This window comes from Thermobia domestica, chromosome 7 (genome assembly GCF_964235325.1).
Source record: "Thermobia domestica chromosome 7, izTheDome1.hap1.1, whole genome shotgun sequence".
Lineage (NCBI taxonomy): Eukaryota > Metazoa > Arthropoda > Insecta > Zygentoma > Lepismatidae > Thermobia > Thermobia domestica.
Genome location: NC_137460.1, coordinates 214,579,555 through 214,651,643, shown reverse-complemented (window position 1 = coordinate 214,651,643; position 72,089 = coordinate 214,579,555). Strand labels below are relative to the sequence as shown.

The 72,089-nt window shown below is 35.5% G+C and overlaps 2 long non-coding RNA genes across 2 annotated transcripts; one reads left to right on the top strand and one right to left on the bottom strand.

Annotated features, from left to right (window-relative positions):
- Positions 1-38,387: 38,387 nt before the first annotated feature.
- Positions 38,388-48,824, bottom strand: LOC145689001 (uncharacterized). Its single transcript, XR_014132057.1, has 3 exons — positions 48,596-48,824; positions 42,314-42,459; positions 38,388-38,889 (listed from the first exon to the last, which is right to left on the bottom strand). It is a non-coding gene; the product is annotated as an uncharacterized LOC145689001 (long non-coding RNA).
- Positions 48,825-55,770: 6,946 nt separating this feature from the next.
- LOC145689000 (uncharacterized) lies at positions 55,771-65,657 on the top strand. The gene is made up of 3 exons (XR_014132056.1): positions 55,771-55,909; positions 61,537-61,794; positions 64,492-65,657. It is a non-coding gene; the product is annotated as an uncharacterized LOC145689000 (long non-coding RNA).
- Positions 65,658-72,089: the final 6,432 nt, after the last annotated feature.

The window sequence follows — 72,089 nt, the reverse complement described above, 5'->3', positions numbered from 1 at the left end:
GAAATTAATTTAAAACAATTAACAAAGATAGACCTATACTTCATATTTTATAAAGTAAATGTTTCAGTGTCTTAAATGAAATTTAATATCTTCCAGCGTTTTTTGAAGTATTCACTTCTGATGCTTTGTGGGTTCAATTGCGGGAATTTCCCGAATACTTCCTTCACGACGGGTTTTCCCTGAAAATGCAGCTTGCTTAACTGTACATCGAAACTTCTATTAATACTGAAGCGTGAATTCACCATTGAAATAGTAAGCATTACGTAGTGTTCGGACCTCCGAACATTTAGCTTCTTAATTTTGACAAGAATTTTTACGCTATTGCTGGTGTTGATTCTACAGAATGCTTATTTGAAGAGTAGAACAAATGACAACTAAACTGTTGTTGTTGGAAAACCAAATCTTACTGAATACTTTTTTTTTTTTTTATCATCAAAGATAAGAAATAATACTAATAGTTGTACTAACGTATTTACATATTTACTGTTAGTACCAGCACCTATGACCTTAAACCCGTCAACGTATGAGGGATAACATTCCTCGGAGGCGCCGAGTCAGGGAGCACACTATTCACGGAAAGTATTTTCTAAAATATAAAATTGCATATATTACTTCAAATAACTATGAGCATAATCCATGCATTAACTTGTTCTATAATTATCTCAAACTAAGGTGAGTTTTTTATTCATTCATTCAGTGCATTCAGAACTTCATAAAGGTCTTATGTTGAATGTTGTTGTCTATCTTAACGTGAAAGCATCTAATTCGCCCAAACAAAGTTCAAAATCTCATAAAAATAACTTTCAATGTGATCACCTTAGTTGTACTGTACCAATAATATACTATCAAAAAGGTCAAAAACCCAGGTGGGTTTTAAAACGGGGTTTTTTTCAGGTGGGTCCAGCCCAAAAAAATCCAGCGGGATTTTTCGGGCTGGGTCCACTTGGGCAAACCCTGCTAATGATATGCTGTTTCTATGTTGAATACTTAGAAAAATACCTGTAGTATACAGGTTTCAGTCCTGAGAATACGCTCCTTTTCTTTTTCTAGAGCTTTCTGAAAATGGCCGAAAGTCTTTTAACGTCAATTTTCTCCCGTCAATATCTGAAAAGGGACTCAATGAAAACAACTGAAAATTTTACAGAATGTTCTTTATACAAATAGGAATGTCTCACAAAAAAGTTATGACTGAGACTCAGCTACATTTACAGTAACAGAGCAGTGAATTTCAGTAAAAACTCTACTCTTCTACATGAGTGTGTAAAAGGGGTGGCGTTTTTTACTGAAATACAGGTATATAAGTATTGAACACAGAAATAGCATATCATTAGTGACTCCCTCTTCCTTTACAAAAAGAATTGGTTTCCAAATCAACGATTGACACACTTTTTCTGAGTTTTTTATAGTAAAGAGTTTGATTGACTTTCTTGCATGGCAGAAAAATTAAAAATAATGTATACCTGAAGTTCATTTCAGGCTGAACACATGAGTTTTGAATTAGTCTGTAATCTTTAAAAATAGCTTGGCAATTAAACTTTCCGGAAACCACTTTAAAAAAAAAAAAAAAAATCCCCCAACTGCCATTTTAAAAATGGCTGCCAGAAAAACACTATGACACATGATTGTTTTCCAACTGTTTTCTGAGTGTCTATCTATAGGGAACTCATGATAAGAAAATCAGAAGAATAAAAAAACGTTAAGAAACAATTTTGTTTAAAATTGGGTGATCTGAAATGGATTGACCCTACTCTAAATTGTATTAATTTTAAATTTATGATTTTTTGTCAGTCATTCATGTGGTAATCTCAGTAATAATACATAATGTTCGTTTGCTTCTTACACAGTATACAGTTTACAAGAGTAAAGAACACACTCAGTCGGCCCTATAAGATGTTGATGATATACTACATTCACTGTTAATTTTCTATCCAAGTAACTAAAGTAATCAAATGTACAACCTGTTCTAATTAATTCTTTCATTGAATAAAATCATCTAATTTAATACAATTAATACTTAAGCTTGATCGGCGAGTGAGTACTGAGTAGGCATCTTTGACAAAAACTTGTCTAGTTCAGAAACTTTTTCTATCTTCTTACTTTCCCCAGTCATTCTCCTCCCTTTCCTAACATTTTCGTCACTAAATCGGGATAGTTAATTTTTTTTTCTTTGCAGTTTCTTGCAATTTAGAACGTACCGACGGAAGAGATGTTAGTTGGTCATTTAACACCAAACATTTAATTCATAATCTTAATAGTAGTTCTTTCATTTTCGTCAATCGTCCACTCTCTTTCTAGCTGGGCTATTTCTTTAAACATCAGAGTGAACGGTTGCAATTCTATCAGTTTCCCGGGGCTATCTGTGGAACTTAACTACATTTCTATTATCACAAACAAAAGGCAAAGTAGGAAAAAGTTACTCTCATGACTTGTGTATTCACTGAACAACAAAACATTCCGATAAAATAGTAGAAGCAAGTGAAACAATGGGAACTCATGACAAAGACAAGTCAAGACTTAATATAAGGTTAAGGAGTTTACGTATTGAGGAAAAGAAAGCCCCTTTAAACCCAAACGATAACAAACAACAATACTGCAATTATAATAAATATTCGATTACATTTAAGAACTTACAAATAATAACGTAACAGACAAACGTCACCGAACTACTATCATAACAACCCGAATCAGAATACTAACTGATGAACTAAACCCAAAATGAATATCCTAGTTTTTTTAACACACGAGCAAACTGACTACTGAAATACAAGGTAATAATATACTTAATATACTGTTGCATTCAAATTTTAGTCTACACAAATGAGGGGTTAATCTTTCTAATCCCGCAAAGTTGACACTAAGGAGGTAGTTCCTCCTAACCCACCATTGGTTAATTATAACATTAATAGCGTTATAGGTATTAATCTAACAAACTAAAACTGAAAACTCGACATACCGACATCATGGAACTACTTTCGTAATGTTCCACCAAAGTTAACAACTAAAGACCTGGCTCCATGTATGTTTACAGCTAAGCGCATACTCAGTCACTAACGCCCCGGTATTTTAAGGACACTTCCTTCCAAGCGCACACCAGCTTTTTCTTCCTCTGAGCCGGAACATATGCAAGTCTTGCAAGTAGTGGCCATCTTGCCATCTAGTACAGTAATTCCCAGCATTCAAATGGTAATTGCATGTGACGGACATGATACTTCGATTATGAGTTTCGTACCAACTTTTGTTTGTGAAGAAAAAGAGTTTTCACGTTATGTGGAGAAGCAGAAAATATTGAAATTAAGCACAAAGTGTACCAAATGTAAAAAGACATTGAAAATTTAAAAATTATAATAATAATGTAGCTACAGTTACATTTTCAAATAGAACATCGTGTTCATGGTTTAAAAATGCTATTGGCTTAAATCGGCAGAGAAAGGTACTTTCATTGAAGACACAAAATTGTAGATAGAGAAGATACATAAGCTAGTGTTTTTAGCGACATCCTCGTTAAAGTTCATAAGCGCAGGGCTCATTGTGGTCTGGTCTCTTATAAATAGTTGAAAAGTGACCAAACTCTCATCATGACCCTTTTTTTATTTGTCAATTTCTCCATCACCTCTCTCTTTGTTGGTTTGTTTCATCTTTTCTTCTTTACTTCTTGTTTTAACTTCCTCTTTTCGTAGGTTTTCTAAGTATGCTTTGTAGTTACGGTAAGCAGACTTAGCAGATGTAAGAAGCTTCTGAGTAAGTAGAACCAGTTCTGGCCTATTTCCGAATTTCTTCATCCCAGACATTACATTTAACTTAGCATTGAGAGTTCTCAAAGCCATGAAATATTCAAATTCATCACCTACTCTTAAGATAAACATGCAAGAAGCATAACACAAGACGAACATGATGAACCACACAAACACACACACACACACACACAACGTTGAGCGGAGCTTTAACTATTACGAGAGAAAACTAAACCCACAAGGGGGTTCTCAACCCCACCTTGAGAGCTTAAGCATCCACCAACCATCCACATAGGTCACTGTGCTTTAGAAAGAATAAAAGCTGAAGTGAGAATAAAGATCTGTTTCACATGTAGCAGCAAGTATTGAAGCTTTCAAAAGAGTAATGAGTAACATCTTTCTGCCCCTTTCCATTTATTTTTATATTTTTCTTAGAAAACTGCAATGCAGGGTTGGCAAAAACCATGGTTTTTATTGAAAAAACCAAAAAACCAGGTTTTTTTTGTTTAAACCCGTTGTTTGGTTTAAACCAGGTTTTTTTGGTTTAAATACTTTGCTCTATGTATTTACATCACATATTGGCAGAAATAAGTTTGTTTCGCCTTGGTGTTATTATACAACAATCGAGTTACACTGGAAGGGGTTACATAAGCTTAAAGCAAAATCTAAACCGCTTCTCGCCTTACATCCGAGAGAAATTGTCCTCTATTTGAACTCGAAACCAGGATTAACTGGCGATACGTCTGCCGACTCACTCACGAAGGACTCCTGATAAAAATACATCGTACTGATCTTTACATACTTGATAATATAATTGTCAAGAGCCATTTTAGAAGAACAAAAAAATAAACAGTTGCACAAGTGAAACCATTATACAGAAATTACGTATGGACAATTTCAAAGTACTACGGAGTACAGAAGAACTAATTTAGTTCAAGTTAGTTAACAACGACTTTTATTGGTCCAAATTAAAGAAATACGACGACTTAAGTAGCATATCAGTAAGGAAAGAGAATAAAGATACGAATTATTTGATTTCACTTTGGTTCTGACCCATTTATACGTAAATAAATACCAAAGATACTTCTGATTTCAATAAATGCCTCTGGTGGGGACCCTCTCCTCCCCCCCCCCCCAAAAAAAAGTACGACACTTCGATGTATTTTACCAACGTAAACATTAATTAAACGAAACAATATTTAGAATTTTTCTTTGATTGCAATTGCATAACAATAATAACCAACTATAAAAAATCACAAAAGAAATATTCATAAAGTTATAAAAAGAACAAAATTTGCTTTTGTAGCATAATCTCTGAGTACTGAATGGGGAATTTAGGTCTGAATATGATACGAATAATATACGGGAGTGAAACGTGATAATCCACAAATGTGTGTTCATCAAGATTTTACGAACACTTGGTTTAAACCAGCCAACCCTGCTGCAATGCAAAACAAATCACACGAAAAGTCACTTTACCTCCCAAAAAAAGTAACTTCTAGTGACAAATTTGTAAAAAAGTAACTTTTAGTGACCAACTTGAAAAAAAGTAACTTTTGTTAAGTAAGTGACTCGCTATGAGCCCTGTAAGCACAATCGATGACGCGCCTGTTCCCTACACACACACCCCCTCGCTAACGGCTCGACCTTTCTACTGCGCTCCTGCTACGGTTAGATGGCATTCGTGCTTTTTAATACTCACTTAATACCAGAATGGTTTGTTTTTCTTAAACTGTAATTTCTATGGCATATTTCCGGACACAGTATTTAAACTCAAGATAGTTCATAAAACGAATATGCAACGAGGGATTCAAGGCAAGGTTCTAGATTGCTGGTTACCCTTCCCTGGATGCACGTCAGTGATAAATATGATCCAGAAGAGCCGAAAAACTGTATTATTAGAAGACCAGAAGAAACAAATACACTTTTTCGGATCTTCCCGGTCACCTATACCACTCACCCGTATCTCCCCGGGACAGGACGTTTGGGCGCTGCCATTTGGGCGCGGATGTTTGGCCTCCGCCGTTTGGGCGCCAGACATTTGGGCGCGAGGTACATAGTAAAAATCACAATTTACGACATATAAAGTAGGCTAGGCCCTGAAAATTGTAAATAATTTTGGTAATGTTGAATTCATTGAGTATTTAAGAGGGTTAACCCATAATGTCGTCATGGATTGATTTTTCGCTTGTTCGCATGTTGATCTAATTTTTGTATTATATAAGAAAACTAGGAAATGAAGGAATAAGACAAACTGTTAATAATTATGTTAATGTTAATTGAAACCTATTGATTTAATTTTTGTATTTTTTTTTTTAATAGTAATTACATACTTATGAATATTAAAATTTGTTTGCTTTCGTATTACGTTTGCCACTCCTCTCTTCCTTAAGTCAAATAAGGAATTACCAATAAAAGATTTCCGCGCATTCGAGTTGAGGGAAAGATACAGGGGATCGAAGACATTGAGTTTAGGAACTGCAGTATGCCGTGTTTCTAGTATCGTTTTTTTTTTCTTTTTTTTTTTAATTAACATTTCAATATAAATATCAAAACTTAACGCACTTTCTTTTCGTCCCAGAGTGAGCATTTAATCTACATTAAAGAAAGTGGCGAAAGGAAAAAAAGGAGTGTGTTTTCAAAGTGAAAAATAATAGTGTACATATATTGATCATTTAGCCACTAAAAATGTTTGACATTCGCACCGATTGCATAACTATAGTAGTAGGCCTGCTTTAAGTTCTTTAATGGAATAGGTCCACTATGTATGTAATGTAGTTAATCATATCTAGTCTGGTCTAGTTATTTTTGGCTTGAAAAGTTATCAATTGAAAAGCACACTTAACTTTGGTTGAAACTTAAATTTACAAAACTTAATTGTTAATTAAGTTTTTAAAATTTTCATATTCCAATATTTCTAGTATGTACAACAAAATCCAGTATATTTCAAGGTCTTCCACTACAGTGGACACTTTGTGATATCTTCATTCGAACTTAAAATTCAGCGCCTAACACAACCACTTTTTAATTTAACTCGCGCCCAAACGTCACGTACCGTATCTCCCTACCCCCCCCCCCCCAAAAAAAAAGCTAAAGTGTTATTATTTTACAAAAAGTTTCCTCTAACCCAAACAACTAACATATTCTTCTTTTAAAAACGTAATTTATTCTCCAAAAAGGAGGTTAAAATATTCTTCAAAAATATAGGGAGGTAAGCAACCTAACCCCCAGAGTTGGACACAACTGAAAAAACCCACCTGGGTTTTTGACCCTTTTGTTAGTATATTATTGGTACAACTAAGGTGATCACATTGAAAGTTATTTTTATGAGATTTTGAACTTTCTTTGGGAATATTATATGCTTTGACGTTATGGCAGACAACAACATTCAACATAAGACCTTTATAAAGTTTTGAATGCACTGAATGAATGAATAAAAGAACTCACCTTAGCTTGAGATAATTATAGAAAAAATAAATACGTTGATTATGCTTATGGCATTTTTGAAGTAAAATAAGCAATTTTATATTTTAGAAAATACTTTCCGTGAATAGTGTGCTTCCTGACTCGGCGCAGGCGAGGGACGTTATCCCTCATACGTTGACGGATTTAAGGTCATAGGTGCCGGTACTAACAGTAAATATGTAAATACATTAGTAAAACTATTAGTATTATTTCTTACTATTGATGATAACACACGTATTCTTCAGTAACACTGGTTTTCTAACAACAACAATTTGGTTCAGTCATTTGTTGCTACCCTTCAGATAAGCATTCCGTAAAATCAACACCAGCAAGAGCGTAAAAATTTTTTGTCAAAATTAAGAAGCTTAATGCTCGGAGCTCCCAAGACTACGTAACGCTTACTATTTTAAGTGCTGAAATCAAACTTCAGGATTAGTGTAAGTTTAGATCTACAGTAAAGCAAGCTGGATTTTCAGGGGAAACCCGTCGTGAAAACAGTGTTCAGAGAATTCCCGCAATTGAACGCAAAAAGCATCGAAAGTGAATACTTCAACAATAGAACTATTTATTTTGCGCTGAAAGATATTTAATTTCATTTATGGCATTTTGAAACATTTACTTTATAAAATATGAATTATAGGCCTATCTTTGTTGTTTTAAATTAATTTTCAGAAAAGAACCGTCTTGCAACAAGTGCTAGGGAAATTCCCGTAATTGAACACACAAAGCATCGAAAGTGAACTTCAACAATAAAATCATTTATTTTACGTTGAAAAATATTTATTTCATGTAAGACATTTTGATGAAATATGTCTGTTTTAAATATATAGCTATCTAGTATTTATATTTGTCGAACGTTACTAAGGCTCCGGGGATGACTCGATTTACATTTGTTCGTTTGTCTGCTTGTACCACACAGTGTTCAACTTTCGGTCTTTTAAATTTTCAGGATACAAGCTGGAGACACACTAAATTTTCTGTATAGATTTTGGCGGCAAACCAACGTTAAAACTACAAAATGGCTTTTTCTTTTTTTTTTCAAACTAGAGGATATCCACGCTACAAAGGGCAGTTTTCGGTCTTTCAAGTCGAAATTTTGAGAGTAGAAGCACGAGAGACTAAATTAACTGTATATATTTTGGCGGCATAAAATTTCAAAATGGCGGCCATTTTTTAAATTGAGGGAGTGTCCAGGCTACAGAGTGCAATTTTCGGACTACTTAAGTTGAAATTTTGAGGGTAGAGGCACAAGACATTCTAAATTTGCTGTATAGATTTTTTCGGCTATCCAATATAAAATTTCAAAATGGCGGTCATTTTTTCAAAACGGTAGTGAATAGAAATTTGTTTCAAGTTGTGACAATGAGAATCTTGAAATATAAATCATATTTTAACATTTTTACCCCCAAGACATTGAAATATTTCGAAAAGAAAAAACAAACCCTAAAAAATCCAATTAAACCCGAAAATACACGAAAAAAAACCACATGGGCCCAGGTGGGTTGGGTTTTTTCAAACCCTGGTAAGCCCCCGAACAATAATAAAATATTCATTTAAAAAAGCTGTTGTTCTATAAACAAATATGGTGGAAGAACAACATGAAGTTATGACTTGTCAAAACGGTTTATTATAATTCATAATAAATAGTGTTCAAAGCAACTAAAGAAACATCATCGCAAGCATAAGGAAAAATGAGCATGTATCACGTAAGCAAATACTCTATTTATGAGAAATATAGGGGGACCAGTAATCTACAGCCTTCCCATTTTCTACGATAATGACGATGAATTTCCTCATAAATAAAAAAAAAAATAAAAAAAAAAAAAAAAAAACAGCATTATTCGAGCAGACGGCTATACCAAATTTGGCAATTTCTTACATTTTTGGGGTTAGGTTAGCTCTTTGCATTTCTTTTACGAGCATGCAGTTAATGAGGAGCCTCATTACTACTTCCAGATTGACTTAAGGAGAGATCAGTATAAATATTGTGTGGATAAATGGCATAAAAACTACGGTACATACACCCTCCATTCCAAAAGAAACGGAACGTTTTAAAAAAAACAAAAAAGCAATGTACATTTTGGAACAAATCATTTTTATTAATCAATGTATTCCCCTTCTGCATCGATACACATATTTGCACGCTCCAACAAGTTGTCAAACGACTTCTCCATGTCCTTTATTGGAATGGTCTTTAGGACGCCGGTCGTCCCTTCTCGATGGCATCAATCGATGCGTGCCACTTTCCTTTCATCGCCAAATGCAGTTTCGGGAACAGATAGAAATCACACGGATCGAGATCTGGTGAATAGGGCGGATGATGCAACCGAATAATGTGATTTTTGACCAAAAATTCAGTTACAAGTCGCGAACGATGTGATGGTGCATTATCGTCCAAAAGAGTCCAACTGCCGATTTCGCGATATTCGGGCCGAATACGACGAATTCTTGCCAGCAAACGCTTCATGACGCCCAAGTAAAACTCTCCAGTGACTGTCTGGCCGGGCTGAACAAATTCTTTGTGGATAATTCCTTTTGAAACGTAAAAACAAATCAGCATCACCTTAACTTTTGACTTCACCAAGCGACTTTTTTTGGGTGTTCCTTCATCCGGCGCTCTCCATTCAGCACTTTGCCGCTTTGTTTCGGGCCCATATTCAAAACACCACGTCTCGTCACCAGTTACAATCGATTTCAAGAAGTTTCGATCCTGCCGAGCACTTTTAACGATGTCTTTGCAATGCGCAATTCGATCAACTTTTTGGTCTTCGGTGAGTTTGTGTGGTACAAACCGCGAATTAACCTTCTTAAGGCCCAAAACTTCGGTCAAAATGCGGTATGCGGTTGATTGAGGAATGCCTAATTCCATTTCAATAACTTTCACCGACGATTTTTTGTTATGTTTGATGAATTCACGCACTTTTTCGATGTTTTCTTCCGAGAATCCGGTTCTGGGACGGCCTGATCTTTCGTCATCATCCAGCGTCTCTCTACCCGATTTGAATCGCTAGAACCACCCGTAAACTTGCGTACGGGATAGACACTCATCACCATATGCATTTTGTAGCATTTGGTGCGTTTCACTAAAAGTTTTACCCAGTTTAACACAAAACTCAATTGCAGCTCGTTGTTTGAAGCTCATTTTCCGACCGATGTACACAACACACTGACAGTTGAAACGCAATAACTTTGTTGCCGTGCATCCAAATGTCATGACATTTATACCAGTTGTCAATGAGGGACTACGCCACCTACCGGTAAAATATTACAACAGATGGCACTAGTGGTACTATTTGTTTTCCAAAGTTCTGTTTCTTTTGGAATGGAGGGTGTAAAATAAGAACCAACTTGTGCTAAAGTAGATGGACACTAAAAAGCAAAAGAATGCAACCTAACATAAGCGAGGGGGTGTCAGCGACGGGGAGGAATACGTATAAGCGAGGATAGTTGAAGAGCACACCTACAATACTTTCACCATCAGTCAAAATCCATTTTAATATGCTATGCAATGACACTAATTACTTACATTCTACTCTCACTCGACGGAAAGTGCTTCATTTGTAGTTTACCTATAAATTTTCTATTTGGTACATCCATCTGCTGAAAATACTGGACCTATTTTGCGGTACGTGCAATGCCATCCTCGTATAATTAACCCAAATTTGTCGTAAGTTTTGTAATTTTATGAAGCTACCTGCAAAACTTGACCCTAACTTTGGTAATAGTATACATGAGAACCCCCTGATCTGCATTTCTTCTGTGTTCTATTACCACTTCTACAAGAAATACCATAAATTTTCTACGTAGTGCAATAGTAAGAAGTATCCATCTGCACAAGACATGGGATACGCGTTAAACTCCCCCCCCCCACACCCACACAGTCATAGATAAAGTACAAGGGCACTACACATGCAGATATAACTTTTTTTAACGTCCCACCATTATATCCTTTAGAGTAAAGGAGACGATTTAATGAAAGTGAATGATCGTGAATGGGATATAGTATACGTAAAGCCGCGTCAGTTCCCGTAGGAGCTGGACGCTCATACTTTTAGGGATTATTCATTGAGTATCTACGAACTTACCAAGGGAGTAACAAAGCGACTTTGATTTACTTATCGACTGATACAAAAAAAAGAAGAAGAACGTACCTGTACTTTATATCTGCATGTGTAATGCCCTTGTACTTTATCTATGACTATGTGTGTGGGGGGAGGGAAATTTAACGCATATCGCATGTCTTGTGCACATGGATACTTCTTACTATTGCACTACGTAGAAAATTTATGGTATTTCATGTAGAAGTGGTAATAGAACACAGAAGAAACGCAGATCACGGCGTTCTCATGTATACTATTACCCTTAATTGTGCCCAACCTGTCACTAAATGTACGAAAGGCACACACGCTATCCACTATACCAACAGGGAGAGCAACGTCAAGTCATGCTCTAACAATTAGTACAAAGGCATTTATTGACATTGTACCATTCCCTACTTTTTTTTACAAAGATTTAATTCACCAAAAGAAAATGTCTACAATATTCTGCAAGGTACGCGGTTACCGAGCACTAACACATGTGCACCCAACCACGAATATCTAGCTCCTGTTAAACATACAATTCAATTAACATTACATACTATCCAATATTATACAACAGTTAGAAATATAATAATAAAAATACCTGAGTAACAACTTCACCTCAAACTTCAAACCTTCTATAAACTATTCTTAAACTACTCAAAACTGTACGCCATATACTTCTTCTTCTTCAGCAAGTTTGATCCCTTGGACCAGTGATGGTAGCAGGTCCTGAAGTTAAAGTTTCCCTCCGAAATGCTAAAAAAAAATTACCTTTTAAAGATAAAATTTCCCTAATTTTGGTTATTATGTATACCATTGTTTAAAGAGAGCACTATTGCGTATCTATGCATTATTATACCGCGCTCGTATCTCCACAACATACATTTCGTGCTTTTGATCTGTTATTATTTCAATTTTATCTTGTATCATAACATCGTCAAGCCAGGCCGCGGAATGCTTGTGGAAAAAATAAAAGTTTCTCATTTTGGTGTGGGATTCTGGAAAGAAAACTACCGTCTTTCGTCGTATTGTTTAGTAAGATAACATTTGTTTAAAAGCTAAATTCCCCACATTTTATCTCATATTTGTAAAATCTCCCTTTCTCCTTCCTTAGAAATTTTTTTGCTAAATCTCCCTACACCACGGGAAATTTCCCTCAAATTAGCATCACTGCGTTGGACATGGGTCAAGGATGTTGGCATGGGCATACAGATTCAAGGTTCAAGTTATTTTTCTTCCTTCTCTTCGAAATTGGTTGTTTCCTGAAAAAAGAGAGAGAGAAAAAAACTGAATATGTACTGCTTTTTTCTCATTTGACATTTTCCATTTTCTTCTCCATCAGAATTTTGGAAGTTCTTTCTTTTTTTTCTATTTCTTTCTCAGTTCCTTTCCATTTACATTAAAGCCTAGCCTCCAAGCTAATTTAGCCAAGTTCTCTTCCTTTTCAATGTTATCGTTCCATTTCCACGTTTCCCTTATTTTTAGGGTGTCTTCACATTTTAAAATTAAGTATTCTAGTGGTTCATCTTCTTTGGAACATAATTGGCACTCTTCGTTCACTTCTTTAATTTTTATTTCAATCTTTCCCCTGTTTCAAGGTTCCCTGACCTGGCTTTGAAAAGTAAAATGCTCCGTAAATCATTGTCCTATAATGTATTTTCTCATAACGCTACTTATATGTGTATATTCCTTTCAAACTGCTCTTCTTGACTACTTCTTCATACCAATTATTCTGTGATTTATCTTTAATTGTTTTTTCAATGTTTTTTAAATAAATAAAAAAAATTATAAATTCTCTTCTCTGTGCCAGCGGGTAGATTGATCATATTTTCTTTCTAATTTCCTAACTCTCCTAAACCATTTTGTGTTCTCCCGTTTTCTCATATGTTTAGTGGCTTCATGCACAGCTTTTACTAATCTTGTTTCTTCCATAAATTTTAATCTTCCAAGATATTTTATTTTACTTGTAACTTCTCTTTTTTCAAATTCACTCCATCCCATCTCTCCTGTTATTGTTACATTTGAACTTAATTTATTTGCTCCTAGGGCTAACCTTCTATTTGATTTTGTGCTTGTTAAATATTCCTGGTTTTATCCGTTAAAGTTATTATGACATTTTCATATGTTAGCGCCGGTACTGCTACTTGTTTCCAAAGTATTCTTGACACCTCATATCTATTGTATGACCACATTGCTTTATTTTTTGTGATTGCTGTATATTTTTGTAGTTTATTCTTCAGTTTTTTCTCGTGCTCAAGTAAGTATTGTTCTTCTTCTTCAAGTGTAATTTCTAAATATTCTACTTTCTCAGTCCCATTTATTACTATCTTTCCTGCTTGTATATTTTGATCCTCTATGACTCCACTAAAAACCATGAATTTGTTTTTTTCTTAATTTATTTTTACACCAATTTCTTTTCCTTTCCTAACTACTGTTTCTAGCATTTCCTTAATGTCTTCTATATTATTACTCATCAATGGTACATCGTCCGCAAATAGAGTGCCAAGGATTTTTCTTACTTTTTCTTTTCTTTGGAATCTTAATTCTATCCCTCTGTTCGTTTTGATCAATGTTCTTCCACTTCGTGTATGTATATCAGGAATAGAACTAGTGATAGAGGACATCCTTGTTTCAAACATTTGTTACTGTCTATTTTGATTTTATGTTTCCCATTTCATATCTGTATTTGTTATCCTTATGTACGTTCCTTAAGGAGCATAATTAATTTCTTTGAAATTATTAAGTTTCCCATTGCTTTGCATAATATCTTTCTTTTGACTGTACCATAAGCCTTTTCAATATCAATAAATGCTACTATGAAATCTTCTTTCCTTCCTCTGCATATTTCTATCTGTTGTATTATAACGTAGATGTTATATGTTGTTCTTCTATCTGTTCTGAATTCATTTTGTAACTCAATTAATATTTTGTTTTTCTCTACCCAGTTCATTAATCTGTCTCTTAAAATAATTGCAAGGAACTTACATACGCAACTGGTAACAGCTATTGGTCTATAATTTTTATGTCATGTTTATCTTTCCCTTTTGTTTTATATATTAACTTAACATTTGTTTACTTCTAACTTGAAGGAATGGTTTTTGATTCAAGTATATTACTCATAATATTCTTTAAACTTTCCGAAGATTTATTATCTAGGTTTATTAACATCTCATTTGACACCTCATCTGTTCCTGTTGCTTTCTCTCTTCTTAACTTTTCCTAGCCTTCTCTATTTCCATATTTTCAATATTATATATTAATTCCTGACTTTCTTCTTCAACAGTCTTACTACTTATTTTCGCTACTTTATTTGTTTCATTTATCCGTTCTTCATATTTTTGCTTCACCGCCCAATTTGTTAAGTACGTCTCAATTTCCGTCCTGTCTTTCAGCATTTCTCCTTTTTCATTTCTAAGGATAGTGCTTTTTCCTGTTTTATTTTGTTTTTGTGTAATATATCTCCAAAATCTTCTCCCTGCTTCCTTTCCTCCTAACTTAATTTCTTCTGCTATTTCTTTATTTAAACTTCTTATTTATTTCATTTTAGCTATGTGTGCATCTTTCTTGCTATTTTTATATTCGTTCCATGGTTGAATTACTTCTTCTTTCCCAATTTCTCCTTTCCTGAATTTCCTTAGTTTTAATCTATGGATTCGGCTTTTTTCTTTTCTTACATTAATTTTTGTTTCTGCATCTTTGGTCCAATCAAATTTTCTACTTTCTCTATAATATTTCTTGCCTTCCTTCACATTTGTAACTTCAGCTGCAGCACTTTTAATTTTTGTTTCTAGAGATTCATAGATTTGTTCAGTTATGTATTCTTTTTCTAACTTCTCTTTGTGGTTCTTTATATCTTCTTCTTTATCCAGTCCTCTAATAATAGGTTTGTTTTGATCTTTTTATTTATTTATTTTTTTTTTTGAGTAATTTCTCTTGCCTTTTCGATCAAATAGTTCCATAGTTAGTAATCTATGATCACTACCTACACTGTAAATTCCCTCTTCATCAACATCAATTTTTTATACATTTTCCTACCTTTTTCACTAACAAAAAGTAATATATAGTAGTAGCTATTTCTTTTTTTAAGTGTGTCTTTTTAACTGGTGTTTGTCTTATGTTCATTATTTCTAAATTAAAATCCTCTACTAATGAGTATAAGAGAATAACATTTTTGTTTATTTTGGCTTCCGTTTCTATCAAATGTGCATTTAAATCCCCTCCTATTACATAAGCTACATTTTCTTTTCTTATTTCATTTAAATCTTCATTTACACAATTATATATTTCTGTGTTCCACTCTAGATTATTTTCTGGTCTCTAATATATTACACCTACATAAAATTTCTTTTTTTTTCAATTTTATCTTTATCCATAATGATCATTTATGGTCTTGGTTTTGCATCTTAACTTATTTTCTATGATACTTATATTTTTATTTATTATAAATTCAACTTCTCCTCCTTTAATATCTCCGGTCTTTCTATTTCTTCCTTCCCAATTGTACTTAGTATCTTCCAAAGGTGGAATAATTTCATCCCTCATGTTCGTTGCTGTAATTAGCATTCTGATTATATTTAATTCCTCCATATTATCAATACTGTACAAGCTCTTTATTCGCAGGGTATATGTTCCATATATATGCCGCGAATACAGAAACCCTGAATACGGAATGGTAATTTATATGGGATTATAGGGGATACGTTCCTAGGTGAGAAAATAAAAAAAGACAAATACATATATAAAAAATCAATTTACTATAATTGAAGTTTTTGACCATATTGATTAATTATTATCTTCAGGCTTAGGCAATGGTTTGAAGAATTTTTAAATTTTTTTCTTGCTTGGCAGTTTTTAAAAGCTCCTTCAATTCAGACTGATATTCAGCAGTGGCATTAGCAATTTGCCTCTTAAAAATAAGACTTCGTTCCATAGACGGATCAATTTTCATAAAGAAATCACAAAGCTCATTTGCCATTCTTAAACCTTTACTAAGATTTTTCAATTTAAATGTCACGTTTCCAGTGCTTATTGAAGCCTCTTCTTCAATGGGCTGTGAATTCAACATTTCCTCCAAGTCGGTTTCAGTCAAATCTTCATCTTGCGATTCAAGCAATTCCTGAATGTCACTTGATTTTATCTGTTCGAACCCATCTCGTCCTATTCCATTCGCAATTTCGGCTATATTTGCAGTCAAAGTTTGAATTTGCACACATTGTTCGTCATTTTCCGCAATCAGAGCAGGCCACAGTTTATTCCAGCATGACTTCAATGTGTGTGGCTTCAGTTCTTCCAATGATTCTTTTATGTTTACGATGCATTTTGCTATGTCAAATTTTTTCCAGCATTCTATAACATTCATATCAGGATTACATTCCACATTATCCAATACGATTTTGAAGGTTCATCTAATGTAATAAAGCTTAAAGGCCTAGATTATTCCTTGGTCCATAGGTTGAAGCAAAGCCGTCGTGTTGGGAGGTGAAAATGTCACTTTTATATTTGGATAGATAGTTTCAAGTTCGCGAGGATGACCTGGTGCATTGTCCAAAACTAGAACTGCTTTAAAGTCTAAATTCTGTTCTTTTTATACATAAAAAATAAGTTTCAACTTCACAAACAAAACAATTTCGGAACCAGTCACAAAAAATAGCGCTTGTAACCCACGCTTTCTTATTAGCACGCCAAACCATTGGCAGGTCGTCCTTGTTTTAATTTTTTAAAGCCCGAGGATTTAATGATCTGTAAAGCACCAGTGGTTTAATGACACAGTCTCCAGATGCATTAGAACATAGCAGCAGTGTAACTCTATCCTTTGCTGCCTTAAATCCAGGAGAAGACTTTTCGCTTTCAGAAACAAATGTTTTGTTTGGCATTCTCTTCCAAAACAGTGCAGTTTCGTCTGCATTAAATACTTGCTCAGGTTTGTATCCTTCATCAGCTACTAAGTTTGCAAATTCTTCTGGATATCGTTCTGCTGCAGCACTGCCGTGTCACGACAAAACGCTGTAACTTGAGTTACATTGTTTTGTCGCTACAAGCATTTTTGAATTTCCCGCCACCGATATTTATGTTCACCAGGCCCAGCATTGAGCTGGGTCAAATACTTTTGAAAATATAGCAAAGAGAATTTCGATGTAAGTAGGAAATTAGCCTGTCTGTAGCGACAAAACGACGCAAATCGAGTTACATTGTTTTATCGCTACTGAACGGTTGCGTAACTGAAATTACATTGTTCTGTCAATGTCATTGTAAGTAGTAAATGTGCATTTTGTAGCGACAAAACGATGTAACGCAAATTACGTCACTTGTGAAGGCTGAACCAGACAGGCGTGGAAAGCACAAACCTGCCCATGCACTGCCTGACGGGTATAAGCAGCAGATCAGAGATTTCCTCGAGATGATGAACCCGCTGGTGTTACATTACAATTTAGAGCATGTCCCAAACAGGAGATATCTCCCCTGCGGCTGCACTGCATCGAAAGTGTAGGAAAAGTACCTCGAATATTGCAAGGAAAAAGGAAGAAGGAAATGCAGCTGGCCAGTTTTCCACGAGGTGATGAAAGATCTCCACGTCTCCACTTCAAGACCACCCAGGATGTCTGTTCCAGATGCGAGAAGCATCTTTTGGCCGTTCACAACGACAACGACGGGCCGCAGCAGGAGCACTCCTGCGAAGCCTGTGAACAAATCTCCCCACCTAAAGAACCGTGATCTGGCCCGGGGGCACATGCACGACTTCCAAAGCAATGAAGAAACTCGTGCGATAGTCTACACTGTCGTTATGCAGAAAGTACTCTCGATGCCAAAACTGTCTACCAAAGGCAGCTTCTTCTTGCGAAAACCTGTACTGTTCAATGAGACGTTTGCTCAGGTTGGCTAAGGCGCGGAGGAAGTTTGCGTGCTGTAACACAAAGCGGAAGGCGGGCGAAGGGCAAGCAACATTGCGTCTGCCTACGTGGCTTTCATCCAAGGTCATGCCAGGGATTTGGAAATCATCTACCTGTTTGCAGACAACTTCAGCGACCAAAATAAGAACCGAATCCTCTTCGGGGCGCTGTTACGAGTCGTCAACGATTGCACTGTATCCTGTTCCAGGATCCGACTGGAATATCTGCAGCCAGGTCACACCTACATGAGTGCAGACAGCGTGCATGCGTGCATCAGCAACAAAATTCGACTAAAAGACCTGTACGACATGGATGACTTTTTGTCGACAATAGAGGCCAGTCGAAACAACCTCAAGACAATAACGCTGTCCCACAGAGAGATGATATTGTTCCGGGATGAAACGAAAGCCAAACTCCCGAAAGGATGGTCCTACACCAACATGAAGATTGTGGGATTTCGGAGAGGTAGTTTGGCAATCTACGTGAGAAAGGACTACGATGCAGAAGATTTTCGTGAGATCTCACTTCTTAAGCAAGCCACGGAAAGAGTCCTTGCTAAGGAGTAGGAGAAACAGAGCCCAGATCTGCTGTCAGCACTGCCGACGCAGGGATCCCCAGGATGTATCAGTGCGGAGAAGAAGGAGCATCTCCTCAAGCTCTGCCAGAGTATGCCTCAAACCAGACGAGGGTTTTCTCAGAAGATTTGTAGTGCCCTTAGTAATTGTGTTATTTTATAATGGTAATATTTTTAAGTAGTATTGTTAACTCTCTTTTGTAAGATCTGGCAACATTGATACTTCCGCTTCTGTGGAGGGAAGACGAGCGGGTGACTTCCGGGTTACTACGAAGAAAGAGATTGTGTACCGCATGGCTTCTCGATATCTGTAAGAATGAAGCCTAAAATTATAGTTAATCTAGGCCTCTTGTAGCCATCCTCTTTTTATTAGTAATCAACAGTTTTGACAGAGCAACATTGAGTGTAAGTGAAGCTTTACGGTTACTTTTTCATCATAATTTTGGTGTGCAATTTCCAAGAGGAATTTATAAAGAAGAGCAAGTGGTCTCCCACGTGTTTTGTTACAGCTACAAGTTTTTGTCTGTCAGTGTGTGCCTTTCCATTAATTATATTTCAAGTTTCTGTGTTCGTCCTAGTGACATTCTCCATTTAATACGACAATGGCAATTTTCGTGAAGTTTTTCTTAGTTGTGATAACGTATGAAATCATAATGAAGCACTAAAAACTTCTGTGGGAACCCGCCCCATGCACACTCTGTCCGGTATCATATCAGTGAAGGAAGCAATGTATTCAACCTCTAGCACAGAATCATCAAGAGTCCAGATCTTTACAAGGATGGTAACGAATCAGCAATGTACCTTCCCAGGAAGTAACTTGGTTTTCACGTACAAACGACTTAAATGCTGATTCCCATTCATATATTTGCTACAACACTACTTCCTTGAACTTAAACATGTACTTCAACAAAATGTGGCTTCTTTACATTCTAGTGTACTTGTTACTGTACCAAGTATCGGATTCTATAGCTACTTATGGCATTTTAGTAGCAAGTAGCATGTTTATTCCAAACCAATATCCTTTCATATGTGTTGTTGTGAACCAGTGCAGTTTCTTAAGTGAGCAGTATTAGTCTATTAACAAGCAGCTTGTAGAGTGGTGCAGGATTTATGCCAAACGCATATTCAGTTGGAATAATTTAGAGGCATTCTAGTGGCCCATAGCCCAGGTGAATGAGCAGCATGAAGAATCCACCCGTTATTTTCGCCGCCGCTCGCTCAGTGTTTAGTCGAGCGACAATGCAGTTCTGGGACATGTTATTTTACACCACAATACATTTCTCTGGAGTTTTTCATACTTTTTTCCATTATTAAGGAATTACCTTGGAGCCCCCTTTGGTTTAGCTCCGCCTAGCCTTGGCTCAGGATCAACTGGTAGTGAGATGAGATGCTGCTGGGTTAGTGTTTCTTATATGAAGATGGGCAGTTTAAAGGTGTTTTCCTGATAAAGGTTGCCTTCGTAGCAACCACATTCGTCATTTTTGATGAGTATGTTGTTTTTAGTTATGTTCAATTATGTTTGAGCATGTTTGTGCGTATTAAAGCTCATCTTTGATATAGCCTGTTAATTTATCAGGCCCAGTTAAGCTCTTCGAAAGCTTACTTTTTCTAAGCCCTCTTTAGTGTTTATAATGTTCAGTGCTCTCTGAGTTGAGTGAAAGTGGCATATTAGCCAGTGCTTTCTCATAATAATAGTGAATCCTCCAGCTATCTCTCCAAGCTCATTTCAATGGTGTTCTTTGAAGAACTGTGTTTACAAGTGTGGTGCACTACTTAATTATCCTGTTTTTATGTTGCTTCATAGCTGCAGTAAGCTGTATCCTCTACTATGTGTCAGTGCTACTTCACGAATAGCTGCTTTGTGTTCTCACCGGTGCTAGGTGTCCCTTATAATCTCCATATAATGTTGGCCACTCGCATTTTAGTGCAGTTGTGTTGTTTACACAAAAGTGTCTTTATCTTATCTTATTGAGCATCAATCCTGAATACATGCATCATTCATTAGTAAGTATGCTTTGTGCATATTCTCAGGTAAGAATCACAATGTTGGATAAACAAGCTTAGCGCTACATGTGTTCATGGCAGCTTCACTCTCACCGGGGTGGAGCATAATGTTGCCAGTTCAATCAAGAAAAGGGCACAGAATGCCCATATGTGAAATGTAAATCTCATAGTAACAGGTAATCAGTCTCAATGGGTTATTAGATGAATGTGTATAATTTTATTGCATACCTTTTCTTAGTGGTAACAATTTTAATACTGAGTTTTGCACTTGTTTGGATAGTGCACATGTAGGCGCGCACCCGATGGTGGGTATACGCTGGCTAGTACCTTATAGATATATTATTATCCTTGAAGTCTAGTTGCAGTGTACAACAATTAACAATTATGATACGATATTATCTTTTGCATAATAAATTTAAACTATTTCTTTCATTATCTTCAGAAGTGACAATTCTTCTGGAATTTGGTAAGAATAACTTGCATATTATTATGAAGTGTGTTAATGTTTCAATCATTATACAAGGGAGGTGAAGTTGGTTATCCCTCCTCAATTGTTTATAGCTGCAAGAATTTTGATGTAATCATGCATCAGTAACTGAATATTTTCACGCATGACTTTTTTTTATTGTTTTATAAATATACGAATATATGTTCTCATGCATGATAGTATATGTACCTGTTATAAAGTACCTGTTCTATATCAAGCTTCCATGGCCCTAATACCAACTTTTGATCAAATAATAAATAATCTTTTCCATTTTAAGTGTTGTTGTTCAAGTGCAAGTCCCTAGTAGCTAGATAAGTTTAATTTAAGGTTAGCTATTTCTAAATTATGATATACGCAGGAGCAAAAAGAGGAAGGGGGTTTGTTCATGCCTTCTCGTAGAGCTGGTGTGGGCAAGCCTCGTGTTGTCGGACGTTGTCTGTGCGCCCTATACTTCATTGCCATATCATCTTTCACAGACTGGCGACCCCTTGATACTCAGTTTTCTGGATTTTCTTTAGTCTGCGTTCTAAGTACGTTAGACGCCTTCCGCTCCGTAGCACTCAGAAGTTCCGGGCCATCCTCTGGGGCGCTACAGGGTGTGTAGGTTTTTGGCGACCTTCACCCAGGATTTCAGCTGAAATCTTCTGATCCCTTTCTCATACCATTGCTCTGGCTCCCCTTAGCTAGGTTCTTCGCTGGATCGTTCTTTTTCATTGGTATTGACTATTTCGGTTCTTGTTAGTCATAACTTACGTTAAGGTGCCTGGAAGTCTTGATTCTGTTCTTGTGTTTATGAGTCAATTATCACGTGTTATTAGTTGGTTTATTTAGTTGTGTTGGCCATGGAAAGCAGGTAAACATTCTCTACGTCAGCGCGTCTTACTTTATAGTTAAATATTCTTTGAGATTCTTTTGAATATTATTTCTGGTTTGATGTAGTAATGTGGTTCCTAAAAAAAAAAAAAAACAAGGCTGCTAAATCGCTGTTGAGACGGAACAGGAGTGCAAGGGTTACGGGTTCCCCATCTTCATGAATTGGTGTTCATATATATATATATATATATATATATATATATATATATATATATATATATATATATATATATATATATAAACAGTATTGTGTAGTGCTAATATAGTGAACTTTATTTCTTTCTTTTATTGTGTTGAACTATTAGTGTCACAATGAACAAGAATAAAAAGAAAACGCGACAATGTGGCCATGCCGGCACATTGTTAGAGTGTACCTCCTGTAACACTTGGTACTGTAGACATTGCACCGAGTTAACAGAAGAGGAATTTAGTGAGAGAAGTAAACCTGAAGTCCTCTGGGATTGTAATACATGTGTAGCACAACCCAGTAGGTCAATAAATGATTCCACTGAGAATGGAGATTCAAATGTTATAGTCGTAGTTACTAGGAATCAGGATGATACCATTAGTGAAAAAGGTAGTGATACCTCCAACTTTGCTGAATTGATGTCTCAGCTTTCTAGTCAAATAGACTCAATAAAGGTGGCCGTAACTGAAGAAGTCTCAGTGATGAAAGCCACCGTGACTGAAGAAGTCTCGCAGGTAAAAACAGTGGTCATTGGTGAAATGTCTGAGGTGGTAAATAAAGAGGTTTCCCAAGTAAATGTAGCTATAAATAAAGAAGTGCCTAGTTTAAAAGAAGCTGTTGATCGTCATCTCAAGGAACAGGATGACAGAATTACTTCTCTAAGTAATCGTTTGGAGAATAATACTGTAGAACTTACCCATCAAATTGAAGTTGTTAATGAAAATCTAGCCTCTCAAGAAGAAGCATTACTGAATGTCTTGAAGGACAACAGTGTTAGTAAGCGTCAATTAGATAGTTTGGCTAATCAGATGCAGGAAATTCAGCGTAATACTAATTCATGTCTTAATATGAGGGAAGACCTTGAGGTGTTGAAACAGAAATTGGATAGTTTATTTGAACAAGGTGAAGATGAAGAAGAAGAAAGTGGTGAACAGACTGGTTCAGTTATAAATGTGGAACCTAGGCATTTTGAAGATGTGGACCGTTTTTTGGGAATTTCTCATACTAGAAGTAACTCCTATGACACCATTCCGAAGGTCCCGGTGGTTGTTTCCACCCCATTAATGGGAACCACTTCATTTGTTACTACATCTTGTTTTCCATCCTCTTGTTTAGATGTCGTTACTGATACGTACACGATTAATAGTGGTAATAATACTCACACTTCATTCTCTCATGCTCCAAGGCACGCTTGTTGTACTCATTCATGCTTTTCGCAGAATAGAAGTCAGTTAGACAGTGGGGATAGGAACTTCTCTGGAGTTAGCAGTCGCATTTCTATAAATCCTGTAGTCTCCTCGTGCACAGTAGGTGTGAATAAGGTTCCTGGTGTGTCACTTGCTAATGCGAATAATGTTAATCCTGGTTGTTGTGGAATGTTGAGAGAGAACATGCCCAGTTCCTCTCTAGGGGCTGATAATTGTCCCATACTGGCTTTCCGATTCGTCCAATAAATGTCAAAAGTGATTAAAATTATCCGATCTTAGTCACTTTCCCGAATTTACAGGAAATGTGTTAGAAATTTCGCCTTTAGATTTCCTTCAGCAATTAGAGCAAAACTTTAAGTTAGCCAATTTGTCCCCTGAGTACCAGATTTTGGTTGCAGTTAGGTCTATGAAAGAGTCAGCTGCTTGCTGGATTTCTCAGGTTAAAGATCAAATCTTTTCATACGATGATTTCAAACGTTTGTTTCTTGCACAGTACCTTAATCCTAAGGTGTGTAGGGCCCAGTTGCGATATCTACTGTCTACAAAGTACAATCCTAATGTTCACGGTAAGGCTTCAGAGTTTGTGTGGAAGCTGTCCAAAGGTATTAGAATGCTTAAAGGGAATATTCCTCAAGAAGAGTTGGTAGACTACCTTATTGATACCTTACCTCAGGAATATCAGTTTACTCTGAGTCAAGTGGATATTTCCTCTGTGTCAGAACTAGCTGCACGGTTAATGAGACTTGAAATTCCTGACAAGTCCAAGTTATTGAATTGTCCATTGATTTCACTAGAATCTGTAGGTACCAAGCGTAAGGTTGGATTAGACTCGGATAATTATCCTAGCAAAAATAAGAAACGTAATGTTCATTTTGACGTAAACTTGGCTACAGTCGTAGACAAGGAACCGGTTGTTGATCAGGTTAGTTCAGTTCAAGTTAATGATAAGCAAGGCAAGGCGCAAACCAAGGACAAATGGGTTCAAACTAGTTACCCTAGTGTTAAAGATTATATTGATAATAAGCAACCTAATGCCAATTACAATAGTAATAAGAAAAGTTTTGGTTTTACAAACGAAGTAATAATAGTAATTTTAGGCCAAATACCAATAATTTTGCTAATAATAATAACAATCGCCCTAGGGGTAGGCCAAATAATGGTAATGTAAGACGAGCAAATGTAAGAAATCAGAATCAGAACAATGTTCACTCTGACCATACTGATAGCTCTGTGGCTCAATGTTTAGTTAATTCATGTGATCAATTTGAATCCAGAGTAGCACCTTGTGCTTGCGCTCATTGTCCTAACCTTAGAAGCAGCTATACTGAGGTTGGTGCAACCACTTCCACCTCTTCCGAGCCTTATGCTCAATGCAGCACTGCGTTAAACCAGTGAGGCAGGCTCCCGAATGGTCGCCTGGAGTCCGCCAAACTGAAACTCAGCGGCCAGAAGGTAATTTTTCCAATAGATGTAATGGCACTTGGTATACCCAAAAGCCCATGAATGTGTTTTTCATTTTGAAAGAGAGTGAATCTTTAGATAATGATGATGTTGGTACTTTTATCAAATCCCCATTCTTATCAGGTAAAATAGCCGGCATCTTTCTTTCATGTATAATAGATAGTGGTTGTGAAGCTAATTTATTAAACTTTGGTGTTTGGAAAAGAATTGTAGAAACGTTGCCTAATGCTAAGTTATCTCCGGCTAGAAATGTAACATTGCAATCTTTTGTAGGTGATGAAAAGTATAATGTCAAAGGACAGAAAATACTGTATTTAGAATTTTCAGGTCATGTTTTAGAAATTCCTTTCTTTATTGTAGAAGGAATGAAGTCGGACGTCTTGTTAGGTACTCCTTTCCTAACTAAATATAATTGTGTAGTTGATTTTTCAAAACAAATCTTAACGTTGGATGATTTGGATGGTAAACCTGTTAAATTAAATTTAAATTCTCTCTGGGTTAGTTCGGTAGAATCTGAACCTCTGATACAGGAAGTTAGTAAAGAGGAAGACTACTTAGTATCTGAAAGTGAAATTCGAAATACAATTTTCCAAAGAACAGATTTAACATCTGAAGTTAAGAGTAAATTAGTGGAACTACTTCTTCGCTATAGATCATTGTTTTCTGAACGCCCTAGGCCTGCTAAGGTTAAGCCTTTAAAGATAGAATTAACAGACAACGAACCTGTTGTATGTAAACCGTACCCCATACCATATGCTATGCGGGAACCTTTCAGAAAGCTCATTCAAAAATGGCTTGAGTGGGGAGTGATCGAAGAAAGGTTATCTCCTTATCTCAATCCAATTCATTGTGTTTATAAAACTGACAAACAATCAGTAAGACCCACCTTAGATTTAAGACATCTAAATACTAAAGTGGTATCTTTTAATGTTAAGGTAGAGCCAATTCAAGACATATTAGCACGTCTCAAAGGTTCAGTAGTTTTCTCTTCTTTTGATTGCCGAGACGGTTATTACTGTTTGCCTTTAGAGGAAGATTCATATGAAAAAACAGCATTTTTATTCGAAGGTAGGCAATATTGCTTCAAATATTTAGTCATGGGACTTAAATCTGCCACTAGTCTATTTCAATTTGTAATGAATAGCATTTTCGATTTAAGCACTAAGCATTTTGTTTCTTGTTATCTAGATGACTTACTTTGTTTTTCCGATTCTATCAGTAAGCATTCTGAGCATTTGGAATTTGTGTTGTATACCTTGAATAACTTAAACTTTTCCTTAAATTTTCAGAAATGTAAGTTCATGTTTTCCGAATTGTTGTTCTTAGGTCACATTATATCAGGTAAAGAAGTTAAAGTTAACCCTAAACTTAATGAAACCATACAGAGATTTCCAATTCCCAAAAATAGTAAGCAATTGAGACAATTTTTAGGTCTAGCAAATTGGAGAAGGAAATTTATTCACAATTACGCAGACCTCACCGAAAGTTTGGTAACTTTATTGCGTAAGGGCGTAAAGTTTCACTTTGGTCCTGAACAGATGCATTCATTTGAACTGTTAAAGAAAGCGTTGGTTTCTCCCCCAGCTTTAGTGCTCCCAGACATGAATAAGGCATTTCATTTGTTCTCAGATTCCTCCATAATTGCCATTGGAGGCTATATAGGGCAGTATGAAGGAGATGATTTTCAGGTTATCTCGTATGCCAGCAGGCGCATTAAACCTACGGAAAGATCTCTGTCCATCTTTCAAACTGAACTATTAGCAGTAGTGTTTTTATGCGAGCGTTTTGCTGATTACATTCTAGGAAAAGAGGTAATTGTTCACACAGATAACAAAGCTATTACTCATCTGAAAACTATTAGAAATTTGGATGTTAGAACAACCAGACTATTATTAAAGTTGCAAGATTTTAATCTTAAGTTTGAACATCTCTCCTCAGCAGAGAACCGTATTGCAGACATTATTTCACGCAATCCTCCTGACGAGGAGAATACGATTAATTCTACTTTCATGGTAAACGCTGCATTTCGAAATTTAAGTCAATCTTCTTTTGTTAAGCTGTTATTGGAAGAACAAACCTCTGATGAGTTTGTAGCTAGATGTTCTGCTAAACTGGAAAAGGGTAATCCTAACTTTTGTAAGCATTTAGATTTAGTGTATATTAAGCAAGATGATACTTGGAAATTAATAATTCCTAAGAGTCTAGTAAACATTGTTATAGATGAAATTCACAAGGAAGCTCATTTCGGCTCACGCAAATGTTATCTACATTGTAAAAAGTTATTTCACTGGCCGAACATGAAACGAGATATAGCTAGGTTCATTAATGATTGTGAAACTTGTGCTAGAACTAAAAGTAAATCTCAAATCTTTGTACATCAAATTTGCCATGTGGATGCTGACAGCCCACATGCCAAGCTGAGTGTGGACCTCGTTGGCAGGTTACCAAAAAGTAATGGTTATTATTATATATTATCTATTTTAGATGTTTACAGTAAATTTCTTGTATTATACCCTGTTAGGAGTGCAAGCACCAAGGAAATCACTTCTATAATCTCTAGGATATACTTTTATCATTTTCCAATCCCTCAGGAAATCATAACTGACAGAGGCGCCCAGTTCCTCTCCTCCCTCTGGCGACGTTTTTGTCGCAGGAATGGTATACATCACTTACTTTTGAGTCCGTACAACCCCAAAGCTAATCCGGTGGAACGTTATCATTCAGAGATATCTAGGTTACTAAGGGTATTTATAAGTCATGATCACACTCAATGGAGTCAACACTTATCTCAGGTGCAAACGCTGTTGAACAACTCTGTGTCACTTACCACAGGGTACGCACCTTCAGAACTTTTTCTAAATCATTCAGCTTTGGAAAATTTTAAAAAGGAGCTAAATTGGCCTCCTGAATTTGGTAATGTAGACCATGCCTTTCGGCATCAACATGTGTTATTGAATACTAAGAAAAGTCATAAGAAGAATGAAACCAAGGTAAAACAAACAGGCACTGAGATTAAAATCGGTGACCTCGTATTTGTTAAAAATCGTAAACATAGCTCATTGTTAGATAAAACTATCAGTAAGTCTTTTTGTTAAATATCTCGGACCTTTTTTGGTAATTGGTGTGGAAAGCAATACCGTAGATTTAGTAAATTTAAATAATGAATGGGTTGGTACTCAAAACTTAGATAATGTAAAATTATTTAACTGTTCTTTACAGAAAAGACAGGAGTTGTTGGTAAACACTTACCTGTAAAAAAAACTTTGACAGCAAAGTTTCTTTTTTTTTATTCAACTAGGGCGAGGATGTAGTGCCCTTAGTAATTGTGTTATTTTATAATGGTAATATTTTTAAGTAGTATTGTTAACTCTCTTTTGTAAGATCTGGCAACATTGATACTTCCGCTTCTGTGGAGGGAAGACGAGCGGGTGACTTCCGGGTTACTACGAAGAAAGAGATTGTGTACCGCATGGCTTCTCGATATCTGTAAGAATGAAGCCTAAAATTATAGTTAATCTAGGCCTCTTGTAGCCATCCTCTTTTTATTAGTAATCAACAGTTTTGACAGAGCAACATTGAGTGTAAGTGAAGCTTTACGATTACTTTTTCATCATAATTTTGGTGTGCAATTTCCAAGAGGAATTTATAAAGAAGAGCAAGTGGTCTCCCACGTGTTTTGTTACAGCTACAAGTTTTTGTCTGTCAGTGTGTGCCTTTCCATTAATTATATTTCAAGTTTCTGTGTTCGTCCTAGTGACATTCTCCATTTAATACGACATTGGCAATTTTCGTGAAGTTTTTCTTAGTTGTGATAACGTATGAAATCATAATGAAGCACTAAAAACTTCTGTGGGAACCCGCCCCATGCACGCTCTGTCCGGTATCATATCAGTGAAGGAAGCAATGTATTCAACCTCTAGCACAGAATCATCAAGAGTCCAGATCTTTACAAGGATGGTAACGAATCAGCAATGTACCTTCCCAGGAAGTAACTTGGTTTTCACGTACAAACGACTTAAATGCTGATTCCCATTCATATATTTGCTACAACACTACTTCCTTGAACTTAAACATGTACTTCAACAAAATGTGGCTTCTTTACATTCTAGTGTACTTGTTACTGTACCAAGTATTGGATTCTATAGCTACTTATGGCATTTTAGTAGCAAGTAGCATGTTTATTCCAAACCAATATCCTTTCATATGTGTTGTTGTGAACCAGTGCAGTTTCTTAAGTGAGCAGTATTAGTCTATTAACAAGCAGCTTGTAGAGTGGTGCAGGATTTATGCCAAACGCATATTCAGTTGGAATAATTTAGAGGCATTCTAGTGGCCCATAGCCCAGGTGAATGAGCAGCATGAAGAATCCACCCGTTATTTTCGCCGCCGCTCGCTCAGTGTTTAGTCGAGCGACAATGCAGTTCTGGGACATGTTATTTTACACCACAATACATTTCTCTGGAGTTTTTCATACTTTTTTCCATTATTAAGGAATTACCTTGGAGCCCCCTTTGGTTTAGCTCCGTCCAGCCTTGGCTCAGGATCAACTGGTAGTGAGATGAGATGCTGTTGTGTTAGTGTTTCTTATATGGAGATGGGCAGTTTAAAGGTGTTTTCCTGATAAAGGTTGCCTTCGTAGCAACCACATTCGTCATTTTTGATGAGTATGTTGTTTTTAGTTATGTTCAATTATGTTTGAGCATGTTTGTGCGTATTAAAGCTCATCTTTGATATAGCCTGTTAATTTATCAGGCCCAGTTAAGCTCTTCGAAAGCTTACTTTTTCTAAGCCCTCTTTAGTGTTTATAATGTTCAGTGCTCTCTGAGTTGAGTGAAAGTGGCATATTAGCCAGTGCTTTCTCATAATAATAGTGAATCCTCCAGCTATCTCTCCAAGTTCATTTCAATGGTGTTCTTTGAAGAACTGTGTTTACAAGTGTGGTGCACTACTTAATTATCCTGTTTTTATGTTGCTTCATAGCTGCAGTAAGCTGTATCCTCTACTATGTGTCAGTGCTACTTCACGAATAGCTGTTTTGTGTTCTCACCGGTGCTAGGTGTCCCTTATAATCTCCATATAATGTTGGCCACTCGCATTTTAGTGCAGTTGTGTTGTTTACACAAAAGTGTCTTTATCTTATCTTATTGAGCATCAATCCTGAATACATGCATCATTCATTAGTAAGTATGCTTTGTGCATATTCTCAGGTAAGAATCACAATGTTGGATAAACAAGCTTAGCGCTACATGTGTTCATGGCAGCTTCACTCTCACCGGGGTGGAGCATAATGTTGCCAGTTCAATCAAGAAAAGGGCACAGAATGCCCATATGTGAAATGTAAATCTCATAGTAACAGGTAATCAGTCTCAATGGGTTATTAGATGAATGTGTATAATTTTATTGCATACCTTTTCTTAGTGGTAACAATTTTAATACTGAGTTTTGCACTTATGTTTGGATAGTGCACATGTAGGCGCGCACCCGATGGTGGGTATACGCTGGCTAGTACCTTATAGATATATTATTATCCTTGAAGTCTAGTTGCAGTGTACAACAATTAACAATTATGATACGATATTATCTTTTGCATAATAAATTTAAACTATTTCTTTCATTATCTTCAGAAGTGACAATTCTTCTGGAATTTGGTAAGAATAACTTGCATATTATTATGAAGTGTGTTAATGTTTCAATCATTATACAAGGGAGGTGAAGTTGGTTATCCCTCCTCAATTGTTTATAGCTGCAAGAATTTTGATGTAATCATGCATCAGTAACTGAATATTTTCACGCATGACTTTTTTTTTATTGTTTTATAAATATACGAATATATGTTCTCATGCATGATAGTATATGTACCTGTTATAAAGTACCTGTTCTATATCAAGCTTCCATGGCCCTAATACCAACTTTTGATCAAATAATAAATAATCTTTTCCATTTTAAGTGTTGTTGTTCAAGTGCAAGTCCCTAGTAGCTAGATAAGTTTAATTTAAGGTTAGCTATTTCTAAATTATGATATACGCAGGAGCAAAAAGAGGAAGGGGGGTTTGTTCATGCCTTCTCGTAGAGCTGGTGTGGGCAAGCCTCGTGTTGTCGGACGTTGTCTGTGCGCCCTATACTTCATTGCCATATCATCTTTCACAGACTGGCGACCCCTTGATACTCAGTTTTCTGGATTTTCTTTAGTCTGCGTTCTAAGTACGTTAGACGCCTTCCGCTCCGTAGCACTCAGAAGTTCCGGGCCATCCTCTGGGGCGCTACAGATTCCTGCCACGAGCGGAGTTTTAAAAATTGTATAACGTTTACTGTATGTAGAAAAGGATAGTGCTGTCCTATTTCATGAGTTTGAATTTCCAAAATTTACGAAACAAATATGTAATATTGTTCTCGGGTTATGTAGGATTACGGGGGACCAAAACTACGTAAAAACACAATGTTTACAGGTCGAATGAGTTCATGTTGCGGAAAGATAATTGATATTGATATGTGAGTAATTTTGTGAACTGTGTAGATCGGAAATGCCATGTACGAAATGGAAAATTTTGCCATTACCATGCTTTTAATTATAATGGGTGAATATAACCTTCATTGCGGCGCTTTAACCTGACTTCGCTCGCTAGCGCTCGCTCGTCAATACTAATGGACTTATTGTTGATACAAGTTATGGCCATTACCTGCATCTATGACCTCAAGCGTGTCACTTTGGAGGGATAACACCCTTGACGAGCACACAATCAATGTTCGGGGGAGGGATGTAAAGAACGAGTAAGGTAAGAAGCGGCCTAGGGCATTTAATTTAGATAACATCCCGGCATTCACCTGGTGTGAATGAAGAAATCCCAAGGAAAAAAACTCATTCAGGGTAGCTGGCCTGAAAAAGCTGTTACACCTTTCCGAACGACTGACCCTGAAGGAAATCGAGCCCGGGACCAAAGGCAAGAGCGTTAACGGCTACGTACACTCATCAATACCGTCTGAAACTTTTTAGTTAGTGATATGTTTGACTTAATCTAGCTTAACCTCACAAACATTTAAGAAAATAGGCAATATTTAAGAAAACAGCAATGATTTTCAACAAAAAAATGTTTCTCCCCGTAATACGACATATGGCTAGTTTTCATACACTTCATAAGTAATGCATCTATGTGGGTGTTGAATCTGTCGGTTTGATATTTCTTGATTAATAAATGTTGTGCTTCTCAAGCATGTAATCCCAGAATAAAACACAGCTATAGGCGGGAATTCATGTCACTTAATGACCCCATTTTAAGTCAGTAAGTGATTTTCCTATTTTGGTTTTGCCAACAGTTCGTACTATGCGCGACGTCGTCCATGCAGTGTTCATTGTATGGTCGACGCCGATAAGTAAATAAAACGGGATACTTCAAAAGTTGAGCCAGTGGGTGTGCAAACGTAAACCTCGTGTAGCTCAGGTACAGGCTGCATAATTAATTCTTTACATCAATGTTAATGTGCATCCTCAACTTGGGATAGCGCAGTTGCCGAAGTTCAGATCAAGAATACGTGGACAAATTCATATTACTTTGAAACTCACATTTCTTGATGAAAATAGCCAGTGTTCGAAGTGGAGGAAAAGCAGATGCGGAATTTTTCATACGATTTTGGCTCAACATACCGGCTATCTAAATGTTGAAATGCAGTGAGGGTATGTTGTCTAAAAGATTGCATTCTACTTACATAAAGACTGGAAACCATTAAAGAGCTTCTTTCTAGTAACGCGGGTGGATAGACTTTGATTCCCTCTTTCCAACAACTTTCTGGAAAAAAAATATCCATTTCTGTTGTATTATGAAGAATTATACAAGAAATTGTTCAAAAACCGAATGATGAAATTAACAATTTCCTGCAGGAAAACTCCTGGTGCCCCACTCGACTGTGGATTATTCCAAACACATGGAAGGATCGCTCCCATAGCAAATAACCCCTAAATCTCCCCATGCTCAAAACACGGCATTTATTAAGGCAAGAAGACACACACACACACACACACACACACACACATATATATATATATATATATATATATATATTACAACAACAAACAATTAATATGGCATAAATAATTGTTCAAAAATTCCTTTTTTTTATTTATGGGTGCACATTTAGTAGTAGTAGTAGTAGTAGTAATGATAGTATAGTGGTAGCAAGGTAGTAGTAGTAGAGTAGCAGTAGTTCGGGTTAGGTTAGGATAGGTTCAGGCCAGCGAAATAAAGTCATATTTCAAGTCCCTTGTTCATTATTGTGTTGCCCTGGAATAACGCCCCTTATCAAGATTTTCATAGAAATGAAAGCAACACCTTATTGCTGAATCTATGTTCACAGATGACTTATATGTTCTGCTCCTGCATAAATTAATTCCTTAAACATTTGTCTTTTGTTCTGAAATCACGCCTTTTACCTATAAATTTTAATAAAACAGGTTCACGCATTCTTAATCTGCACTGTTTCTGCCGCTCCAAAACACTTATTAATCCTACAAACGCAGCGCCGTAACTTAGATTTTTTGTGGGGGCAAGCATTAATACGCGTATTTGGGTCCCCTAGAAAAAGTTGTTTTTCTAATCCTTGGGCCCCCTCTTTAAGTCTTTCTCTTAGTATTTATAGACCTCCCGGAGCCTGTGGGCCCTCCCGCACGGCAAGATCTATGGGGCGGTTAGTTACTTCCCTGGGTTCGTTCCATATATGACAAACTAATTAAGGGAACAATATTCACAAATCTCAAAGCCATACGAATAAATATTATTTCTAGGGTCCCTAATAGTAGACATTTTTAACTTAAATGTGCCTATGACTCATTTTTTATTTACCTTTCGTGTGCTGTTTTGTTTATGTAATGTCGTACTGAACCTGTTTGATGCTTCATTTAAAATTTCATGTCCATATCGTATATAGAGTAAGAAAATTTTCTCTTAATCTGGACTCCCTTCGAAGGGCGGGCAGCTTCCCTGGAGGGGCATTGCGCCCTCTGCCCTCTCACAAGTTACGGTCCTGTACAAGAGTTCATTTGGTGCTAAAATAAATTGATATATCATGAATGTCAGTGCACCCATAAAAAAGAACATAACAGAGGAAACCTGAATTTTCAATCTTGATACATGTATCAATGCATGCGCAACATGAAATGAGATTTTTAAAAAAACCGGCTTTCTTCCCGCCTTTGGTGGGACAATCCTCAATTATTTACGCATTACTCAGTGCATTTGCGACGGCGATGTCGCTGAACTCGAGGAATATAATACTCCATAACTTACTGTATCAAATAAGTTCTAATGCAGAAAGAAAACTTGCTACTTTGATGCACGTTGCCTGCAGATATTCCTATTATTTTAGGCAGAGATGTCACTAGGCTACCCAGGCTAGTTGCCTGGGAAGTGCCCAAGGAAATTGACGGCATTACTATGATTCCACAAAGAAGCATCATGCCGAACTGTTATATTAATGTGCCCCAAAATATTTAACCTGGAAATTCTTATTTTCTATATTCGTTAGACCCTTTTCATTTGAAAACCATAACATAATAGGCCTATATATAAAATAAACCTTCATACATATACTATTACAGACATTACATTTCACATAATCCTTATTTGCGTATAATGTACTTCGTTTGCTAAATGTAAAACGCAACTTACACAACCGTCGTAACAACGGCAATGCCTTTTCTTATTGTCTATCAGTACACGAACAAATTCCAGGTATGTCTTAAATTACATTTCACATTGGCACATTACCTCAGCCGAAACGCTGTCAACGTAGCTGCCTTGATTATGGATACACTGCGCATGAAGTGCTCCAGGTTAGTGACGTCATTAAGTGACGTCATGTGCTGTTGCTCTGGTTATGTCAAGATAAGAACTCCCACACCTGGAGTGTCATGCTCTTTCAATTGTGCAATTGTGAATTTATACATAATTTTAAATTTTGACAAAATTTAGTTTCTTTACAATTTTTATATATTATTACATCTTTTTTATGTGTCCTGAGCCTCTACCCCCAAGTAATTTTACAAATAGTGTGAAAAATTTACTTAGAACAAGCGAATTCGTCCATGTTGGAACGCGCCCTTTTAAACAAATTACGTTTTCAAAAATAATTAAAACAAATTTAGTGAAGCAGTCCACTCGACTATAAGGCCGGGACTTTGTTTATAAATCTCCCGAAAGGGAGATAACTAGAACTAGAATCTCCTTGTGGCAATCTCTGCATGTCTCCTCCTCCTTCTTCTTCTTCTACGCGGCAGGAAAAAATAAACGAGGAAATTCTCCACTGTTCTGAACAAGGCCTATCGCAAATTTACTGAGGTAACAACAGTAATGAAGAAAGGTCAAATTGAGTAGGATATAAACTCTGGGAAAATTAAGAGAAAAGATTCATACAAGGAAGTGAATTGTAGGGGAACATGCGATTTGTACAAAGATAAAAGAGAAAAATTGAGGAGAGAAATCGGGGCCGTGAAAAGAATGGTTTTAAGTTGAAAGGTCCAGGTCTGTAACTGGCATACAAGAGGGAGAAGAACTGGTAAGATGGAGGGAGTTATAAGGGCAAGCAAAAACAAAGTGATTACCTGTACCGCTCCATAACCCACAGAGCACATCACAGCCAGTGGACGTACATATTAGATCCAGAACGTCCAGTTTTAGTACATTGACTTATGCGTAACATCCATTGGTGGTCCATATTACGCTCGGCAATGGATATCCACATTCTGAACTTGAGTGGACGGTCCATTGGATGTCCATATTACATTCAGAAGTGAACCCACACAGCAATGAAATATTTTCAAAACGTTTCTAAAACGTGCCATGATTTTCCTTCAGAAAATGTATCCTACTTCCCTTAAGGAAATATATTCCATATATTGTTGAAAACATTTTCCACATAATACTGAAAATATTCTCTGAATACCCTCAAAAACGTTGTAGAAATATTTTATACGCCGTTAGAAAAGTTTTCCAAAAAATGTTTCCTGTACGATTTCCAAACATTACTGAAAATGTATTTGAAACGTTTTATACAATGTTAACGGAATGGTTTTTAAAATGTTTCTCATGGAATATTTTAAAATGATTTACCAATAACGCAGACAATATTTTCCTACATATGCCAAAATATTTTCTTTACATGACAAAATATATTTAGTGAATATTTTTTCTACATCGCAGAAAATATTTAGAGAATAGTTTCTGTGCATGACAAAATATTTAGGGAATATTTCCTGTACATGACAAAATATTTACAGAATATTTTCTGTACATGATAGAACCCGAAACCCATAGGCCAACTCGGTTACTATTGCAGATACGAAAACAAGGTAAGATACAGAAGGAAATTTTTAAAATGCAGCAAGTTTTGTTTTTATATTAGTATACCGCCCAATAGTAACGAAAAGTACAACGCTGCCACTGTTGGACAACACAATGAAAGAAAGTGTGGTTTGAAATTATTTGGACCAAAGAGAACGGAAAGACACAGTGAAAAATATAGTGCAAGACCCAATTTCGCGTCCTTGGTATCTGCTTCCCCCCCTTAACATCGTGGTTGCTACGCCACTGGCGTGGATATTGCATTTGCATGTTTATCCTTCACTGTGTCTCCTTTCAATTCTTCTTGGTGTAGCTAATTTCAAACCACACATTCTTTCATTCGTGTAGCCCGACATGATGTATGGTAACGCATTTTCTTTATTGTGCGGTACACTAGTACAAAAACAAAAGTGTTGCTGGAATTTAAAAGAGTCCTTACATATCTTACATTGTTTTCATATCTGCAATAGTAACCGAGTTGGCCTATGGGCTCTGGACTTTTGCGTCACTCTGCATATATAACGGCTTCTTGCTGGGAAGAAATAGTGGGTTGAAAAAAAGGCGGCTAGGCTGTGACATAACAACTGGAAGAAAACATAAGATTCTTCAGTACAATTTTACCTGCTTAGACGTTTTTGCCTCACTCTGTCTTCATGACGAGGAACCATTGCGGCCCACAGACTCAGACAAAAAAATGAATAAACAAATAAATAAAAACAAAATAAAAATAAAATAATAATAATAAACAGTGTGAATTATAACTACACTAGCAGCGTTCACCCCGCTTCGCTGCGGTCACCCCGGAACGCAATAAACTTTGTTACTTAGATAATTTTTACTTTTTCGCTTTCAAGTGATATGATAAAAACCATAGAAGATTGCACTAATGTTAACATTATATCGCCTGTCATTTATGTTAACCCGCCCCGCTTCGCTGCGGTCACCCCAACCCGCCCCGCTTCGCTGCGGTCATCCCGGAACGCAATAAACTTTGTTACTTAGATAATTTTTACTTTTTCGCTTTCAAGTGATTTATAGCGCCTGTCAGTTATGTTAACCCGCCGAGTCACAGGGTCATGCGGGTTGCATATAAATACGTTTATTTTTATACCTATGATGAACTAATAACAAAGGATTTGTACGTATGGACACCTGAATGGTCAATTATCTCAAGACACTGGTAATTGAAAATTAAAGTGATATGATAAAAACCATCTAGGGTCCACATCCTAACAACCCCCCAAAAATGAAAGAAATCGGTTCAGCCGTATTAGCGTGATGAGCGCACAAAGGATTTTTTGTACGTATTGACACCTGATTGGTCAATTATCTCAAGACACTGGTAATTGAAAATTAAAGTGATATGATAAAAACCATCTAGGGTCCAAATCCTAACAACCCCCCAAAAATGAAAGAAATCGGTTCAGCCGTATTAGCGTGATGAGCGGACAAAGGATTTTGTGCGTTCTCTTTTATATATATAGATAATGTTAGCTTGCTCTCATAATTTTAAGCTTTTTTAACTCAAAATCTTATTTACACACAGAATGTTTCTGGGTGTTTCACTGGTATTACTGGTATGTGGCCACGCCGTGCATATATGTTGGGGTGTCTTATGTGACTCACGAGATTCAAACAGCATATCAGTGTGTTCACAATCGTCGCCTGCCAGTTTTGAAAGCGGCTGTATTGGATTAACTAAAAAAAAAAAAGAAAAGGATTGATTTTTAGACATCCAATTCAAGGAACAATTGTTGGCAATCCTTTTCCTATCTTAAAAATAATAAATCCAATATAGCCGCTTTGAAAACTGGCACGCGATGATTGTGAAGGCTCTAATTTGCAGTTTGAACCTCGTAACATCACATAAGACACCCCGACATACATAGACAGCGTGGCCACATACCAGTAGTAGCAGTGGAACACCCAGAAACATCCTGTGTGTAAATAAGATTTTGAGTTTTTTTTTTTTTTTTCAAAAAAAGCTTAAAATTATGAGAGCAAACTAACAGTATGTAGTTATAATTTACACTGTCCCCTATAATAAGCATACATATATATATCAGTTTATATCGGTTAGTAGTTAATAAAAATATAAATGTACACTATTCTGGCTTTATTTATTTAAATTCTCTTCAGCAGCATCTTCATGCTGCTCGTATTATTTGTTTCTATACATTAAGAACAATCTTCTCAAATATCAGAAATTCACATTTTAACTTGTAAACACTTGTTCTAGAAAATTATGTCACTGATACTAATTAAATAAAAATCAACAACAATATTTATGTATGTTGTTGAAAATGTTCTACAAATATACGGCGCATGGGGAATAAATCTTTTCACGAAATGTCACTTTTTGCTACTTTCAAGATATATCACTGCTAAATAACAAGAAATACAGATTTGCTTCTTTATAATCTCACTTTTGATTACCACAACTAACTCTAATTTCGACGCTGCGAATTGTCAGTTAAAGTTCTGTGGAACTGCAGCTGAATTCTTAACTGATCTTGTTCCTCTCTGTATGGCATGTTGAAGCCAAATCCCAATAATCTACGCGATCTCATAGTTAGTTACGTTTCTCTTGTGTTACACAGTTTCTGAAAATAAAGATAATAGGCAGCGTTTAATAACAATAACAAAAGGGAATGATTAAAGATCAATTATTACATCTTAAACTTACAAAAATATTTAAAATGTTTGTGTAGGACCTACGGCAGCTTGTGAAGACAATATTGTATTACAAAAGTAACATCCTGAAGAAAATGTAAATGGCAAGGAAGACAACAGCTACAGCTGAAAGTGACATACCTCAGACTGTAGCTTAATTACGGACATTGTAAGATGAAGCGGTCACACTTTTATTTTAAAAAGTACAGCATCTTATAAATATTAAACCGAATATTAAATCTATATATATAAAAGAGAACGCACAAATCCTTTGTGAACTCATCACGCTAATACGGCTGAACCAATTTCTTTCATTTTTGGGGGGTTATTAGGATTTGGACCCTAGATGGTTTTTATCATATCACTTTAATTTTTAATTACCAGTGTCTTGAGATAATTGACCATTCAAGTGTCCATACGTACAAATCCTTTGTTATTAGTTCATCATAGGTAAAAATAAACGTATTTATATGCAACCCGCATGACCATGTGACTCGGCGGGTTAACATAAATGACAGGCGCTATAATTTTAACATTTACTGCAATTTGAAAGCGAAAAAGTAAAAATTATCTAAGTAACAAAGTTTATTGCGTTCCGGGGTGACCGCAGCGAAGCGGGGTGAACGCTGCTAGTCTATATATATAAAAGAGAACGCACAAATCCTTTGTGAACTCATCACGCTAATACGGCTGAACCAATTTCTTTCATTTTTGGGGGGTTATTATGATTTGGACCCTAGATGGTTTTTATCATATCACTTTAATTTTTAATTACCAGTGTCTTGAGATAATTGACCATTCAAGTGTCCATACGTACAAATCCTTTGTTATTAGTTCATCATAGGTAAAAATAAACGTATTTATATGCAACCCGCATGACCATGTGACTCGGCGGGTTAACATAAATGACAGGCGCTATAATTTTAACATTTACTGCAATTTGAAAGCGAAAAAGTAAAAATTATCTAAGTAACAAAGTTTATTGCGTTCCGGGGTGACCGCAGCGAAGCGGGGTGAACGCTGCTAGTAATAATAATAATAATAATTTGAAAACATGTGGCAGCATTTGAGTTGATGAAGAACTAGCGTCTCATTCCGAAGACTCCGATCTCAAATCTGGACCCGATCATTCTTTTTCCTTCAGTCGCACTAGGTGAATGCCGAGATGGTTACTAAGGCCTTGATCACCGCTACCTTACTCGATTTCTTTCCCACAGAGCAGGCCATACATATTACTTTGCCTTATAGAAATGAATAATTTTGATAACGTTGCATTGCAAAGAATACAAAAAATCGCGAATGTAGGAATGAATCATGAAATGCTCAAGAAAACTACCAACATAACAGAACAATTCAGTAGAAGGATGAAATATACTCTATACATATTCAGCTCTCTCTTCCACGGACACTTAAATGTAACGTGTCACTCGAAGATGGGAAAATTGCATATTTTGCTAAAATAAGGATTTTCAAAGTGTTTTAAATGTTATAACAGCGCTTGTAGTACATGCTTTTGGGAAATAAAGTTTACAGGAAGATGATGCTGAGAAGTATTCATGGCACAATAGTATGTATTTAATCCTTTGGGGATCCTATGGTACAATTTTGTACCATACGCGTTTTTCATGGTACATTGCGTTATTTCTCTTCTATTTGAGCTTTTTCGTCCGGTTTTTTTTTTGTTTTCCAAGTCCAGAGGCCTTGTAGAAGACATTACGTATGGTTTCAGACCGTCCTGCGTCCAGACATAGGAGGTGATGACGTCAGACGTCAAAAATTTCTTTTCTCATTTTCTAAGCCTATGTTCAATATTTTTTGGCGGGCTTATTTTTCTACGTAGAAGATTGAAATTTTGCACAAACATTCAGTCCACCGAGTAGTATTTACCAGATTTTTTGTTCCGATGTCAGTGCTCAAACAGGGAGGGAACCAGAGGGGTAAAAAAGGGATTTTTTAACCCCCAAAATCCCGTTTTTCGTCAATTTCCCGCCTTACATACATGATGGGGACACGTGTCATACCGTCTGAAAGGCAGTTCCATTCTGAAGAGAATGACGGTCGAATTATTATTCTAGGGTAATTAGGGATGTCTCAGGGAATTTTTTAAAAATATACTTCTATATAGGGAAAAATGGGACATGGTGGGTATACTTTTTTTGGCGGGCTTATTTTTGAACGTAGACGATTGAAATTTTGCACAAACATTTAGTCCACCGAGTAGTATTTACCAGATTTTTTGTTCCGATGTCAGTGTTAAAACAGGGGGGGGGAACCAGAGGGGCAAAGGGGTAAAAAAAGAGATATTTTTACCCCAAAAATCCCGTTTGTCGTCATTTTCCCGCCTCACATACACGATGGGGACACGTGAGTCATACCGTCTGAAAGGTAGTTCCATTCTGAAGAGAACGACGGTCGAATTATTATTGTAGGGTAATTAGGGCCGTCTCAGTGAATTTTTATCCAAATATACTTCTGTATAGGGTAAAAGTGGGGCATGGTAGGGAAATTTTTTTGGCGGGCTTATTTTTGAACGTAGACGATTGAAATGTTGTACAAACATTCAGTCCACCGAGTAGTATTTACCAGTAGTTTTTTTCCGATTTCTGCGTAAAAACAGGGGGGGTAGAGGGGCAAAAGTTTAAAAAAGGGATTTTTAGACCCAAAAAATCCCTTTCTTCGGGATTTTCTCCCTTTACATACATGATAGAGACACGTGAGTCATACCGTCTGAAAGGCAGTTCAGTTCTGAAGAGAATGATGAGCGAAACATGACCCTAGGGTAATTAGGGATGTCTCAGGAAATTTTTTCCCTGAGATCATGGTGTTTTAGGGTCGTTTTGGGCATGGTGGGAATTCCTGATAAAATTTCTCCCGCCCTTACTATTCAAGATAGAAACTTGAAATTTGGTACACACATTTAGTTTACCAAGTACTATTCATGAGATTTTTTGGAGGTCTCTACGTTCACACAGGGGGGCCCAAAGTTGGACAAAAAAATTTCCCCTTTGACACCAATTTTCCCTCTCCTGGTATATGGTATGGGCATGAAAATGATACCATTTGAAAGCCTGCTCTATTCTGAAGAGAATGAGTTATGAACCATGATCCTAGGATAAATAGTGACGATACAGTACCTGCTTGACTGAAAGTCTAAAAAATAGCCCAAAAAGCCAGGATCCGGAAAGGGTTAAAGCGAAAGAAAATAAAAAGGGCACCAGAAAGTTTTTCTTTTATATATATATATATATATATATACAAGAATTTATACATAGTGTATCGCTCTTTAAATGACAACTTGTATAATTTTTTCCACTCTTAAAATGAGATTAAAGAACAGTAGGGAGAGTTTCTTACCTATTATTGTGTTAGTGATTAATGAGTGAAGCTCTTTCCTTTTGCACCGTGCCAACAAAATTGCTCAGCTATTGCACTTGTCTTTTTCATGACGTTTCTTGTGATGGCTTCTAAGCTGTGACCTCCAAGTTTTTCATTTCTTAGACCTGTAACGAAATACACACTAAGCACTCAAGTAATAGTAATGGAAATTTAGAGCACACAACTGATGCCCTTAAACAAATTACATTGATTTTAGACGACAGTGTCACGGAGTCAGTTGCAATTGGCGCATCCTCAAAAATTAATACTTGCACTGACGTTTAGTTTTTCCAATAAAAGAAAGTTACATACTAATTTTCAAACAGTTGTACAGGGTTGGCAAAAACCATGATTTTTATTGAAAAAAAAACAGGTTTTTTTTTGTTTATTAATTTACTCTATGTATTTATATTAAATATGGACAGAAATTAGTTTGTTTCGTCTTGGTGTTATTATCCAAGGTTATGCTGGAAGGGAATCCAAACCGCTTCTCGGCTTACATCCAAGAGAAATTGTCTATTTCGACACGAAACCGGGACTAATTGGTCACAAATGAGATTGCCGACTCACTCACGGACTCCTGATAAAATTACGTTGTACTGATCTTTACATAGGCCTAGTTGTTAATAGAGTTGTCAAGAGTCATTTCAGAATTACAAAAAGATAAGGAGTTACACAAGTAAAAACATTATACAGAATTACATATAAATCGGGAAACTCCCGCCTTAGCCATTGGGAAAATCCTGTTATTAGTTTAAATGTATTTGTATGTAAAATGTATTTTAAGGTCAACGTATCATATTAAATTACAAATTTGTTATGTAGATAACATTCAACAAAATTAAAACAAAGTCGAATCCAAGCTGATGTTGGAAGCTACGTAGGCAGTTGATACATTTTGCCAATTTCTATCAATATATTTAAGTAAACTTGGCTTCTTTATAAAACAACAGGCATTCAGGGAAGTATAAATATACAATTTGGTTTCGTTTCGTATGTTTAGGCTTAACATCCTTAACATCCTAAACATCCTAACATCGACCGAGAATTGAACACGGGACCCCTTGATTAAAAGGTGAAAAGTAGATAAACGTAATGCAGATGGTGTGATATGTGGAGACGTCACCATGAAGTTCACACGATTTAAAGCATTTTTTTTAGTTTAAACTAGTTTTTTTTTTTTAACAGCTGGTTTAACCAGCCAAACCTGCAGTTGTAAATTAGGAATTGATGAAAGCAACGTATCTATAAAAATATTACGAAATCTACAGGAAGACAAGAAATAATTTAAGTTTCAGAATATACACGGTGGTTGTAAACTCAATACCTATTTTTAATCCAGATTATCCTAGAAACCAGCGTCAGCTTTAGCTCGCGTGTAATACTGTTAACATTTTAGAAGTTGTGGAAAATATGGGTGTATACGTTGAAATGTAACTTAATAACCAAACGGTACACTAATAGCGTATTCGATGAAAATAAAACTGTGATAGGTTGTTTACTTTTAGAAATATTCATTGTTACAAATAAGAACTGACTTTACACCCACGCTGTATTCAGGTAGTAGTAATGCAGAAAACACAAACTATTCGCGAACTTCAACATAGATAAGATACTTGGCGCGATAGACTCTTAAAGTTCATCTTTTCATATTTCCGGCAGCCTATAAGTCCGAAAGAAAGCATTTGTGCACCCAGGTTGGTCTATACTTTTTGTCTTATCTTGATGTCAGGAATCATCTCTCAAACGTTGTCGGTGTTGTTTTGAAACACCCTGTATAATTCATACTTCATAAAGTAAATGTTTCAATATGTCTTAAATGAAACTAAATATCTTACAGCGTAAAATAAATAGTTTTATTAGGGGCGCGGTGGCTCAGTGGTAGAGCGTTCACCTCCGGTGCTTGGGGTCCCTGATTCGATTCCAGCTCGCGCCGTGTCGACTTTTGGTGGACAAACACCGTGCTCGTGGGTTTTGTCGGGGTTCTTCCGTTTCCTCCCACTTTGTTTATTACACCATTTCATTCATTTCTCATAATCACCGCCTCCTTTAGCCTAACAGGCATAATCGTGGGACGTAAAACTGAAAGATTTCATTTCATTTTTTTTAAATAGTTTTATTGTTGAAGTATTCAGTTCCGGTGCTTTGTGCGTTTAATTGCGGGAATTTCCCAAACACTTCATTTGCGACGAAGGTTTATCATTATTTTCGGAAAATGCAAGCTTTCTTTACCGTACATCGAAACTTCCACTAGTACGAAGTTTGAATTCAGCACTTGAAATAGTAAGCGTTACGTACTCTTCGAAACTCAGAGCATTAAAATTCTTAAATTTGACACGAATTTTTACGCTATTGCTGCTGTTGATTCTACAGAAAGCTTATTTGAAAACTAGCAACAAATAATTAAACTAAACCGTTTAGTGTTACCATCAAAGATAATAAAAAAATAATACTAATAGTTTTTTTAATACACTACATATTTACTAGTAGTAACAGCACCTATGGCCCTAAACCTATCAGATGTATGAGGGATAATGTCCTTCGGCGTCGCCAAGTGGGCGAGCACATTATTCAGGGAAAGTATATTCTAAAATATAAAATTGCATATTTTATTTCAAATAGGCTATAAACACAATCCATACATTAATTTGTTCTATAATTATCTCAATCTAAGGTACGGTTTTTTTAATGCATTCAGAACTTTATAAGGTCTTACGTTGAATGTTGTATATCTTAACGTAAAAGCACTTAATTCACCCAAGCGAAGTCCAAAATCTGATAAGAATCACTTCCAAAGTGATCACCTTAATTGCACCAATAATATACTAACGAAAAGCTGAAAAACCAAGGTGGGTGTTTCCGCGCTGGGTCCACTTAGGCAAACCCCGAATACAATACAAAACATATATATATACGCAAATCGCAAAAGATTAATTGTAATTTTTCGGTAAATCTAGTCTGATGGCCCCCTTGAATTTTACATATGCCAGGTGAAATATTTACATATCGCCTGCCGCAAATCATTTAAGAGACAATAAAAAAATACCGAAAGAATTGTAATTTTTCAACAATTATTTCGAGCGGCACTCCAATGGTAAATCTGCACGCAGCAGTAGCGTACCTAGGAATTTATTTCGGGGGGGGGATCCAAACTAAATATGAAGGTGTTTTATATTAAATTTCCTAAAATTGCCCCTAAAATTAGGCTAAATTTTAAAAAAGTCGAAATTTCGGGGGGGGGGGTCCCCTGGCACGCAGAATTAGGCAATACTCGAGCAGACTGTTTTACCAAATTTTGACGCATTTCTTGCATCTTCCGGTTCCTTTTTGCAGAACATGCACTAAACGAAAAGAAATCCTTAAGTTTAACGTCCCACGGTTATGCTGGTTAGGCCAAAGGAGACGGTGATAATGAGAAATGAAGATGGAATGAAGAAAGTGGGAGGAAACGGGAGAACCCCGAGAAAGTCCACACGGCACGAGCTGAGATCGAACCAGGGTCCCCAAGCACCGGAGGTGAACGCTATCACTGAGCAACCGCGGGCCCATATGCACTAAGTGAGGAGCACCAAAAGAAAAAGCGAAACAATTCTGCTAGGTGGCAAGTAAAAAATCACGAATGCTATCTAACTGAATCAGCGCAGAAGCACAGCTGGGGGGCCCGAGCGGCAGCGTAGCGAGCAGGCACGTCTGCGACAAAGGAGCGGGGTACGCATAAACGAGGATGGTGGAAAAACATTTACAATATTTGTAATTATTCTTATCTTCAAAAACACTTAATTTCGATCCTTAAAAAAAAAATACCTTTCACAGCTAATACACGAGTGTTACACCGTCTTTCTTTCTTACCCTTACGACAGAAAATAGGGCAATTGCTTCTGTTCTGAATTTTTCTTCTTGAATCAATCTTTTCCACACTTTGCGCAGTTGATTTTACGCATTTCACCACACCATGACTCTGCAGAAACTTTATAATCCTTCTCTTTATATCACACAATTCTTTAAAAAAAAAAAAAAAAAAAAAATGTTTACATTACGGCCATCGCAGATGTCCACAACTGACGTATGAACCGCAAATTCCCGCCGCTTACTTCTACCGTATTTGCATTCAAAATCAATTTCAATAAGCTGTGCAATGAAAGAAATAACTTACATCCACACTCTCATTCCTTCACGAAAAATATTGCACATCACATTTTATCTATAAAATTTGTTCTCGGTGTAAACTTCTGCTCGACTGAATCCCAGAATTATTATAAGCCAGTGGCGTATTTAAGGGGGGCTTCCGGGCTTGAGATCCTTGAAATTGTACTTACTATATTAAAGTAAATGAATTATCTTGCAGAACAAAGTTAGCGAAGCCCCTCTCCCCTGCAAAAATCGTAAATACGTCAGTAAAATGGTAATACACGCACAATTAACCCATCAAAATAGAAATGTACGTGTCTGCTTCCTTGGGAAGCATCCCCTCGGGCCATCCGCCTTCACCCTCCCTGACTCGGTTAATGGCATTCGTGGTTTTTAGTAGCCCCCTAACACAGATTGGTTTGTATTTTTTGTACTGTACTTCTTATCCACAGGAATCAGTATAAATACGCAAATCGTAAGAGAATTGTAATTTTTCGACAATTAATTCTGACGGTCCCCTTGAATTTTATCTATGCCAAGTGAAAAATTTATACGTCGTCTGGCGAAAATCATTAAATAGACAACAAGAAGGAAAGTAGCGAAAGAATCATATTTCACTAAGTATTTCGAGCAATATAAAAATAATACGTTTATAATAATAACTAAAATAGCATGAGCAATGCCCCCCGGAACATTACTTCTGAAAGAAACACTGATTTCGAGTGACACGCTAGAAGTAAAACTGCACGCAGAATTATTAAAACCTGTCATAAAAAGGGTTAAGTTTAGAGTTACCCCTCCGCTTTTTATAAAAATCAGGAAAATTTACATGAGAAATGAGGTAAGAAATGATAATTTGAAGTTTTTATTTGATGTTTAGGAGTGTAAGTTCGACAGGAGAGTTATGTTTAATGCGAGAAAAGATATGTGGAAGTCAGCACTATTTGCCGGATGCGGAAGTATTCGCGGAAGGTTTCAGCAGCCTGGTAGTTGTAAAATATGGCGAATATGGCGAACAGGTGTAACGAATGCGCAAAAATAATGAAGGAAACCTTTTAAATTTTTGTGAAGCCCACGGAGTACTGAAGTTACATGAAATGTAACAATTTTTAATACTTTAAGCATTGTTTTTTGTATGTTGCAAAGTCCAAGGGCACTTTCAGACTGGAGGGGCAACTCTAAACTTAAGCCCATAAAAATGGTAATGTACGCATCTTTGGTAACTCTTTACATTGGGAAAGGCAGTGATATTATGTCAGTACATAGTATTGCCGAGCGAGCGTCAACGAGTGAAGGCGGGTTAGAGCCCCGCAGGGCACGTTGTTTTCTGTCTTTCCTTCTTGGGAACTGTAACTGCAGGAACCGGTTCAGATGAATTGGTTATTGTCACTGCCTTGCCTAAACTAAAGACTTGCCCGCATCTTTTCCCTTTGAAAGTTTCCCTCGCTCCTGTTGTCCTCCACCTTCGCAATGGTCTGACTCAGATAGTATTGGTGCGGGAAGGTTCTAGAACACAGGTCCCCCATATAGGTTAATTTTTTTTTCGGTACCAAATTAAAATATTTAATTCACATAGTATTGCCGAGCGCGCGTTAGCAAGTGAATGCGGGTTAGAGCCCCGTAGGGCACGTTGATTTCTGTCTTTATTACAGATAAATGGGAAGAGGAACCTGTGTTCTAGAACCCTGCCTATTGGTGCTTTTTAGTGGCCACGTAGTACACGCTGATTTGTATATTTTGCACTGTAGTTTTTATGTCATATATCCGGTTCCGTATATATATATATATATATATATATATATATATATATATATATATACGCAAATCATAAAAGAATAACTGTAATTTTTCAACAATTACTTCTAACGCTCCCTTTGAATTTCATCTATGCCATATGACGTATTTCAAATCGCCTAGTGCAAATCATTTAGGAGACAATAAAAAGAAAATTATTAAAATAATCTATTTTCCAGCAATTATTTCGAAAGATGAGCCAAAAGTAAACCTGCACAGTATTTTATGTATAAAGATAAAAGAACGAAATCTAGCATCCCACATGCCTTTATTAATTTGTAAACATAAATTTCTCACAGACAATAAAACTAAATTATTTTATGTAATCGTTATACTTACCGACTTTTCTTGTCTTGTCTTGTCTTCTCTTCTTCACTGTTTAGATTGCAGCTCCATTACAGCTTCCTCCACCCACTAACATGTAAATTTAAACTGTTTAGCGGTTTAAAAGTATGTGGTCTTTCAATTTTGAAACATATTTACTTTCATAGAACATATTGTAAATAAATATCCATTTTACGTACTCTCAAATATATATCTTTTATCTGTGGCTTCCTCTGTGCCTAAATACAGCCAGTGATGCCAATTCCTTCAGAGCCTTTTTCCCTTCACAAGCTTCAGAATTTCCCTTTTCCGAACAAAATTTCCCTTCATCCAAACCGTTCAAATACTGTATTTAGTAAACGTATTTTTAATCGTTTTCGCTTCCACCCCCTCACCTCAATCTTATAACCATATACAAGCAAATACCTGACAGCCTTCCTTTGAGCTTACGCAAAATTTGAACTTGATTTGTTGTTTAGGTATCTAAGGCGTCGCGATAGAGGAGGGGGAAGAATATGGAAAGGTGTAGGGTAGGACCTATGTTAAAGGTGCAATATCTGCATTTGCCTGGTGTGACTGCGGAAAAACCATTAAATACCTCGGTCAGGACGGACAGCCTAAATAAATCATAAAGAATATAAAATAAATATGTAAATTTAATTTTTATCCTAGATATCATGATAGATTTTAATATTAATGTAACCTAAAATACAAAGAAAATATTAAGTATATATTTGGTATTTACTTACTTAAGAACAGCACTCACATATTTACTGAAACGAATACGAACAGTTACAAAAAAAAACCTCTAGCTTATAACGAGATACTTTGTATCGGTCCATAATTACATATATCTCGGGCAGAAAGTGCTTTTACACAAGCACTATACCTGTTATAATGTTAATTAAAAATAATAAAAGAAGAATGTTTTAATATATAAGAAATATACATTATTGTCTAGTTGGTTGCTATGTCGTTGTTTATAGATACTCAGTTAACATGTTTGATTGCAAGTCGGTTTGTGTGAATATACATTAAAAGGGAATCAAAGAATAAATTATTTAATATTCATCATGGACTTGTAATTTCAGTAGAAAAGGTGAGCATACTAGTGAATATAACTTCAGAAGATATTTTAAGGTGAAAACGATTATTGCCACTGAAGATATAACTGAACCAGGGTTAACGACTACCTTTGGTGAGTCGTTGTAAAATTTTTGGTTTACCTCACCCGGGATTCTTGTAAATTCATATCCCGAAGTTTAAGTAAGGGTGAATTTACCTTAGTAAGAAGGTTCATGAATACGAACTCAACTATTCTTAGAAGTGGTAGAGTAATTACAAGAAAAATCATGATTGGTGAGACAGTAGAGAATGAAACTGTTGATGATGCTAACAACGGGCAGAATATAGCTCCTATTGCACCCGGAATGTTGACATTAAAAGACAGAATTCTACTAGCATTACAGCGACAGGAACAACGACTAGAACAAAATTTAACTCAGATGTCCAAAGAGTTAAAACAAACGGTACAGCAAAAATCCGAAGAGTTGAATGGGCGATTAGAAACACAGTATGAAGAATTGAATGGACGATTAGAGAGACAGCATGAAGAATTGGGTAGGCAGTTAAAACAAATAGATCAAAAGTCCGAAGAAGCGAAACAATCTGTAATACAAGCTGTGACAGACATCACGTTACAATTCGACGAGAAGTTAAAAAGATTATCTGAAGATTGCAAGGATAATTACAATCATGTAATCCAAGAAGTTAATATTGTAAAAAAAGATTTTGAAGTAATAGAATCTTCTGTTCGTCAGCAAAAGATTCAGGTGACAGATAATTCTAACCAAATACGTGCAAATACACAATTGATATCTACCTTACAGGAGGAAATTAGGACGTTACAGATTAAAGACAACGCATACAACAACAACATGGTTAATGATCGTTTGGGGTTCCCTCATTCACAAGAGATGACCTCGCATTCACCCGAAGCAGATCGACAAGGACCTTGCGTTATCTCTTCTTCAAGTAACTCATCCGATGAGGATATTATTTTGGAAAGAATTCAACCAAGGAATACAGATGGGCGGAAAAGAGATGGTGGAACCACACATAACGCAGTAGGTAGAAATTTTCACTCAACACGAACACGAAACTGTGAAAGAAATGTAAAGTTAAGTGTAAAAATGAGCGAAATACGTGCTATGAGTAAGTTTAGTGGTAGATGTAATGAAAATGCTACTTCTTTCCTAGAAAAATTTCAGGACGAATGCAGTATAATGTGTATAGATAAATCTCAATATATGAAACTAATCCCTCATTTATTACTTCCACCGTGTTCTTTATGGTTTAAAGCGGTACGGGAACACGTCAACACATATGAGGAATTCAAGGAAGCGCTGATTGCAAATTATGAGAATGACTTTCTACTTGCAAACAGAGACGCTACGATTAGAAATCAACCTTTTAATCCTCGCTTGCACAAATCTGTTGTTGATTTTGTTGTGAATACGTATAATGAATTAAAAATCGTAAATCCACTACAATCTGAATCTAGAGTGATTGCATCTATTCGAAATCTACTACCGTTTAAATTACAACAAATCCTGTTTTCTACGCAATGCATGAGTTTTAATCATCTATTGATGCTTGTTCAATGTTATGAAACTCAATACCAGGCACAGAATCATCAAGCGGGAATAGGCAAAATTAAAAACAATTCAGATAACTTTAGATCAGTACCAGTCCGGAATCTAAATATCCGTAATGTAGACGATACGGAACAACCTAAATCGAGTAAATTTAAACAATCAGAACAATCAGAATAGGCAAAGATATGATGGGAACACACCTAACCTAACTAATCGTGACAATAATTATGTCAGACCATTTAACCAAAGTAGATTCAAAAACAGACGAAATACATGGCGAAATTTTAGAAATACTGTAAACTACATTGATAGACGTAACCGTAGTTCAAGAGATGGCACTTCGTATCAAAATCAAAATAATGACACAATTCCTGTACAGAATAATAATGCAGGACATAATCATGATTGTGCGGTACAATGTACTTTATTGGAATCATATACAAGTACGAATCTAAACTGATTGCAGTTGATGTGGTAGGGGTTAAACCCATATCAGCTATCGATTCTTATGAATATTTATGTGTGAAAATAAATTTAATTCCTTCTTTTCGTTCACTTGAACATAGATTATTATATCTACCATACGGGAAGATGTTAATGTTGTTACTGATTAAAAACAAAGATTATTTATATTATATTGATTTATGTTGAAACTTTATTGTCAAAGATTATATTCAGTAGAAGGTTCATTCTATTAAGCTAATTATTCGATGACTGTACTCATGTGTCACCTTATATGATACTTGGATAAGATTCTTTTGTATCATGACGCCTTGTTGATATGATGTATACTTTAAAATACCATCTTACGTAATTGTTATATAATGCGCCCTGGAAGGAGCAAACATTTTTTTTACATGACCGTTTTTAATGATGAATGAAATCGTTGATCATTGTAATTTGTGTTTTAAAATGTAATTATCTCTTACGCTTTTGATTTCGCATCCTTCGTTGATTGTATTAGTAAGCGACGACATTTTTAATGATAAAAGATAAATAATAATGGAATAAAAGTTTTATTATAAATGTATTTATATGAAGGAAACTTAATGAAGTTATATATGAAGGGCGATCAAAATGTAGAGAACACGATTATTATCATGTCCTTATTATAAACGGACCAGTGGTTCTTAAATATAAAAGTCAAGCTCCCTTGTAACTTTTATATTTAGTCCCTTTATCGGACGACATTTTATATAACGAGATACTTTGTATCGGTCCATAATTACATATATCTCGGGCAGAAAGTGCTTTTACACAAGCACTATACCTGTTATAATGTTAATTAAAAATAATAAAAGAAGAATGTTTTAATATATAAGAAATATACATTATTGTCTAGTTGGTTGCTATGTCGTTGTTTATAGATACTCAGTTAACATGTTTGATTGCAAGTCGGTTTGTGTGAATATACATTAAAAGGGAATCAAAGAATAAATTATTTAATATTCATCATGGACTTGTAATTTCAGTAGAAAAGGTGAGCATACTAGTGAATATAACTTCAGAAGATATTTTAAGGTGAAAACGATTATTGCCACTGAAGATATAACTGAACCAGGGTTAACGACTACCTTTGGTGAGTCGTTGTAAGCTGCTACTGTCTTTGGCTGTACACGAGGAATGTTCGTAAGCACAATATAGAGTTTAGAGATGCGGAATTCTTAAGAATTTATAATTCTGTGCGCACAGTTACCAGTAAATTTGTAAACTTACACAAACACACACACACTAATGACCCAGTATTCGCCCATATATACATTCACGACACGCAGATTTTCTTCTCTTACATCCATTAATCCTCTTCACAATCAATTTTCTGGTTGGGAAAAATATCTTCTGATTGGGAAAACCAAACTGTTATAATAGTTGGAGTGATAATTTAATTGAGAAATATTTCATCTTATTGCATTGCATTTAATTCAACAAGAGAAAGATTGAAACACAAACAAACTATTTGCTGAGCAAAACAATATATTCACATAAAAAACTACATGCGTGTTAGAGTTTCGCCAACTATCATTTTGGCTTCATGATAGTGTCTGATGAAGCCAAAATGTTAGTTGGCGAAACTCTAACACGCATGTAGTTTTTTATGTGAATATATTGTTTTGCTCAGCAAATAGTTTGTTTGTGTTTCAGTATATACAAAGCAAAGCTTCTACTTATGGAAGAGAAAGATTAATTTTGATAAAAGATTTTAAATAAGCATTGTTGTAATGTTTCGAATTTAATAACTGAATATGTTGATCGATGTGTAATGTTGATAAATATTAACGAATGCAAAGCAAGATAACTTGTGAGAATTTATATAAAATATGTGCAACGGATTATGTTTGGAATAAATACGACGTTGAATATATACTGAATTTTAATAAGATTAATCAGATACGTAAATACATTCGTAAATGATTGAAGAGAGGTTCAAATTTCCCTGCAATATTGAGATATTACAAGCAATTTCCCTTTTTCCCTTTTCTCCAAAATTTACTCAAAATTTCCCTGCGCCAAGGGAAATTTCCCTTCAATTGGCATCACTGAATACAGCTCAAAATCAACATAGCGCGCAAGGAATGCTGGTACTTTTGATAAACAAATGACGGTTGATGTGGCGATGCTAATTTGCAATCTTTATATCCAAGTCACACAAGATATCATACATTTCAATTTTTTAACAAATATATTTCTTTGATGCGGCTATAATTAGTATAATGATTGGTAATAATGCTACTACGATACTCTCGTGAGAGAATTTATTCAACATTCGATAAAATATTCTGGAAATACTTAATTCTAAAATATTGCATGAAAATATTTCATTTAAGTTACAGGACAAGGTAACAAAAACATTTTCATACAAAATTAACAGGCGTTTTAAAAATATTTCTTATATTACGATCGAATTTATTTTTAAAATATTCGAAATATTTTAAAAATTATATTTCATATATTTTCTTGTAACAATAGAAAAGATTGTAAATGACATGTTGGAAAACATTTTATTCTGTTCATAGGCCTATTCTGTTTTCTTTATCATGTATGTAAAACATTTTTAGTGTTACTTCGAAAACATTTTCTCTCTCAACTAAGGGGTAAAAGTGCGGGGGGACGCCGCCCCCACCTCGAAAAAACATGTACGGCGTCTCCCCAGTTCCTAAAAAAAATTACAATGGGCAAAGATAGGCAGGGGAATGGCGTGACGTCATTCGCTACCTACCGTCCCCCCACCTTTTCAGATTCACTTTTACCCCTGCTCTCAACATTGAAAACATATTACATTACATTCAACACAATATTTCTATTACAATTTGTGAAAAATTTCCTTACATTATTTTCCTAATAACGTTTTAAAATGCACATTCTGTCAGTGGCGTATTTACGATTTTGTTTCGTGGAGGGTATCTTTGCTAACTTTATTCCTGGAAATGTGAAAATTTTGCAGGATATTTCATTTACTTTAATATAGTAAAACAAATTTGAGGGGGGTCTTAAGCCCGGAAAGCTTATTTAACGTCACTGCTTCCTGTACTTCATTACATGTTCTCCAAACACATTTAAAAAAAAAAAATTTCCGGCAAATATTTGGGATACATCTCAGATATAACAAGGAATATGTTTTCTCCAGTAACGGAAGAGTATATTCTGAAAATGTAAAAATGTTACTATAATAGACCTATATCAGAAAATGTTGTTCACTAAAGACACAAAATATCTTCCAAAACACAATGGAAGACATTTTCTATTCATTTTTAATGTTTTCTTTTACCTGTTTTAAAGTTTTATATTCAAAATTCGATAAAATATTCTGGAAATAATACTAAAGTATCATACGGAAATATTTAATTTAAGTTATAGGAGAAGATTACCAAAATACTTTTGTAAAAAGTAAGTAAACCTTTTCAAAACATTTCTGAAAAATATTTCTTATATTACGAAATAATTTATTTTTAAAATATTCTAAATGTTTTTTAAAATATATATTTAATACGTTTTCTCATAAAAATAGAAAATATTGCAAATAACGTATTAGAAAACATTTTTTTAATATGTGGAATATATTTCCTTTCATTGTTTTCCGTATCATATATGGAAAACATTTTTAGTATCATTTCAAAAATATTTCCCTTCTCAACAGTGAAAACATATTAAATTAGATCCAAAACAATATTTGTAATATATTTTGTGAATATTTTCCTGGATTTACTTTCCGGCAAGCATTCTCAAAATGTACTCCCGGTAATTTCTGAAATGTTTTACAAACATTTTTGGGAAAATATTTTCGGGAAATGTTCGGAATACATTGGGGGAACCAGGATGGAAATTTCCAGAGAAGGAAAACCTTTTGGAAACCAAGGAAAATATTTTCTTTTGATTGAGGAAATATTCCTTGCTGTGTGGGAATATCCATTTTCTGGACTTCAGTGGATGGTCCATTGGATGTCAATATTTAATCCACGAATGAAACGTCCACGGAGCTACATGATCTGGATAAAAAAAGGGACGTACGGAAAACAACATTCAATTGTTAGTGACGGCACATGCGCAGATCCTTGCACAGTGCACTCTCAGCAAGTTTGAATTCAGTGGTTGAGAAGCGTAAAAATTTCAGTGATAATACTTTTAGTTCTATGTTGGATTGAAGAAGGAAGAGAGAATAGGAACTGCGAAAAAGGTAAGATATGATGAGTGATTTGTTTATATAGATTTATTCCGGTGCACAATTTATTATGCAACTGAAAGTTTATGTGTATGTGGACAAAAGTAACTCATTATCAATTATAGGCTGGGGTAACGTAGATGGGCACATGGGAATTGGTAATATATATATATCAGTGAATTCACATGGTGAAGGGTGCAATAACACCCTCATATAAGATACTAGTGAGGTTCGTTCCTTCTGTACCAAAGCTCAGGACTCAATTCGACATTACTCGAGAAGACGGTTCTACCAAATTTTAGATTTCTTACATTCCCAGGTTAGATTAGAGTTTTGTATTTCTTTTAGCCGAGCATGCACAAAATGAGGAGCTCAATTACTACTTGCAGATTGACTTCAGGAGGGCTCAGTATGGGTTAACTACTGTATCGCCGGACCAATTTTAGAAAATTTACCAGATAAATTGGAGAGTTTCTTTTGGTTCGTGAGTAAAAGTAAGTTGAGGGTGATAGTTACCAAAATACTTATCGTTAGTTATTTTTGATATTGTAAGCTACACTATATATATGGGGGGCGGAAGGGGAAGGTTCTAGATTACTGGTCCCCCATGCAGATTAGTAGCTGGGTGTGTTTCTTTCTGTACTAAAGAGTATACATTTAACTTATACAGTATTGCCGAGCGAGCGTTAGCGAGTGAAGGCGGGTTAGAGCCCCGCAGGGCACGTTGTTTTCTGTCTTTATTACTGCTCAATGGGAAGGGGGGCCAGTAATATAGAACCTTGCCGGGCGGAAGGGACTGTTTGGCGGTATATTTGTTATGATTTTTGGGAAAGGCAGTGCGTAAATGACAAGGTTGTGTCATATCGTGATTGAGTGTTATGAAGTTATACAAAAATGAGTGTCAGTTGTCGAAATTGTGTGAAAGGCATGGTCTACTAAACAGGCAAAATGTTTATTGTGACTAGTGTAAACAAATTGAAGCTACAGAAAAGAAGAGGAACATTTAACCAAACCTAATCGAGTATGATCTAATTTAGTACATTTTGGTACTTTTTTGGATTGCATGTAGTACCTCCCCCAAAGCTGTCAACACATAAGGCGTGCATTTTATGAAATGAACTGTTAGATGAAATTGTTTTTCCACTATCCTCGTTTATGCGTATACTCATCGCCGCTGACGCGCCTGCTCCCTACGGACGCTGTTTCTGCTCTCCTGTTTTGACTCGGTTAGATGGCATTCGTGCTTTTTACTGGCCACGTAGCACAAATTAGTCAGTGTTTTATGGACTAGCTTTTATGCCATACGTTCACATCGTATTTCGAACATTAATCATTATCAAGTGAGCCAGGCCAATATCTAGTATTTTGGGTGAGAAACTAAATAATATTCCTTTTCTTATTTCCGTATTCTGGCAATACAGCAGTAATACCATAAGTATAAATACATTGCGGATGTGAGCTCCTCCGTGGCTAAGCAGTTGGCGTGCGAGACCCGAGTTCGATTACCGGCGAGAGCTCAGGTGGTTCGGATTCCACGTTAATCAGTCAGCGCTTTGCCAAGAAACAGAAATGTCAGTTAATAAATGAACGTAAAAGGTCTATAGCATCAATTTTTTTTTTTGGATCGTAATAGTAAAGTTTATTTTTTACAGTATCCTTTATATTTATTAAGTTGAAATAATTACTAGCAAATGCTAGCAGCAGGCCCGTGTCTAGGGGGGCCGGGCCCCCCCTAAATTTTTGCTGGCCCCCTTTAAAAGTTTTACGATACGCTTAGATATGAACTATAATATGGTTGGATCAGGCCCCCCCTAAATTTTTGGGCTGGCTACCGGCCTGGCTAGCAGTGATATTTTTTTCTTCGTCACATCTGCCACAGGTGGATAGAAGAAATGTCATTGGTTAAAGATTTTAGCTCTCAGATTTCTAGAAGCTGGGAGTAGGAGATGTAGAAGCGTCTTTTCTTCGAATATCGGGGTTGGATTAACACGTACAATGTAACTGTAGAAATTTTCAGTTTTAAAGTTTCGGCGTAAAAGGTATATCGACCAGATGAGGTTGAGTGGAAATTTGTCGCAATTCGGCGTGTAAGTAAAGACGGATAGTGTAATGACATCTATGCGTATTGATATCTTGCGAAACTTCATAAATACGTCCATATATTATTTAGTAACGTTATTATATTATATATTTACAATATTTCCAATAACGAGGAAGATTTAGTAAGGAAAACGTAATACAGGTTAACACATCCTATGTTTTTTTTTCATTATTTCGGTATTTTCCAGTTTTTTTTTTTTTTTGTACTTTATTTTCATTCGAATTAAGTACTTTCTTCCTACTTTGTTTTCGTGTGAGAGGAAATTTTCATCTCCTTGTATACTTCATGGCGTTTGTCATGGTTCCTTCGGGGCAGAGCGGTTTGATGTGGAGGGTCATGTGTGTGAGCTCACAGTAAGAAAGTTTAACGTTATTTTCCATCACCGATGGACTTGTACTAATAACTATCCGATTTAATTTTAAGCTTTCCTCCGGACATGTAATTTATTCCTATTTACTTAGTTCACCTTTTGATTAGAGTAATTTCTATTATTTAAATTTTCTTAAACTGGATTTTTTTAAATTTTCCTTTTTATTATCTTTGCTTATTAACCAACTTTTGGTGGTAACGAAGTTTGTTTGTTATATAGAATTTGTTTGTAAATTCCAATTCTGAAGGTCGTCTAGCGGAGACGAAATAACTAAGACGCAGTTAATAAGGGGGAACTTTCTAACGGTGGTCCTCCTTCGTATCTGCTTGGTCACAGACTTAGAGCTGGTTTGAGGATAGTATAATCGGTCTGTATTGAGAGGACCATACGTTTTTGGGGTCTATGGCTAATTGTTTCGGTTTAAGTCAACAAATGGTTGTAAGTTTTGTAAGTTCATAGCACACCATCTCCAGAATTAAATGGCATTTGCGGTACTGTCCTAGTAGAAATGCAGTGTTAGGTTCATACGTGTAGCATGTTACCAGAGACACGAGTCTGAAATATAAAAAATTGTCAAAAAAATTGCATCATCAATTTGGTTTTAGTCTTAATATTTAAAGATTTGGTTTTAGTCTTAATATTTAAAGGCTAAATTGTAAGCTATAATGGACGTAGTTAAAATTGTAATTGATTTCATAATTTCTTCTAAGACAGTTAATGATTTTTTTATCCAGGATAACACGGAAATAAAATTTACTTGAAAGAAAAGGGTCGGGTTGAAAATGGGCTGTAGTGTAATAATTTGACGTGCAATGACTCAAATATGTTTATCCTTTTTTTTTAAAAAAAAAATAGTACAATTTTTATGTTACACATTTAATGTGCGATAAATATATTTTCGTAGTAAATCGGCTCAATGTTAGATAGATAACATTTTTGAAGTCGATTACAAATATCTACCTTATAACATTTTTCCTTTCAATTACACATAATGTATCATGTCTTGCTCGACGGTGAGTAATTGAACTGTATTGTATGGTAGGCTACATACCTAATACTTTAGATTTTAGTATATCGTATACGTCTGTGTAATATGCTCATTTTTATCAGCAACTTACGCTAGAGCTCAAAAGAAGAGCTTTTTTTTTTTTTTCCTGTGGGCCCTACTTTCCTTGGTAAGGCCGCTCAAAGAGCTCAATTTTGAATTTTATTTTTGGTTTATAGGCAACTTTCGAAAAACAAAGGACCAGGAAAGGGTGTGGGGTATTGGAAAGAAGTAGGATAAAGCTTATTCATAAATTAACATCTCGTTACTTTGTCATTCAGGACTCAGATAAATGTTTGTAGTTAGCATGTCTATTTTGACCTAATGGTCCAGTTTTACTGCAAGCCTGTATCTGCGCACTGCATAACAGAAAAGCAGAATGTTACCTTATGAACAGCTCGTATTTGACTTCTTTCCAATATCCTATTTCCTTTCCTGGCAAATTGTTCATCGAAAGTTGCCTAAAAGCCAATGTAAAATTCAAATTTGGACCCTTAGAAGGACTCTTCCAATGAAAGGAGGTCCCACAGGAAAAAACGCAAGTTAATTTATTTTGTCTCCTTTTGACTTCTAGAAGTTCCTGTAGAGCTTGTCCACGATTTTTATACCATATATATATATATATATATATATATATATATATATATATATATACAGTATATATAGGGTGGGTGGGTGTTGTTCAAGTAGTTTCTTCAATTTAACATCGTCATCCTATGTTGTTACCAGTTTGAAAAGAATGCATAGGTATTTCCTTCACAAATGGTTGAAAAGCACTAAATAAATAAATAAATAAAATACTGGTTAATTTGTATTTTTTACTGTAGTGACGTGATATGTATTAATGCTCTTCTTGCTTTATATATATATTACCGTTTTTCAACCATTCGTGAATCCAGTGCTTGTGTATTCACTCTATTAGTAACAACGAGGATACCAATGTAAAATCGCCAAAAGTACTTTCGTTTATTTTCTTCATTGCATGTGTGTTGAGCTTTTTTTGGTTTATATATCATCACAGCCCACTCTGACTTAGATTACAAACACCTTTCTTCTACGTCTTTGGAAGGCTCCCCTATTGATGAAATTTAATTCTAACACTGGGAAGACACTCGCTTAAAGTAGTAGACAGGATGCAGGCAAGCCTTCGTTGCCCGTGGTTGTGGCTTAAGGTTTGTCGGTTGTCCATTTGAACGAAGTTGTTCGAATAAAACTTTACCAAAAATTACCTTAGAAGTTTGTATATTCTTTTAGGATGATTATCACGGTTCAATAGGAGTCACAAATATCATTCTAAACCCTAAGTGTGCAAAGAACTTGAAATCAAAGATTTTATGCATAAATGTCGTACTATAAATTATCCTTTTATTTCTCTACCCGTGCTCACATGTAGCTTTTTCTAACTGGACAATTGCCCAACACTGTGACCTCATTCACATCTGCAGGTCAATTTTTAAAGGTGCTTCATTTTTTCCTTCCATAGTATTACATTCGAGCATCGAAACCTTTAACGAGTCATTTTTTTTTTTAATTTTGAGTAGATATATTTTGGGGGGAAGGAGAGAAATTTTGATCTACGGAATGTATCAAAAAGTCGTTCCTACGCTTGGGAGGTGATTCTTGATCAAAATGGGACGAAAATTTAGCATTTTTGCTCTGGGTCCTCTTTTGACTCCGGGGAAACTTATTTTTATTTGTGACTTTTACACTAATTTGTCTCAGCACTGAAGGGAAAAGGTATGAGATATTGGAAAGAAGTTGGATAGGACCTATGCGTTAGGTAACATCACGGTTTGTCTTGCCAGGTTTGAATTACGAAAACGCATGTAAATAGAGCTAGACACGATGTCTTTGAGGTTTTTGTTCTCCTGTTGATCTCTAGAATTTCGCCTCAAGCGTTGTAAACAACCTTCTGATTCAACCTGTGTAAATAAAACTTACATTTTCGAAAAATAAAATAAGCTTGGACGTATAAGTATTAAAAATATTCTACTACAGCTTTTTAATTAAAAGTAGTGTTACAGAATAACGATATCTGCACATATAAGTGTATTGTATATAAAAATCGAAAGTTACATAAATTTCCATACTTTTAATTCTATTTTAAATTTCCTTATTTAATACAGACAGCTAAGACAAGGCTCATAGCAAGCTGAGAAAGGCTGAGTACACCTCAGATCTGAACAAAGACGATGAAGGACGTTTACGTAAACGAAAGGAACAAAGGCCTTTAACACCAGAAGTTAACAGTGAAACGTCGGACGACGAAGTGAATTCTATGATCGAAATGCTACCTACACCACCTAAAGTAACTAAATCTATTAGGAAGCAAGATGTTGGCGTTAGTTCCGTGTGCCTTGCTTCTGCTGAAGATAAGGAACAAAGTAAGTATCTCATTTAAATGAGCTATATTAGACAAGCTTCGCTAACACTTCCATGTGATAAGTCGCGTTGCACGCACATTGCACCTATTTAGGCATACGCATTGGTCGGGAAATGCAAAACTAGCTGAACTGAATTTGATGGATTTAATTCGGCACTTTATTTTGTTGGAAACTATTAGAAGTTCCAAAGTTCGAATAGATTTTAATCCCGTTTTACTTTTCAACTTAGTTAAATCATATTATTAAAACATATGAAGCTTAAGAAATAACGAATAAGTTCTGTGCATAATTTTGTGCTTCGTGAGGATCCATGCGAAAGAGAATATTAAAGTTTTATATAATTTGTATTACTTTCAAAATTGTATAGGGTTACAGGAGTACAAGTAGTTATACTTTAGACTGGAAGTTTATTAGCTGTTAGACATATTTCGACGGTTCAATGCAGCAACCTTGTAGATCAACAGTACAGGATTTGGTAAAAATATCTATTTAGTATTAGCTGCTAACTCTGTTGAAACTGCCCCTTTTCTGCGTCGATTTGTAGCTCTGAAGGCGAATTCAGATCTTTTTTGTTTTTTCATTACAGAAAAGGAATGAAATGCTATGGTTCATATCTTGCTAAAACCTTATAGTTATATGCTTTTGCTCACAAATGATAAAGCTAAAAAGGCAAACTATCTTGATTTCGCCAAAAGTCGACATATATGCTTATGCCTTTCTGGAGAAAAGTGCAATAATGTATTTATAATTACAACTATGTGTTTGAGATACTGAGTTTGGGCAATTACTTGGTTTGAAGCAGAAATCGTCTGCTATCTTTATGCATTCAAATCAGACTTTTCATAAAAATTTGAAACTTGTAAAAAGTATAAAAATTTCGACATATAGTATAGGTGTTCGGATCCCGAATCTATCCTTCTGTTGGAGATTATTAGAGTTCTCTTTAGTTTTCCAATGAATGAAGGGATAATGATTCTACAAAGACTCAGTAATTTCTTAGGGCTCAATATTTTCGTAATTTCATTTCAGTTTTCAAAGTTTTCTTATTAGTTGAAAGCTCTTTCAGGTTAACCGAACAAGCAGCAGTAGAGAAAAAGAGAACAATAAACTCCCGATTATTCGCGGAATTAGCTGGCAAAGGCACCGCGAATAGCTGAAAATGACAGACAATACTTGTTCGTAAAATAAAAATTGTCCTAGCTTAAAAAACTTATTGTATTGTACGTAAAACATAAGAAAAAGCTTGCAAATATGTATAGAGAACACTAAAAATATTTGTACCGGTATTGTTCAGTACAACGTAAAACAACCAACGAAAAAGTGTATATTTACAGTGAAGCCAAGGTACGATACTGTAAGTTAATTTATACTCTATATTTAAACAGTCTCGTTCTGTATGACTCGTGCAGTAGCTTTATTGAGTTAACTTTTTTCCGAAAGACGCCAGCGTATAATCGGGAGTGTGCTATAGTTTATTGAAGAATGCTATAATCTGATGTTGCTGTTAGCTCACCATTCATTTTTTCAGTTTGTTTGCATGTAGTAAAACCCAATTGGAATTGGCTGAGGTATGATTTTAGTTTTAATGAAAAATGTGTTCAGGTAGGCAGTTTCTTTGTGTAATCAATTATTATTATTATTATTATTATTATTATTATTTCCTTTTCCTTCAGAATTTCTTAAATACTTTTGAAATTAATTTTAACACTAAATAACAACCGTAACCGTTTATAGTAAATTTGTTTCCCACATTGCAATGACAAGACTCTCTCCAAGCACTATGTTCCTTTGTGATTTGTGGTGGATGGAGTTAATAAAAAAAGGAAGTCAAAATATGTCTTTCTCAGTGTCATTCTAAGAATGTGAAATGATGATGTCGCGCCATACAATATTTCAAATATAGATTTTTTTCAATAAAAAGTTTTATATTCCATATAGTTTTAGAAAAATAAAGTAATAAATAGACTATGTTTTATGGTATAAATTAGGGATTATATACAAACATTATAATTAGGAAGATTTCATGTGCTTTGGAGGTTGATTCCTGCAAGGACACTGAACATGTTAGATTAGTGGAAAGCATGCAGTGTTGCACCCAATTGTGATAAGCATCAGAGGGTACTTTTCTGCTTTGCTGGCGGTTCAATTCTCATTTGACAGTAGAAAACTTTGAATCTCTTCTTGGTTTTACATACATTTTTCAGCTTTCTTCCAACTGCAATATCTAATTCTGTAATAGTTTGTCATAACAGAAAAAAGTGTAAGGGCATGCATTTCTTAAAGTGCTTTTCTTAGTTTTTTTCCGTAATATGATTTCGTAAATTTCCATAATTATTCATCTCAACACATTCTTTCTATTGTCCAGAAGACATGGCTTCCTTTGAAACATGCTATTTTAAGTGCTTAATCTTTCATAATGCGTACGTAAACACATTTTAATAACAATACATTTTGTAATTTGTGGGTCAATTTGGAATTTGTAATTTTAACTTTGTACCTTTGAGTCTCGTTTATATAGTTTAAAGTTAGAAGTTCTCAGGTTCGATCCCCGACCGCGGTCACGTAATTTTTACTCTTTAAAATTAAACATAAAAACTTATTTAACTACAAGCTCATAATTTGATTTTTTTTTAATAATTTTGATCGTTCTGATGTTGATAGTATCTAGAATTAATTTTCCCATTTTCTTGATTTCAGAAAAAAGAAATGTGGAGAACAGCAATAAGAAAGGATTTCTGTCAATCACTCATTGTGTACAGGACCAGATTTCAGTGTTTTGTGCCCATGGGCCCTAGCGAAATGGCTAGATAATTTTATAGCGAAATAGCTAGATAGTTTTATAGCGAAATATCTTACTATTTTTAAATAGCTAGATAGTTTTATGTATTTTCTTTGTATACAAATTGTGGAAGAACTCGATTTTCGAGAATAATAATTTGTATATTTTAGATTTATTGTTATGTTTATGTCTCGAAATCGTTAAGTAAGGTTATGGGAATTTAATGTTGAATATGTAAAGTTAATGCAAGCTGCACAATCTCGCTAATAGTTGTGTCAGCAATTCATTGTAAACAGTTGTGTATAAGAATGTCATCGTAACGTGTCTGGCAATGTAGGAAGGAAATGTTGACAATGTGTCTTTCCTCACATTAGCCAGATTCTGGAAATTGTACAAAACGTGAATTTGTGGGATTTTATGAATTTCATGAGATTACGGATGTACGGAGAATTGCTTAGAAGCGGGAAGTCAGAACGTGTCGAGGGTTGCAGTTTTGAGTTTTGACACATGGAAGGAATTTGTCTCTCCATGTGAAAACGGTGTCGCACGTGCCACAGCAGACGGAAAAGCAGACGATGGTAGTTGGACCCCGCCAAACAAAACCACAGGACGAGAAGGTTTTGAGGAGGAGTTCCTGAGATTTCCTAGAGAGTTCGAGAGGATCAGTTCCTGAGTTCTTGATTATTAGTTCTGAGAGTTCCAAGATTGTTCATTGACTTTGAAGATACTTGGGTTCGAGTCTGGAGAACCAAGTTCCATTTAATTATCCACCAGATGATAGGAGAAAACAGTACGTTGTACGTCAACATATTCTAACGACGCAGAACTTCGAGGGGGATTTACATTGAGAGGCCCATTCCTCAATGCCCACTTTCATCGTCCAACAACAAGGAGTGTAAGCTTAAGGAGCAGAGTTCAACACCAGAACGACGTGGGACAGCAACAGATTTATCCAGGTATGTGTGACTCCGAGTCAGAATTCAAAGCTCAATACTTGATCGTACTATACCTTACTGGCAAATGACTCCGAATATCCGTTATAGCAAATATTCAGAAATCTCACAGTTCATTCATCATATTTTAGAAATACATTGTTTTATGTTAAATGAAGTGGACGTATATTTATTTGTTTAATCCCCATATGAAAACCTCTTGCAAGTAAAGTTATAACTTTCCCACTCATTCTAGATGGTGAGTGGAGGGCGCCTAGTAGCACTCATCTTTGCATCCCCAAATAGGCACTGAGTGGCTAGGTTGTCATGGTGGTGAGATGCTGGTCTTAAGGTCTTTTAGATCAAAGGTACGATTCCAGTAATTATTTAGAGCATGGTTGGAGATTGCTGGCTTGTAAAGATCCTAGTAAATTAATTACCTCCCTTCCCTCCCATGGTGGAGTATGCTTAGGGTTCGATTCCCGGCAGAAGTAGTACAGTATTGTATATTAAATGAAGTGTACCGTTTATTTATTTAAATTATCTCCATGGTCGAGAAGCTTCGGGTTCGGTTCCAGTGCAATGCATAGGTTGTCACATGGACAAAAGTAATTAGGTTGACATGGTGCAGATGCGTTGGGTTAGTTTCCCAGTTAAAAGTTTAAGTATTTGTAAATTTAAAGAATAGTAAATTTAAATCCCTCCCTTCCCACCCATGGTGAATTATGTGCGTTTAGTAAATTTAAACTATAATGAATTTAAAAAATCCCTCCCGACCCGCCCATTTATGGTGAATAATGTTTAAATTAGTAACTAATAGAATTGTTAATGAAACCCACCCATCCCACCCTCGCTTTGATTCAGCTTAACTGTAAAACAAGTGCGACGACTGAGTTCAATTCTCGATTGAACAACAGAAATGTGTATTAGTTATATTAAACAACGGATTACGTTTATTAAACATAGTAATTAAATGATAGTTTGTGTTATAATATTAAGGATAATAAAAGTAACAAATACAGTAATAATATTACGAGTTTACAACAATAATATTAAGAGAAAAGAAAGTGAAATAATTTTGTTGTATTTATGTTCTGGACACACAGAACAGATGCATGTATCAGGCAGGTTGTGTTGAACGGAGGACGGGAGTCGCTCAAGCGATTAAGCACGAGTGTAGCCGAGTTGACACGAAGGTACAAGGTTACGTCGAGAGCCGCACGGAAAATTTGCTCCGTGTTGAAGCAGGCAGAATAACAGAGACGAAACAGTTGTTGTACAATATATTAAATATAACTCACATTAATCCTAGAATTAGACTATTGATTATTCAATTAGTAGTAAATAGTAAATAGTTACTACAATGTTGTCCCTAAAGAACAATCATAGGGTGCACTATCCTGTTCTTAAAGACAATGGAAAACCTGCGACGATGTTTAGTAAATCTAGGTACTATTCATTAGATTTAGGAGTTTTAAGATACTTTGCGGAATATTTTCCGACATATAACGTAACGAAAGAACAGACGTTTAGAGAGAACGTTCTGGGTCGCAGATACAAAAACTATTATATGATTGAATTCTCAGAGAAGAATTTCAGCGTTGATGAGTTAGTAGAATTGGGATTCAGGAGACATTTCTTGTCCGTAATTACTGGTATTTCGGAGACAAATACATTAATACGCAACGCTATATTTTTCGCAATTAAAGATGAGCAACTAAAATACAAAGTATGTGCGTTATTTACTAGCGGTGCTAGTCAAGAGCTAGTGAATACATGGCTTGATCGTTTTAGAAATAGATTTGTCTGCAGTCAGGCAGTAAAAATTTCAGAGTTTGTTAGTACCATAGCGTTATACGAGAAAAAAGCAAAGATCATAGTGGCAAGCGATAAATCGTTGCTCGATTTAGTAGCTTTTGCGTTGTTCTTTAAACAACGAACACCTTGGTTATTAGCCTAGAGATGGTCAAGAAAGTGGAAGAGTTTTGTATAGATATTAGTATTATTATTGGTTAGTATATGTATTATTATTGGTTAGATATATGTATAGGATAAGGATATATTATTAGTAAATTATTAATGATTTAGTATTTAGTAACGATAGTAATTTGATTATAAGATATTTTGTGTTAGTAATATAGGACATAAAAATATGGGTAGTTATAGTATTATTATTATTGGAAGAAAAACTGACTATCAATTGGTTTTATTGTAGTATGTCTTTATGGCATATAGTTTTAATATAATTTAAATAGTGACGTAGAATAAAAATAGGAAAAGACTATGGAGAAGAAAAGCAAAACAAAAAGAAAATGAAACATGAATGATTTTATGTGATTAGTTTTGTATTAGGGTTTTAGATGTAAGAGAAGGCAAGATTGGAAAAAAAAAACAAAAATGAATGATGCAATTGAAGTAGAGTTAGTCTAGACGTAAGCTAAAATTAAGAAACCCTGTTAATTAGGCAAAACCTTTCATTAGGGGAAACTCTAATCAGGAAGGAAATCCCATTCTCTTCGAGTTAAAGTGGGTGCTTACCACACTTCGATGAGAATATTTTATTTATAATGCAACATAAGTCTTCCGTGATTGTTGAAAAGAGACACAGGAGTTGACTCGTACATCACGTGAAAGCCGTGCAAATTTTTTTTTGGTGGAGATATCCTTCATTTTTAGCTAATCCCTTAGCGTAAGATTAAAATTAAGGTAGAAATAATTAGTTAGTAAATCATTCGATATTCTAGGGAATTCTAGGATAGTCAGAGGAGAGAGAGATGTAGTAGAGCATCTAATAGTAGAAATAGAATATAGATATATTCTTCTAGTATAAAAGTAAAAATAGTCTAGATTAATCGATTCAGTTGTATTAGTCAGGAAGAAAGAGGAAAAGAGAGTTGGATTTAGGAAGGTGAGTATTGAGAAGAAGGAAATTTTAGTGGAAGATAAATTTAGAATGTAAGTAATTATAGACGTAAGACGTAAAAGAAATAACCATCAATAGATCTAGAACATAGACTATAATTAATAATAAAATGTGGGGAGAGAGAAGAAGATAGAAATAATAATTAATAGTAAATAATGTTTAAGAAATAAATAAATAAGAGTAATAAGAGAGAAGTAAATATTGAAGTTTATAGATTTAAGCATGCATCGACGAGTAGATATATAGATAATTATGTATGCATATATGTGCGCTAGGAGTACTCCATGAGAATATAAGAAATAGTTATATAAATATAGAATATATATGAATAAAGCGCAAGAAAAGAGAAAATGGAGAAATATTATCGGGGACATGCAGAGGATTTTTCCTGCAGACGAGAAGCCCTGAACAGATATAGAACTTTTGGAGTTGGAAATAAGAAGTAGTTTTAGACTTTCTTCGATAGTAGTCCTTCTCACACGCTATAGGCCCTGTCGGCAAGTGTTAAAGTAATGTAATAATTTAATAATTTAATATAGAGATAAGTATAGTATAATAAGTTAAGAAGACTAATAATAATAATAATAAAATAAGATGATGTTTAACCTAGTGTAATTGTTGCGGAATGGCCATCCTAAACAATGAAAGTAGGTAAATAAGTAAATAAATAAATAATAATTAAGTAAATAGTCTATGGTTATGATTTAAAAGAATAATAGTCACGTCTTTGATATTGAAAAAAAAAGAAAGAGAGAATCACGTCACGTTAATTTTATTAAATTTAGGTATGGAGAAGAATTAAATTTTAAATTTTTGAAAACCCGTCAGATTTTGTAAAACCATGTATAGATAGGTGTAAATATGCTAACTGTAGCCAATTGTTGATTGAGATGATACGGCAAGTCAGGCTGCCGTATTTAACGACCAAAGCCTTCAGGATTTTTAGGAAATGGAAAATCCATCATTTTTCTGAATCACAATCAATTTTTGTATGCAGTTAACAAGTGTTAGGTTAATAATAATTATAGGTTAAGGACAAGTAAATAGTTGTAGTATTTAAATAAATATATATATTCGCGTGTAAATTGTGTACTTACCCATATAGATAATCCAGTAAATAGTCCATTGTAATGTCCATAAAGTATTATATCCATTAGAGTAAGATCACATATTAATCAATAATTTTTACTTGTAAATATTTAATCACTTTATAATATTTTAATTTTTAATATATCACATTTTTGAATATTTTAATCATGAACGGATATGCCAGATTGGTAAAGTAATGGTCGAGTACTAGCATGAATTTTGAATGTCGGTAACACTACTGTAGTGCAAGAGATCCCGCACGCAATCCCACGAATAGAGGTCACAAATTGGAACATTTTAGTGAATTCCAATAAACATTCGACGTAGATAAAACATTTACGCACATCGTGTGTCATAGTGGTTTTGTAAAATAAAGTGTTTTAAAACTAATAGTGTAATAATTGCGACGCAATATTGGAACTTGATGTTATCCAGTCAACGGTGACGCGTGAATAGAAGGCAGGAAGTTGAATTAACCTTGACAAAGCTTGATTGAAAAACTGTTGAGCTTGCAGTTACTAGGTAGCATGAAGTGTCAGGATTTCCAATGCCCTGCTGCAGGATTTTCTTTCTGTTCAGATTAAATATCAGTGAATAAAATTTTTCATGAAAATAAAACATTAATATTTTCAAGTTTTATAGTGCAAATGTGAATATGTTAATTACATATGTTTTAAAAACTATGTTACAAGTTTTGATTTTTACAGTTCCAACCACAGAGAGGTGGAAATAGACGAAGTTAAAACATTACTGATACGGCCAATAACTTCATTGGTTGGCAAGTATGGACATTCAGAGTAATGGAAGTTTTTGGTTATTTGATACTGTAAAAGCGTTGTCGCTAAGAGGAGATAACTCAAGAGTACTTGCAAATGTATGTATGCACAATCACTCTTGACAAAATGTGATGTGCAAGTAGTTCAATAAAAACTCGCTAGATGTCGCGAGGATATACTTTGCGACATTACATTTTGAAATGTCGTATTTTATAATGTTAGAAAGTAATACAAAGATTAAAAATTCGAATATATATTTTTAAATAAATGTTAGGTGAAGGAAGATTAATTAATATTTATATAATTATGTTGAATAATAATACATATTTTATTTCGTCTCAAGTTTACATTTATCTTTAATATGGTGTCAGTATATATTATGTACAGGGTGTTTATAGAAAATCGCCCTCTTACGATGTCGAATTTGGTTTGCGGAGCAACCAAGTTTTTAAGGGGGGACATGTGGAAGAACTCGATTTTCGAGAATAATAATTTGTATATTTTAGATTTATTGTTATGTTTATGTCTCGAAATCGTTAAGTAAGGTTATGGGAATTTAATGTTGAATATGTAAAGTTAATGCAAGCTGCACAATCTCGCTAATAGTTGTGTCAGCAATTCATTGTAAACAGTTGTGTATAAGAATGTCATCGTAACGTGTCTGGCAATGTAGGAAGGAAATGTTGACAATGTGTCTTTCCTCACATTAGCCAGATTCTGGAAATTGTACAAAACGTGAATTTGTGGGATTTTATGAATTTCATGAGATTACGGATGTACGGAGAATTGCTTAGAAGCGGGAAGTCAGAACGTGTCGAGGGTTGCAGTTTTGAGTTTTGACACATGGAAGGAATTTGTCTCTCCATGTGAAAACGGTGTCGCACGTGCCACAGCAGACGGAAAAGCAGACGATGGTAGTTGGACCCCGCCAAACAAAACCACAGGACGAGAAGGTTTTGAGGAGGAGTTCCTGAGATTTCCTAGAGAGTTCGAGAGGATCAGTTCCTGAGTTCTTGATTATTAGTTCTGAGAGTTCCAAGATTGTTCATTGACTTTGAAGATACTTGGGTTCGAGTCTGGAGAACCAAGTTCCATTTAATTATCCACCAGATGATAGGAGAAAACAGTACGTTGTACGTCAACATATTCTAACGACGCAGAACTTCGAGGGGGATTTACATTGAGAGGCCCATTCCTCAATGCCCACTTTCATCGTCCAACAACAAGGAGTGTAAGCTTAAGGAGCAGAGTTCAACACCAGAACGACGTGGGACAGCAACAGATTTATCCAGGTATGTGTGACTCCGAGTCAGAATTCAAAGCTCAATACTTGATCGTACTATACCTTACTGGCAAATGACTCCGAATATCCGTTATAGCAAATATTCAGAAATCTCACAGTTCATTCATCAGATTTTAGAAATACATTGTTTTATGTTAAATGAAGTGGACGTATATTTATTTGTTTAATCCCCATATGAAAACCTCTTGCAAGTAAAGTTATAACTTTCCCACTCATTCTAGATGGTGAGTGGAGGGCGCCTAGTAGCACTCATCTTTGCATCCCCAAATAGGCACTGAGTGGCTAGGTTGTCTACAAATGTAAAAAATTACAATCTTCTTGAAAATAAATCAAGGAAACTGTTAAGAACTTTAAGACGTAATGACAGGTCACTCAATAAAGTGTATTGTCATCTTATTTCTTTCTTTTTGTTACGACTTCCTTATTTTTATAATGTATACAATTTCCAAGTTAAGTATTTGAAACGTTCTCGGGCATTAAGGGACGTCATGTT